The sequence below is a fragment of the Labeo rohita genome, unplaced genomic scaffold (genome assembly GCF_022985175.1).
Source record: "Labeo rohita strain BAU-BD-2019 unplaced genomic scaffold, IGBB_LRoh.1.0 scaffold_320, whole genome shotgun sequence".
Taxonomy (NCBI): Eukaryota; Metazoa; Chordata; class Actinopteri; order Cypriniformes; family Cyprinidae; genus Labeo; species Labeo rohita.
In genome coordinates this window covers 1-72089 of record NW_026129238.1, presented here as the reverse complement: position 1 = coordinate 72089, position 72089 = coordinate 1, and the positions used below count along the sequence as shown (strand labels likewise).

At 37.6% G+C, this 72089-nt stretch overlaps 3 protein-coding genes and 1 pseudogene across 3 annotated transcripts in view; 3 read left to right on the top strand and 1 right to left on the bottom strand.

Annotated features, from left to right (window-relative positions):
* Positions 1 to 732, bottom strand: part of LOC127160300 (uncharacterized) — a 6344-nt gene extending 5612 nt beyond the window's left edge. Inside the window, exons 1-2 of the mRNA XM_051102962.1 lie at positions 567 to 732; positions 1 to 265 (exon numbers count right to left, since the gene is read on the bottom strand). The exon at positions 1 to 265 is cut by the window's left edge and continues 5612 nt beyond it. Coding sequence (XP_050958919.1) covers positions 1 to 46 — 46 coding nt within the window. The 5' untranslated portion in view covers positions 47 to 265; positions 567 to 732. The remainder of the gene's footprint in view (positions 266 to 566) is intronic.
* Positions 733 to 6328: 5596 nt separating this feature from the next.
* Positions 6329 to 11134, top strand: LOC127160299 (uncharacterized). The gene is made up of 8 exons (XM_051102961.1): positions 6329 to 6381; positions 6899 to 7242; positions 7346 to 7663; positions 10113 to 10220; positions 10428 to 10456; positions 10552 to 10626; positions 10778 to 10846; positions 11000 to 11134. The coding sequence occupies exons 1-8, from the start codon at positions 6329 to 6331 to the stop codon at positions 11036 to 11038; spliced, it is 1035 nt and encodes a 344-aa protein (XP_050958918.1). The 3' UTR covers positions 11039 to 11134.
* Positions 11135 to 12265: 1131 nt separating this feature from the next.
* On the top strand, positions 12266 to 16943 carry LOC127160298 (gastrula zinc finger protein XlCGF57.1). Its single transcript, XM_051102960.1, has 2 exons — positions 12266 to 12533; positions 13609 to 16943. Exons 1-2 carry the CDS (start codon positions 12410 to 12412, stop codon positions 14775 to 14777), a joined length of 1293 nt encoding a protein of 430 aa, XP_050958917.1. The 5' UTR covers positions 12266 to 12409; the 3' UTR covers positions 14778 to 16943.
* Positions 16944 to 21618: 4675 nt separating this feature from the next.
* Positions 21619 to 71085, top strand: LOC127160297 (uncharacterized; annotated as a pseudogene).
* Positions 71086 to 72089: the final 1004 nt, after the last annotated feature.

The following is a 72089-nucleotide window of genomic DNA, read 5'->3' as shown; positions in this document are numbered from 1 at the left end:
GTTTATGATCTTCAGGCATTGCACTTAGCACTGAGTCTTCATCCATGTTGTTACTATTTTTCTTTAACTGTAGATCATCTTCTTTACTTTATCCCGTGTTTGACTTAATGTTACCGACAAAGATAACATTAGAATAGTTGTTGTTTCTTTCCTTTTAATTCCTTTGTGCAGAACTCACAATTTACAGACTTTGTATTGAAGTCTCTTTGTTATACATCGTTGTAGGCTTGTTTTGTTTCTGTACATATGTGTGTATGTGGTCAAACTGTAACAAAATAAACAACATAAATCAGATTACAGAATTAACACAAGTTACTTCACTTAAGTTACTGTATCACGTAATAAATTCAGGAAATCGTTAAACTTAAGCCTTAAATATCTCAAAATACACTATTAGACATCTTTAAAACACTTTCGCTTTTTCAATACAACTAAATAAGCCTACAATCGTAGTTAAATAACAACTGCGTCACATTTGCCGTTTAGACGCTAATTATCCACAGCGATCTCAATTAACCTTAACGTAAACCATAAATGACTTATAAACAACAACAAAATATGCTCACCACGCTGGGATCAGGAAAGAATCAAAAATGTCAAGAAATTTGTTGTTATTAGGTAGTTTAAAGTCTTATTAGCTACATGAATCTCGTGCTGTGCATCGTCTCTCTTCCTGGTGAATGATTCAGAATCATATACGCTCTAAAGCATCGCATTCTTAAAGGGGCAGAACCCAACAGCTATATTATCACCAAATATTGGATTCAATCTTTTTGTCAAATTGTTTCTTTCATTTAGGACTGGTTTTGTGTTTCTATTTACATCCGATTTATTGTAGGCCTCATTTTTCTGAGAGAAGGTACCTCGTTTTTTTCAGAGTGAAAAAAATATTTTTTGGTTTCTCACACTAGTGTGCTTTAATGTTTAATCAGGAAATTTGCTTTTAAATGCTTTTATTTTGTACAAAATTGCACAAAGTCACACTCATCAAAAATGGCCAGTCATTGAAACTGAATTGGGAAGATCTTTATTTTAAAGTTATTTTATTTTCTGAAAAGGGGCACAAAGTAACACTTATGCTGTTCCTGTTAAATCTGACCATTGTGACATACAAGAAAGAACACATTAAGATTATTTACATTATAACATTTCATGGAACAACAAACCAATATGTTCTATTTTAGTTATATATATCACTGTCAAACAGAGACAATATTATGAAACAACAAGCTGAATCTCTCTCTGTGCTAAAGCATTTATTTGTAAACTTTCGTCTACTCTGTGAGAACATGAAAGCCTTAAAACAGGCTAAAGACAAGGCAGTTTGAGCATGTGAGTGTGTGAGAGGTTTATCACAGAGAGAGTTATCAAAAAAGCATATTGCATGCAGTTCAAGGTAGGATAAAATAGTTATAACACTCACAATAGTGAATATGCTCCTGAACATTAGTTGTTTCTCTTACTTATTTTCATTCTTTCTCATTCACTTTCAATGGCCGGCCATTTTTGACAAGTGTGATTTTCTGCAATTTTGTACAGTTATGGCTACTTTTGGATAAATGAGGCCTACGATTAATCGGATGCAAATAGAAACACAAAACCAGTCCTAAATGAAAGAAAAACAACTTTGATAACTTATCACGTTGTGGATATTTGGAGAGAAACTTTCCCTCAAACTAAACAATACTTGGTTAAAGGTTCTGGTCATCCCAAACGTCTTCCATTTAAGGATTATGGAGGCCACTGTGTTCTTAGGAACCTTAAGTGCAGCAGAAATTTTTTTGTAACCTTGGCCAGATCTGTGCCTTGCCACAATTCTGTCTCTGAGCTCTTCAGGCAGTTCCTTTGACCTCATGATTCTCATTTGCTCTGACATGCACTGTGAGCTGTAAGGTCTTATATAGACAGGTGTGTGGCTTTCCTAATCAAGTCCAGTCAGTATAATCAAACACAGCTGGACTCAAATGAAGGTGTAGAACCATCTCAAGGATGATCAGAAGAAATGGACAGCACCTGAGTTAAATATATGAGTGTCACAGCAAAGGGTCTGAATACTTAGGACCATGTGATATTTCAGTTTTTCTTTTTTAATAAATCTGCAAAAATGTCAACAATTCTGTGTTTTTCTGTCAATATGGGGTGCTGTGTGTACAATAATGAGGAAAAAAAATGAACTTAAATGATTTTAGCAAATGGTTGCAATATAACAAAGAGTGAAAAATTTAAGGGGGTCTGAATACTTTCCGTACCCACTGTATGTGCAGGAAAATGAAAGAGCCAATTTTTTAAATAGTTGTATTTCTCCTAGTCCTTTATCTGATCACTTTTACATGTCTGTTGAGGTTGCCACTGCACAGAGCACTGTTAAGCACTCTATTTGGAGATTTAGTAGTAAACTTTTACAGGATCACAATTTTGTGCACTCTTTCACACTTATTTTTGGGAGAGTTGGAGAGAGAGAAAATTGCAATATAAGTTTCTAAGTCAGTGGTGGTACACTGGCAAGGCACATGTTAAACTCTTTTGCCAAAGATATTCTAAAAGCATCCTGGAGAGTAAGATGAGACCGCTTGAACAAGACATCCTTCACATTGATAACTAAGAAGATGGTGTTGATGTTGCTGAAGTTTTGGAATGGAATAAGTTTCTTTTATGGAATATTCTTGAAGAAAGGGGCCAAGAGACACTTATCCGTGCTTTTTTCAAATTGGCTTTTGATTTCTTATGCTAAAGTACATCAAGGCCTTTTTTAGCTGGCAGAGGCATACGGCAAGGTCGTGGCCTCTCAGGTATCTTATATGCTATAGTTATTGAACCACTGCTGGTAGTTTTGAGATGACAACTAAGTGGGATTTCGACAATTTGCTCTGTATCTAGTAGTGGGGTAGTAACAGTTAGACTCAGTGCATTTGCTGATGATGTCACAGTGGTGATAAGGTCAGATGAGGTTTATCAGAAGGCCTCTTCCTCTAGAATAAATAGGCAGAAGAGTGTAACCTTTCTGTTGGGTGAATGGGAAGATGGAGGCCCTCCAAAACTTCCCTAGTACTGCTCTTGTACATTTCAGGGGTTTAAAATGTTGGGAGTGTTTCTGTAGGTAGATCATTATATGTTGAAAAACTTTACGTTTACTTTATTCCAAAGAACATATCCCATGGGTATCTTTTGGTTTGGCTCTTCTCAGAACATTTGGTGAGTTTCTCCTTGACAGACACTTGTTCTTGATGCCTTTGCATAATGGGTCTTTTATACCTGCTGTACAATTTTACGCCTCTGTTTTAGATTCTTGCACTGTCCAGACAAGAGCATGACCATTTTGGTTTGAATGAGCCACTGTTTTATAATTATTTTCTAGGTGGCAGTGATTGCAAGTTTAACACCATTGTGGAACAATTTATTGATTAATGGTCTGACCAAAGTTGTACATTTAATTGATGCTACTTCTAGAAAATTTCCTCTAGAGGAAATTTGTGGTCAGCTAGGGTTCAGATCAGTAAGGATAGTGGAGCAGTTTATTGATGGGTTGAAGGCTGCATTTTCATCTCAGTTGCTCCAGTTTTTTAATTGTTTTCTGTCTGGTGGTCCTATACAATGTTTTTTTCCCAAGTTATTTGTATCTCCTAGAATTTGTATAGAAGGTGATCAAGAAGGGAAGCTACCGAAATCTAAAGGTGCTACGTCTGTAACTTGCGTAAAGTTTGTGTGTGTTAGTGTCACGAATTGAGAGACGTGAAGACGTACGGGTTCATGTGCAAACTGTTTATTAGATACAACGAGCTAAACAGACAGGCTTAAGGGTAGTTACCGGCAGACAGGAATTGAGGAGGCAGAGCAAAAGAGTAGTCAAAGTCCGTGCGGTGGTCGGGCGAGGAGAAAACAGAGTCCGAGGGGCAAGGCAAAGTCAATACTCCAAACACGAGCAAAGATCGACAACGATAAATCCAGAGGATGAAAACAAGGCACGAGAACACCAATGAACACGCTAGGTTGACGGCTATACATTGAAACAATGATCCGTACCCAACAATCAAACACAAAGAGGCTTTATACACTGAAAACTAGGTCAGAGGGTGGAGGCTTGTAATGAAACACCATGATAACTGACGAGCGGGGCGGAGACATGAGTTCATGAAAATAAGTCCGGACCTGAAAACAGAAGTAAATACACAGGAGTTCAGAGTTCAGAGTTAGCTGAGAAGTCCACTTGGGCGGAGCAGACGGCAGAGATGCCCACCGGGGCGGAGCAGACGGCGGAGACGCCCACCGGGGCGGAGCAGGCGGCGGAGAAGCCCACCGGGGCGGAGCAGGCGGCGGAGAACTCCTCCTGGGCGGAGCAGGAAGTGGTGACGGCCACTTGGGTGGACCTGGCGGAGGAAAAGCCCACCAGGGTGGAACAGGCAGCGGAGAAGCCCACCGGGGCGGAGCAGGCGGCGGAGACTTCCTCCAGAGCGACACAGATGGCGGAGACGCCAACCAGGGTGGAGCAGACGGTGGGGACGTCCTCTTGAGTGGATCAGGCGGAGGAAAAGCCCACCAGGGCGGAACAGGCGGCGAAGATGTCCAACAGGGCGGAGCGGACGGCGGAGACGCCCACCTGGATGACGGAGGTGAAGGAGACATCCACCAGAGCGGAGCAGGCAGCGGAGATGCCCACTCGAGCGGAGCAGGCAGCGGAGATGCCCACTCGAGCGGAGCAGGCAGCGGAGATGCCCACCAGGGCGAACCAGGCTGCGGAGACGCCCACTTGAGCGGACCAGACGGCGGAGACGCCCACCAGGGTGGACCAGACGGCAGAACTGCACAGAAGAGCAGAGAGACATTAAGGGTCTGACCGGACCGACTTGGAGGCGGTACAGCCATCAGCGGAACCCCTGGGGATTCCATGACCAACGTCAACATCCCCGGGAGTCGTGCAGCCACTGATAGGCCCTCCATAGTCGGGTCCGGACAGTACAAAAGCCCTGAGGCTTGGGGAACTGGGTCTGAGGGTTGTGCAACCACCAGCGGGACCACTGGAGAGTTATCTGACCTCTCCGGAGGATGTGCAGCCACTGGCAGAACCTCAGGAGTCGAGACCAACGTTTCTGATGGTTCCTCAGACCGTGATTCGGGGCTAGGACCCGACAGGTACGGACTGGGAACCGTGAGGACTTCTGACAGCTCTCCTGGCTGTGAAACCGGGACCGACAGGACATAACACGGCTCCTCGGACCGTGATTTGGGGCTTGGACCCGACAGATGCGGACTGGAAACCGCAAGGATTTCTGACAGCTCTCCTGGCTGTGAAACCGGGACCGACAACGCTTTATACAGCTTGCCACACTGTGAGGCGGGACTAGGACCCGTTATTGGCAGATTAGAGACCGGGTTTGCTGAGAGCAGCTCTCCAGGCTGCACAACAGGAACTGACTGGACCTGGCCTGGCTGTACGGAGTCAGGATGCAGTAGGCTGGGTAAATCCTCCCACATAGCAGACGGAGTCTCGCGATCGACCGCCATTTTGGGCTGAACTTCGCGATCGGCGGCCATTTTGCGATCGGCGGCCATTTTGGATTGCGCCTCGCGATCGGCGGGCATTTTGCGCGAGGGCAGCGTCCGCCGTATTGCCATGCGAGAGCCGAGCCACGGGTCAGATTTGACGCTCGCGGCGCGGTGATTCCTCCGATCATTACCGCGAGCGTGAACGTCCTCATCCACCTCTCCTACGGTGAAATGAGAACCACAATACAACAATACAAAGTCTATTAACTGTTCCAGAGAGCAGTCTGGGTCCTCATCGGGCAGGTCTCGCAGCACTTCAAGGTCCAAACCCGAAAGAAAGTACTGTTTGATCCTCTCCTCACAGACACGCACATGATGAGACACAGTAATGAAATCCGTGACATACTCATCAATGTGGCGTCCGCGCTGAAACAGTGAACATAAAAAAAGTCTCTGGTGCCTGTTTATAATCCTGCCTGCGAGGCATAGAACAGTCTCTGAGTTCCGAAGAAACAAAGCAGTCGCTGAACCCTCATGGACGGATCATTCTGTCACGAATTGAGAGACGTGAAGACGTACGGGTTCATGTGCAAACTGTTTATTAGATACAACGAGCTAAACAGACAGGCTTAAGGGTAGTTACCGGCAGACAGGAATGGAGGAGGCAGAGCAAAAGAGTAGTCAAAGTCCGTGCGGTGGTCGGGCCAGGAGAAAACAGAGTCCGAGGGGCAAGGCAAAGTCAATACTCCAAACACGAGCAAAGATCGACAACGATAAATCCAGAGGATGAAAGCAAGGCACGAGAACACCAATGAACACGCTAGGTTGACGGCTATACATTGAAACAATGATCCGTACCCAACAATCAAACACAAAGAGGCTTTATACACTGAAAACTAGGTCAGAGGGTGGAGACTTGTAATGAAACACCATGATAACTGACGAGCGGGGCGGAGACATGAGTTCATGAAAATAAGTCCGGACCTGAAAACAGAAGTAAATACACAGGAGTTCAGAGTTCAGAGTTAGCTGGGCGCTGGAGTGCCCTCCAGTGGCCTGGGCTGGCACATCCAGCTAATCGTTACAGTTAGTATGTTGTGTGTACATTTTCTTTTTGGTAGTTAGCTTAGAGTACAAACACTAGCTAGCTGTGTTCTGTTTCGTTCATTTCTTTTATTTGGCACCTCTCGTGCTCCCCCTTCCCACCTTCTTTCTTTTGTTTTGTCAATGTTTGGTTGTTTGCCTTTGTAAATACTGTAAATATTGTAGATAATCTGGTCTCACTTTATCAATGAGCACTGTTGCACAATAAATGGTCACTAATATTTGGTCACAGCACTATTGCATACTCACACACACAGTTAAATGTTATTTCCCCATTTACCCCTGGTCCTAACAACTAACAAAAAAAATTAAGGGACATAACATCTTGTGTTTCAGGTACCAGTGGAGTGGATGATGCTCATGTGTTCATCAGTTCTGGTAAAAATGTCCGTCTGCCCTGTAATAATGCTCTTCATGACTGCACATCAACTACATGGACCTATAGCAGACATTCAGCAGCAGTTGAACTGATTACTTTAGGGATAAAGAAGGAAAACGCAGAGAGACATGAGAGACTGAGTCTGGGGTCTGACTGCTCTCTGAACATCAACAACATCATAAAAGAAGATTATGGATTTTACACCTGCCAACAATGGACAGGTGTGAATGGACCAAGACTCAGACCTGATTCACGTGTTTATCTGCATGTTCTTCATGGTAATTTTATGATTATGTGGTCAATTCAAAAAGTGCAAATTCTTCATTTAATCTCTCATGATGATTGAAAAGTGTGTGATTTGTGTGTTATTTTGTATTTCAGTCTCTTCATCATCCTCACAGACTGAGATCAGTGCAGGCAGCTCTGTGACTCTCTACTGTCAGTTGTTTTCATATTCATATACTGGAGTCTCTTGTGATGATTTGATCCGTTCTGAGGGAATTCAGTTGTTCTGGGTGAATCAGGCTGGTGTTAATCTGACAATATCAGACCCTGGATATCAGATATCAGCTCCAGGACACTGTATCATCACTCTGACTACAACACTCCTGAATGAAGATGACAACAGAGAGTGGAGATGTGAAGTTACTCACAGAAATGAAGTCAAGACCTCAGTCACATATACTGTCAAGAGTTCAGGTGAGAAAACAATCTCATCAGCTATTGCTAATGTTGTGTATAGTGTAACTCTATGGACTATTAATATCACTGAAGTAGAACAAACTGAGGAACAAAAGCTTCTTTCAGTCTGACAGAAGAGAAACTCAAAGCACTGCTGCAAACTAATGAACTGCAGTCAAGTGTAACAGTCCAAAACGAGCTGCTGTAAATAATGAAGAAACTGAAACTTGACAACAAAAACTGTATGTTTTTATTATGCAATGTGTTGATCATAGTTAAAATATAACTTCTGCTATGACCATCATAACATTGATTCAAGCTAAAGTTAATGTAGCTGTGAGTGTTGACATAATTTTTTTTTTTTTTTTTTTTTTTTTTGGCAAACAGTATCTGTTGTATTTGCAGTGTGCCATATTTTTCAAGAAAAAAAGTTTAATCAGGGCAAACTTGCATTGTTGAAAGAAACACACTGAGATCACATCGGTGTATAGGTCACATTTTAGTATTACATTCAGAAATAATGTAAAATACTGGCAAATAAAGTGAAACATTAACTCATTTGGCATGAATTGTTAGCAACACTTTATTTTGATGGTCCCTTTTGACCATTCTGTTGATAATAAATAACATTGCACCATTATGTCAACAAACTCTCATTAGAGTATTAGTTACTGTCTGATTAATATCTGCTTTTTATTGTGATGATCTCACAACAGACATTTGACTGACTGTAAGTAACTTTGCGAGTACATGTCAACTTAATCTAACCCTAACCTTACCAGTCTAGTACTGCACTAATGCTCTAGTGAGAGTTAGTAGATATAGGTGCAATTTTATTTAGGGGGCAGCTGTGGCCTAATGGTTAGGGTGTCGGGCTTGTAACCGAAAGGTTGCAGGTTTGAGACCCAGGTCTAGCAGGGATTGGGGTGGTGGTAGTAAATAACCAGTGCTTTTTCAACCCTCAATACCACGACTGAGGTGAGTCTGTTGCTGTGTGTGTGCACTTAGATGGGTTAAATGCAGAGCACAAATTCCATGTCCTTTCCTTTCCTTTATAGTCAACAGAATGTGTTAAAGGGACCATCAAAACGAATCGTTTTCATGAATGAATTGTTAGTCTAGTCGAAAATTAACAAAACAATATTTATTATGTAGAAAAGGCTTCATACTTCTCTTGTGTCCCAATGTCCACTTAAAACATCATAATTCACATACGTAAAACATGTGTTTGGAAAAACAGCACAAATGCTCACACTAAAGATAAACTGAGTAAACAAATCACTTTTCAGTTTAATGATGAAGAGGAATGTCAAGACATTCAAAACGGCAAAGGGTTTATTTTTATTGGTGTACCTCTAAAAAATAAAATAAAATAGTAATAATAATAATAATAATAATAAATTGTACTACTTTTGGAAAATAAAGAAACAAAATGTGCTTGCCTGGAACTTCTTCCTGAAGCATGTCAAAAATTAAATAAATAAATATAACCCAAAACTCAGCAAACACTGAGGTAGGAAAACGCTCCCTACTGTTTTTCCCAAAATAACCACAAGATGAAAGATACATGTTTAATATAACTATGGACTACGTTATCAAGAGCGATGTAGAAATTTTCACCGTGAAGCTTACACTGGTTAACAAATTTCACAGTAAATTATCAAATTTTCAGCAGTAAGGGAAAAAAAGTGTTTTGAAGTGTTCTGTTTTTTAGCACATTATAGTTATATATGATATGAAAACAGTGGAGCCTTTAGATAGGGAGTATATGTTATTTAATAAAAATAGAAGTATATTTTCAGAATGACATAAGTTCTTTCTAAAACATAGTCAGTGGGGCATTTTACCCCACCTACAAATTTAGCTTTTGTTAAAAATCTAATAACATGAAAACTCTGAACACATTTAAGTTTTGTTTCACAGTCCTTAAGGGGGGCGTTTTCCCCCACTCTACCCTATCTACAAACTTATTTATAAACTATATATGAACAGTTTAGATGCAAAAACCTCTAAATCCATTTCTTTCTGGCTACTTTGTATAGGTGTCTATGTAAGTACTGGTAGTTCTGATTGGGCTGAGGCTGGAATTTAGTCAGTTTGAAGTAAAAGTATTTGATGGACGTATAATATGTGTTGAGAGCATTCACTCACAATCATTATGTCATTTTTGACCAAGATGGGTTTTAGCTGGTTTTGCATCTGAACTCTTCATACACACATACTGCTAAATCTAAACGTGCACTGCTAAATTTAAATGTGCTTTTATGCCTTGTCTGGCATGATAGATGTGCTCAGCGCTTTTAGTGACGCATTTTATTCATACAGAATACACCGCCCCCCACTACCCCCTTGAGAATCACACAAGCCGCTAACCCCCCCAACCCACGGTTTAGAAAATTATTTCTCTGACACTTTGAAAACCCCTTTTCTACAGTGTGATGCATCTGAACTAAGTCATGTTTTACAGCTCAAGATAAAACAAGAGCAGTGACTGTGACAGTGATTTCTGTTTCTGTCGCTGCATTTACTGTTTTCCTTCTTGTTGTTCTCTGGCTGATCTGCAGAAAAAGAGCTGGTGAGTTTCAGATTTCCTCCTTTCTAAAAATTAAAAACAGTTTAGATCTCACTTTAAGTCAAAGAACAATCATTTCTATCATTCATTTGAATGGTCTTGTAATCTGAATGCCATTAGCATTGTTAGCATCCAGTGTTTTGCATAAATACTCATAAGGCATTATTATTTTATTATTATTATTTTTTATTTATTTTATTTTTTCCTCAGATAATAAAAGGGGGACTTATGAATCAGTGGTGAGTTCAGTAATGCCAGTGATTTAGATTTGATTTCTGTCTTTAAAGTTCAATAAAGTGTTATTTTTGCAGTTTTAACTGTTTGTTGTCTGAAGGTCAAAGGTGAGAATGAAGATAAAGTGACGTATGAAACAATCAACATGTCCATTCCTGCTGCTGCTAGAGACAATGTGAGTCAACGAAACATTCAACATTCAGTTCACTGTCTGTTCTAGAATGTGATTTACTGAAAGCTGTTGTATTATTGTACATATTACAATGAGATATAATTCTGATCTGTGTTTTAAACGTTGTTCGCTGCACGTTTGCATGTATGTTTAGGAGCAGACAGATGATGTGACTTATTCTGAAGTCTCTTCTTCCAGTAAAAAGCCAGTAAAATCACTCAATGTGAGTAGCAACACATTCCCTTATTCTTCATCACAGCAGCTTCTCTCATCTATATGCTGCTGAAATGTAGTTCTGAATCTCAATCTCAGACAAATGAAGCTCATGCGCTAATAATAATGACATTGATGGAGAAAATCTGTGCTGTTCTTTCAGGATCATAATGATACAGTGACTTACGCTGCCATCAGATGAACAGAAAAATATGATGAACTTTACGCTTCTGTGAACAAGAACAAGAACAAATAAACATTAATGACACAGATCACTGCATGAGCTCATCATATCAGCAGCAGAAATATGCAATAATTATTTTAGTATGTGAACAAACTTTTTTTGTAAAATTTTTGTGAAGAAAAACATTTGTTATTATTAATTATTATTATTATTAAATTATTTTAAAATTAATGCTTTAAAAATTTATTTTATTTTTTTTTTATTTATTTTTTTTTTTACCAAATGGAATAGAAACTACACTGTAAAAAAATCAGTAAAATCTATGGTGAAAAACTGGCAGCTTTGCCAGAATTTTACCATTTAAATAAATAAATAAATAAAAATAAATAAATAAAGAGAGCAACAAATTAGATTTTATTCAATTTTTTGTCTTGAATTTAATGGATTGTTAGAAGATAAAAACTATTTAGTGATCGATAAACAAAGAAAAACACTTTCTTAAAGGGGTTTTGAGTTTGTTTCTGAACAGACAGCAGATCTTTGTGATTCTTGTGATCATTTTTTAAACCATCATTCAGAAAGTGAAAGTTCAGTTGAGATTACTGGAGCTCAAACAGAGAAAATGACTTCAATAACTGTACCTGAAGAAGAACTTTCCTGTCCCATGTGTCAGGAAATATACAAAAATCCTGTTATTTTATCATAGCATTTCCTAAGAAATTGTTCACCCAAAAATTAAATTGACTTTCATTTACTCAAACTCAAGTTGTTCCAAACCTGTAAACATTTCTCTGTTCTGATGAACACAAAGGAAGATATTTTAAAGAAAGACCAATTTATGGCACCACTGACATCCATAGTAGGAAAAAAAATACTATAATAATAGTATTATAATACTAGTAGACTATAATACTAGTCAATGGTGCCCCAGAACTGCTCTGTTTCCACATTCTTCAAAATGTCATCCTCTGTGTTCAGCAAAATAAATATATTTATACAGGTTTGGAACAACATGAGGGTGAGTAAATTAAATTATTGTATTTTTGGGTTAACTTTAAGTCATTCTACAATCTTGCAGCCTGAACCACATTAACAGTGTACCACTTTTTAAAGAATTAAAGCAGAAACAATCACTTACAACTTTTATTTTCCTCTTTATCCTTTCCCCTTTTTTCTTATTTTATCCCCTTATTATCCACACCTATAATGAGTGCTAAACTTAATGCGCTTCACACTCCAAACCAGTAGGTGGCGGAAAAGGGTCTTTTATTTTTCCTCTAAACTGTCAAAAACACAAGAAGAAAAACGGAGACGCGGTTCGATCTGCGGTTTCAAAACAAATGATTTGCGACGTTTTCAAAGCATCACGAATCGTTTACAAGTGAAGACATGCATTCAGAGCAGCAGGAAGAACAGAAACCTGTAAAGATCGAGATTATTGAAGATTACAGTGAGAACACGAGTGTTCCAGAAACCTTCAGAGTGAAGCAAGAAGATGCTGAAGAAGAAACAGGTTGGTGTTTATTTCTGATTTAACATTAACGATGCTGTGAAACATTAAGGTTATTAAACTTGAAAAAATTAATTAGATTTAATGGTTGTAGTCAGTCAGTAAAATGAAGCCTGTGTAGTCATTATATTTAAATAAATGTAAATATAACTTATTGTTAAATTATTGAGATGCTCTCTGATATTAAAACAACTTTAGTATCAGAAGTAACGTTACTAGTAAATAGTGCAAATAATGGCACAGATGATTGAGTGCTTTGATGATATGTAATAGTTCACAAAACAGGTTGTTTACAAAACAATACATTGATATCATGTATTCAAATTTGTTATTATAAATGTGTATGAATTTTGTTTTAAAATGTAACTGCATACATGCTGTGAACAACATGAGGTTGTAATAATGACAGATTTTTCTCGATAAACAGTTTTAATTCAATGATATAACAAATACTACAGATGTGGTGCACAATATAACAAACTAACAAAGTACTAGAAATCATAGAGGTTTGGTGTTGAGCTCTCAGTTGGTGGAAACTGCATAACAACACAACCACTCACATTTCTTTCAGAAAATATATAAAAGCATCATTTTCAAAAGCTTTTGTAAATGAATGGCCAAAATGCATAAAAAAGCTTGTAACTAACATTTTAAATTCATGTCATATTGCATGTGTTAACTTAAGACAAACAATATTTACATTGACAAATGCAGATTAAAATTTGCGAAATTAATTAGAAAAAATGTATTGACAATATTGCTATGTCTGATCAGCAAAGCTATAATTAATTTATTTATTTATTTTATTTTTTTTTTTTTTTTTGCACTTTGCTGTCTCAAATGTAACAAAAGGGTCTGGAGAAATGTGTCAAAGTGAATACAGTTCAGTAAAAGTTCAGTAAAAGTCAACATTTTTAATACTTGAGTAAACAGGAAATATCCTTTATTTTGTTCTTAAGTACAGCATCAATTAACATTTGTAAGACTATGAATGAATATGGCCTCATGATCTAAGAAATAGCATCCAGCACATAGACATATATGACATTATTAAAGTTTTTTTTAACCTTCATTTTAGACCTGTTAGAAGAGAATGAGGAAAGTGAAGAGCTGAATAAAGGGGAGAAGAATCATTATGTCCAAACTGGAGAAAAATCTTTGAGTGTCTCACAGACTGAAAGTGAATTTGTACTCAGAAAAAGAGCCGACAAAATCTTCACTTGCCCCCAGTGTGGAAAATCATTTCCGTACAAAAAAAGTCTCAAAGATCACTTGGGAATTCATACTGGAGAGAAACCTTTCACCTGTGATCAATGTGAGAAGAGTTTTACGTTAAAAAGAAACCTTAACGAACACATGAAAATCCACAACGGAGAGAAGCCGCACACATGCGATCAGTGCGAGAAGAGATTCACACAAAAAATACACCTTAGGGAACACATGAAAATCCACACTGGAGAGAAGCCGCACTCGTGCGATCAATGTGGGAAGAGTTTCACACGAAAAGCAACGCTTACGGATCACATGAGAATCCACACTGGAGAGCTGCTGCACAAATGTGGTCAATGCGGGAAGAGTTTTGTTCAAGCAGTCAGTCTTAAATCACATCTGCGTTCTCATTCTGGAGAAAGACCGTTTAAGTGTAATCATTGTGACAAAAGGTTTTTTTGGGCAGAATCCCTGAAGAAACACCTGAGCGTTCACATACAGGAGAAGCCTCACGTGTGTTCCTTGTGTGGAAAGAGTTTTTCACGACTGGACACTTTTAAAATACATGAGAAACGACACGGTAGTGTGAAGGATCATGTGTGCTTTGTTTGTGGAAAGTCCTTTTTTACAGATGATCAGCTGAAGCTGCACCAGAGGATTCACACTGGAGAAAAACCTTTCAAGTGTTCACAGTGTGACAAGGGATTCAGTCGGGTAGAATCTCTGAAAACGCATGAGAAGATCCACACTGGAGAGAAACCGCACATGTGCGATCAGTGCGGAAAGCGTTTCACTCTAATAGGAAATCTTAAGGAACACATGAAGATCCACACCGGAGAGAAGCCGCACAAATGTGATCAGTGTGGGAGGAGTTTCACATTAAAAGGAAACCTTAAGGAACACATGAAAATCCACACTGGAGAGAAGCCACACATGTGTTCTTCATGTGGAAAACGTTTTACATGGCTGCACGCTTTAAAAGTGCACCAGAAGGTACATACAAGTGTGAAAAGACCTTTGCTAAAGCTGAAAAATTAAAATGTCTCCAGATTCACACTGGAGAAAAGTGGTTTCTCCCAAGGTTCTTTCTCCATTTCTGTCACAGATGGAATTTTGATTCCTTGGCTTGCTTAGTTGAGAACACTTAATTTATGGCAGTATTGTTGACTTGATTGCACAGACACTATTTGTATCTGAAATCGACGATGACATCACTGGATCAATTAATGAACTGACTTTAGCTGAAAAAAATGTGTTTACTATTGTCCTCCTGCCTAACCAACACGATAATCTTTTGTTTATCACCGTAAAGCTGCTTTAACACAATCTATAAAGTTGTATCTGTAGGCATCACTAGTAGTGTCCTTAAATACAGTTTTTGTTCAGATCCAGCACTTTCAAGTGCAACTTTGTATCATCAAGAACAGCAGTGTTGAGACTGAAATTAACTTGAGTTCCTTTGAAAAGAACAATATTTAAACATATTTCATGTTTAAAATGTGTCAGTTAATGTAATGTCATTTATTAAACAAAATGCATGTCTAATATATATATATATATATATATATCTATTTATATTTTATTAAACCTTTATTGATAGTCTAAACATTTGAAAAATATCAGTTTATGCACAGGTTTTCTATATTAAAAAGGGGAATTAATCATGTTTATGGATGTGACAGAAAAATATTGAGAGACTACATTGTAGGATTTCTGCGAATTAAAATGCACAAACCAGACGCAGTAATACCCAACAAATAGAGAAGTGATGGCTCTTCACAGAACATATAATTGTTACTTTATTTTAATTTTGATGTGTCTATTTATGAGGGATATGTACTGTTATGGATATGACAAGCCTAATAAATAGCACTTAGCAGACTATGAAAAATCATGCACCAAAAAAAAAAAAAAAAAAAACTTTAAGAGAGACTACATGGATATTTGAACCACCAAATGTTGACATCTGTGCTATCAGTGTAGTAAAAACATGTACAAACTATAACTCTTTTAAGAGAGACATGTCTCTGATATTTATTTCTGATATTTATTTTAACTTATCCTTTATCATTGTGCTTAGAATATCTAGTCAATCTTCCACGTTTTTACAAAGTGCAGATGTTAAGATAAACTGCAATTTAGCTTTGCAACTGGATGCTTATTTGTTTTCACTTTTATTTAATTTTATATTCGTTTACCATAGGGGTGAAGAGATGAAGCCTTGTGAAACACTGAAGCTTTTCAGCCAAGTGGTTCACAGAAGGGTTCATTTTTCAAGGCTTCATTTGCTCACAAAACCACCTGGTGGTCAAAGAGAGTAGAACAAGCAGATACATTACAGGTGACCTGATGTGATCTGTGATACACTGCATTTTGTGCAAGTTTAGGCTTAGAAATAACAAAAAGTAAAAAAATCAATTTCCACATTGACTAATTTATTTATATGAATATAATGTGTATTTTCTGGTGGTATAAAATGATTGATAACACAACTGTGTAATAAACGTATTAGCTTGAAAGTAATGGGGCTATCAAATGTGTGTAAATCAAGTTTTTGCTCATAATAGATGGGAGGAGCAATATTATTAGTCTAAAACTGGAAAGTGTCTGAGTTTAACTGGGCAGAGGACTGAATTTGCAAGATTCAAATTCTTTCTGAACCATTTAGGTAGAAACGAGACTTCGGACGTCATCAATGACATCATTGTCAAACAATAAAACAACACAAGCCTCGATACTTCACTGAAAGCTTCCAGGATTTCTCAATGCACTCCAAAGCTTTGGCACAGAATGTAACATCACTAGTTTACCAGCATTGACTAGTTACTCATTTTACACTGGTGGCTGTAAAGCTTCTACTACTTCTACTACTATGGACACGAGCCAGCACCATCCTGATCCCACTGGATCCATCTTGGGATGGACTAGACTGTTACTCAATGTGGGTTGAATGTTGGCACAAAATCCTGTATCCCAAGACTGGTGGTCTTATTGGGCTATCCCTAGTCCTCCATTCCCAGTGTTTGATTCACTGCTGTTTTGTAGTGATTTTTTTTTTTTTTTTTTTTTGCTATTTTTGTAGTACATAAGTAGTTTAGCATCCAAATGTTACATTGTAAATATGAAAACTTTGGACTGTATGAGAGATGAACAAACCCAACATCGGTGTAGCAGCCAGGTTGAAAATAAAGGATTTAGCTCATCCACTGTTGTACTGTTTTCCTTTCTCTGTTTATTGTCTTTAGTAACTTCACAACATCGTAAGAGCTAGAACAGATTAAATAAACAATATTTAAATTTGTAATGAATTCACTTTCATATAAATAAACAAAACAATTGATTACAGTCTTAAAACTAAAGGTGCTTCACAATGCCATAGAAGAACCTTTTTTTTTTTTTTGTCTCAATGGTTCCATAAAGAACCTTTAACATCTGAAGAACCTTTTTTCACATTAGGTTCTTTGTGGTGAAAGAAGTTTCTTCAGATTATAAAAAGGTAAGAAAGAGATGTTCTTTAAAGAACCTTCGACTGAATGGTTCTTTGTGGAACCAAAAATGGTTCTTCTATGGCATCGCTTGAAGAACCTTTTAAATCACCTTTAGAAAATATGTAAAATTAATTCCAACCCCTTATCATAAACAAAACTACTCATTAATTAAACACACAAACACACACACACACACACACACACAAAAGACAAAAGATATGCTATAAATCTGTGCGTGTCTACAAGAGCATAAGTAAATTTGACTACCTTGTTCTCCTTTCCAACCAGGTGCCACAAAAACAAAGACAAACAAAAGAAAATACTGTAAAAATAAAGCAACAATCAGTGACTAGATTCCTAAATTCACTTAAAAGTGTCCTTGTGCTGCCTTCAATCGGAATTATCGTAAATACAAGTTTCCTAATTGGAAAATGAACATGACAAGTTTGTTTACAACTAGATTCATACTGAATTCTTTCTTGTAGTTTTTGTATTTCTTTCTCATGTTGTTTTGCTTAATATATTTGATGCAGTTGTTCTGCCAAAGCCTTTTCTTTTCCTTTATTCTCATCTTCAAACTCTGACTGTTTCTCCTCCAGTTTTTTTCTCTTTTATTGCAGCTTTTTGATTCATAGATTCTTATTTTTTTCTTCTTTCTTGATCTCCTAATGTATTTGTCTCTTTGAATTCCTCCTCTCGTTTTCCCAGTTCACTCTGCATCTTTAATCTTTCTCTCTCATTTTCTTTCTTTAGGTGTTCTATTTCTGCATCATATTTGGCTTCTTAATAATATATTAATACCAGACCTCGTATTCTTAAAGCATCTCAGAATCCTCTCAGAGAGCTCCTAAAGTCTTAGTTTAAGAGTGATTCAGGACCAATCTGAAAGCAACTCTGAGTGAGGAAAAGACAAAAGTCTTAGTGAGGAGACGGGGCTGACCCAATTGCTAAGTATGACACCTTTTGAAGACTGTGATTGGTTGGTCTCCATTAAAATAAAAAAATAACCTTTTAAATGGGTTCTAAGCCTTCACTTTGAAATTACAGGCCTATTTTCCTGGTTTACCTAAATCACACACAGACACACACATACTTTTTTTTTTTCTGGCACAAAGGCATTTCTGCAGTTTATGAGAGATGTTTTCAGGTCACAAACATAACCACTGCACAATCTAATCTGTATGTGTGCAACACATTGCTTCTCTCTCTGCATCTTTCTGTCATTTTCTCTTCTGCTAAAAACTATAGGTCTCTTAAAAGTTGTCCTCCCTACTCATAACTCTTTTTGACCTTAAGAGCTCTTTATAGAGTTGAGATGCTTTGTGAATAACTTTTATATTTACTAGGATCTTCTGGTGTAAACAAGGCTTGAATTCAATGATTGTTTCATATCCTATCTACAGAGATGCCATCTACTTTTCATTTTTAAAGAATTCACTGCATATGCTATCCTTCTATCCTGTGCATACAATTCTGTGAAAGTTAAGATGAAAAGAAAAAAAAGGGCAACTATAAAGGTTGGCAAAAACTCTATACTGAGCCTTTTTTCATTCATTCATTAATTTCCTTTTTTTTTTTTTTTTGCATTTGCATTTAATGAGATGGGTGTCATTGTGTGACTGAAAATAGTGATAGGATTATATGATGACTGCTGAGTGAACTGAATTGCCTTCAAAGGGACTTTGACTTTAATAAATGCCACCATCTGCAGATTGTACACAGCATGGATATTAATATTTTATATTTATTAAAATGAATACTTTTAAGTCTGATGACAGAAAGAGATGGGATTTTATGGTTCTTTCTTATTCTTATTAGTTTAATTTATGAAAAATGTGTTTTGCATTTTAGTTGCTTTTTCTTTTGAAATGCCTGTTCTAACCAATGTATCATTTAAGCACAACAATAATTTACCTCATTATTAACTTTTGATGGATCACAAAATAAACATTTAAGATGCTACTAATATATCTGGTTAACATATTTCATTAGTTAAACTCAAACCCTACCTGTACTGTGCGCCATTATATCACCAACACCTTGAAGTTCTCAAAATTAAAGGTCAAATTTGATTGACACGTCAGTAAAACAACCATGTGACTAATATGCATTTCCCTGTGGAGACTTTTGAACAGACATCCACATATTTTCCAGTTCCATTCTTGGATTAGATCATTATTGTAGTTATTAATATGTTTCTGGCATGTTGTTCAACATTGTACCCATGTCCATATTCCAGACTGACAAGATTCATCAAGCTCAAATTGAGAATAATTAATTTATTTTATTGTATTTTTTAAATGTATTTATTTATTTACTTACTTACTTACTTATTTAGTATTATTATTATTATTATTATTATTAATGCTGCATTCCAGGCAACTCAAAATTCAGATTTTTCCCACCTTCTGTGAACTGAGGGCAGATCCACCCATTGCTGCATTATCTGTTGTCCTTCCTGCTCTTATTCTTTGGGGAATAAATTTAAATATAGCTGGAGCTGGTGATTTTTGTTCTTTTAACAAATATTTAGACTCACTAGCAGTTTGTATCAAATGTGATGTGAATGAAGGTCTTAACGTGACTAAAGACTAAAGTTTGTTGGATTATGCTCAGTTTTTTCTTCATAAAACTGTTCAGGACGTATCAGTGTTTATAAAACTTTAAATCCTTTTTCTTTCCATTTTCTCCTGATGCACAACCCACATAAAGAATATATTTTGCAAGTAAATTCAAACAGAGATGCAACAAAGAGACAAAATTTACGGACTGCAGCTTTAATAATAGTGTGTAGTGTTGATATACGGTGTGTGTTTCCGTGATGGTAATTTTAGTTATTCCACCATTAGATGGTGGCAAGAGACTGTTTTTATGGGTGAATCAGCAGTACAGACTTTTATTTTGAAAGAGTCTGAAACAGAGTTGTAAACAAGGACGTTGCTTTTACTTTCAACAACAGCTTTCAAATGCACTGAGCAGCGCTGTCATCAGAAACACCCTTAACAGATGAAAGGAAATTAACATTATGACAAAGATCACAGTGGACATTCAAACTAATATTTTATTGTGAATATGAAATTGAGCTGAATAATGAATGCTGTTTCAGATACAGTTAATCTCACTCACCCAGTCCATTTCTCTGATAATACTCTAATAAGTGATAAGGTACAAGAGCCTGTGCTGCATTGTGAATAAATCACGGCTGAAGGGGTTGTTAGGCATGACACAAAGCAGAGTGGTCTCAAAATTAAAGATGAATGATGCAACACAACACCAACAGGAGTCAATTATATTTCATTAAATAAATAACAAGCAGTTAATTCTATCGAAATATATAATACATGAAACAGTTTTGATTCAAAATTATTGATTGATTACGTTGCTAAGGTGGTTGCTAAGGGTGTTGTACAGTGAAACCCACAACCGTTGGGTGAAGCATTTACAGCCTTGAACATGTGGAAACAGTGTTGTCAGCATCTCAACACCAAACAAACAAACAAAAAACACTTTAGATACACTCCACAAATGAGACTAACAGTGAATTTGTAAATGGTTTGCAGTAAACATTGATATGAAAGAAAGAAGCTGAATTTCAGTTGTAGAAACCAAGTTAAAGAAAGAAGAGGAACTGACATCTGAATGTGTGAGAATTCACAGACATCCATCTAAACTGGATACAGAGATGATCTCAGACCTGTGTGGGTTAAACAAATGTCAAAAAATAAATGAGTTTCCACAGTCAGCAGTAACAGAAACACAAAGAGACAAAAGACGACCATTAGTGTTGTTTGTGTGTTTGTGTGTTGATATGATTAAAATTAGTACAGTACAAATGTCTCAAATAGTTGCAAAAACTAGACACCTCTGTTGCTTAAAACAAAGTGATAGAGTAAAGCCTTTCCCCTGGTGATTCCCATTTATTTGGGAGAGGAGGGGGTGGGGTGGGACACATTTGGGATTGTCTCTTGAATTGTGCTCACAGAAAGTGCTTGAGAAACAGTGTCTCCTCCATGACTCAGTACTTTCAACTCATTTTTCAGTATCAAGCAAGAGAATATACACCATTCACATTATATGATTTTACGCAGACAGGGCGACAACGCACCACATTAAAAGAACATTAATGTTTTTATAACCACTGACCAAGATCAAAAACAAAACTAAATTTAAATCTTCTTTGAGGGCAAACATGTGCATTTTGTGTTAGAGAGAATTGGCTTTGTTCCTATTACAGGTTAAGTGTAGTGTAAATCACATTTAAACATCAATGAAAAAGACTTATTAGTGATATTTAAAAGAAATTTCTACACGTCTTCATTCTGACTGACACTGGCAGAATTTAAAAACTCAGCCAATCAGATCAGAGGAAGTGAACAAACACAGGAAGAGCTGATAGTATTTAAAGAAAGTGTTGTGAGCATGTAATGAAGAGGAAGACTGACAGAAAAAGAAAATGGCTGATAAGTGTCATTTGTGTCTGCTGGGACTGATCATTCTCTCTTCACTTCTCACAGGTAAACACATTTCTGCATGCTCTTTAAAGAGTTCAATGTATACAATAAAGTTTCATTCAATAATATGTAACTTAATGTTCTTGTGTTTCAGGTACCAGTGGAGTGGATGATGCTCATGTGTTCATCAGTTCTGGTGAAAATGTCCGTCTGCCCTGTAATAATCATCTTCATGACTGCAAATACACTACATGGATCTATGACAGACTTTCAGCATTAGTTGAACTGATTGGTTTAGGGATGAAGAAGAAAGACATCGAGAGACATGAGAGACTGAGTCTGGGGTCTGACTGCTCTCTGAACATCAAGAACATCACAAAAGAAGATTATGGATATTACAGGTGCCAACAATATGTGAATGGACAAAAACAAGGAGCTGATGCATGTGTTTATCTGCATGTTCTTCATGGTAATTTTATGATTATATGGTCAGTTTAAAAAAAAAAAGTTCATTTAATCTCCCATGATGATTGAAGAGTGTGTGATTTGTGTGTCATTTTGTGTTTCAGTCTCTTCATCATCCTCACAGACTGAGATCAGTGCAGGCAGCTCTGTGACTCTCTCCTGTCAGTTGTATTCATTTGCTGGAGTCTCTTGTGATGATTGGATCCGTTCTGAGGGAATTCAGCTGTTCTGGGTGAATCAGGCTGGTGTTAAACTGACAAAATCAAACTCCAGATATCGGATATCAGCTCGAAGACACTGTATCATCACTCTGACTACAACACTCCTGAATGAAGATGACAACAGAGAGTGGAGATGTGAAGTTACTCACAGAAATCAAGTCAAGACCTCAGTCACATATACTGTCAAGAGTTCAGGTGAGAAATCAATCTCATAAATTGTTATGGAAGAGTCTCTGATTAAAATATGATTGTCATATGATGTATCAGCACGATACATCTGGACTAACAGTCCACATCACAAACTCTCAGGATCCCTCGACTACAAACACACACAGAACTAAAGGTACATCATCACTGTTTTTCTCACATCAGTGTTTTGCAGTTGCTCTCAGATGATGTTTTCTTGTATGAACTAGTGTGCTTTAATGTTTAACCAGTATGTTTGTTTTGAAATGCTTTATTTTGTTAAAAATGGAAGAAAATAACACTTGTGGTGTTTGTAGTTAAAAATGACCAGCCTACAAAAACAGCTTATAGATCTCTCGTTATGCTATACAATCACCAAATAATTTTCATCAACATGTTCCACCCAGTTAGGGCAGGTTTTGTATTTATTTATTTTTTTAAAACTCATTGATCCTCACTGATCTGAGGATAAAGTTAACCTTTGTGAAAATTCAAATGCAATACTCAAAATAGTTTGATTGAGTGAATGTGTGTGTGTACTTGTTTTTGCTACATAGTGGGGACCAAATGTCCCCACAAGGATAGTAAAACATGAATTTTTTGACATGTTAAAAAATTATTTAAAATAGTAAATGATGTTTATCTGAAAGTGTAACTACGCTAACATGTTTCCTGTGAGGGCTAGGTTTAGGGTTAGGGTTAGGGTTGGGTTAGGGAATAGACAATATCATTTGGTCAGTATAAAATCTATAGAAGTCTATGGAAAGTCCCCACAACTCACAAAAACAAATGTGTGTGTGTGTGTTTGTGTGAGTGTGTGCATGTATCCACACACAGAAGTCATAATCAGTCTAATCTGGGTTCAGAGATGATCTCTAACAAACTAACTGGGTTCTGAGTAACATGTTTTGAACCCTCAACAGTGAGATCACAGCTCTGAAAGTTGTAAAATGTAAAATAGCTGTCAACCATCTCAGCATTATAAGAACAACTACACAATTATTACCTTTAAACAAAACAACATGCAGCATAATGTTAATGTTTCTCTGGTCATCCTCAACTGAAGCACAGGCTCCTCTGTTGACTCTCTCCATCAGCTGTTATTGTATGGACTTTGCCCCTGGCCTGATAATGTGTGTAACCCTGGTTTTCTAAATAGGGAACATGTTGCTGCATTGCCATTCTCCATCTTTAAGTGCTTCCTTCATCATGGAAAATCTGAGGACAGATGGTGTGAGCACACTCTTATGAGGCATATGTGACTTATTCATCTGAGGCAGTGCAAAACACCACTGGCCAATGAATTGGTGTGATGGTCTCAGGCCTTCAGACAATCATCACACTGGAGGTGGTTTCTCATATAGTGCCATCATCACAGCAACTCATTCCCTATTCAGGAAGTGTTGCATCAGTGTTACATACAGTATGTAGCTGAGACATTGTTAGAATTTAATATCTAACTTCACTGACTGCCGAGATTCGATTTTAGTTGAGCGATGGAGCGCAGAGTCAGGATCCTGGACCATTGAGACAACCACACACAGAAAAGGTGTAATTCACTCAAAGGCGTTTATTAAAGGAAAGACACTTATATTTATATGATAAAATGGGGAAGTGAAAATCAAATATCACACCCTTCAGGAAACACACAGTACATCATGTTCTATGCATCTCTAGACTAGACGTATGTCATGTCTGCTGAGAAGGGCACAGGAGGTCAAGATTATTACAATCTCACAGACATTTTCATGTATTAATATAGTTCACTCAGTTCCAGTATATATTTATACATAATAATGTGATCTGAAGTATTAAGATGTTACATTCATAAAGTATGTTTTTTTTTTATGTTTGAACTGAGCTAACATATATAATTACAGATCCAGGAGCAGCTGAAGTCAGTAGGACTGATGGATCATTTATCAGAGGTACGACACATCTTCATGTGCAGTTCACTAATGATGACAATCAATCTGCTGTGCTTTGTCAAGAATTTTTCAGTGTGTGTGTTTTCATCCTGATTGTGTCTCTCATCTGTCCACACGTCTTTCCTGCAGTGATTGTGATTATTGTTGAGTTTGCAGTGTTTGCTGCTCCTACTGTGATTCTTCTTCAGATCATCTGTGCAAGAAGAGCTGGTGAGTTTTTGAGATGATTCACACTGATGTGGAACTGTGATCTGTTTTAACGTCACTCAGTCTGTCATGTCTCTTCTGGTGTGAGTACAGTGTGTGTGTTTGGCTGCTGCTTCACACTGGGGCTGTGTGTTTGTTTGGTTTAGTCGTTGATGTTAAAAGGTTTGTTTCTTCCCGTTTCAACAATGGACTTCAACCATTTTAGACATTAATCCTAAAATGGACTTCAATCTAACAGCAAGACTTCAGTAGTATGTTCCTGCACAATCAGGACTGCATTTCTAAAAATACATATATATTTTTTTCGGAAATGTTTAATTGCTGAATTAGCAATCTGTAATTTAATTGATGTTTTATACTGTAATAGACATTGAGTTGCAAATTAATTCCTAATAAGAGCATTTTGTTAGTGTTATTGATCTCAGGAGTGTTCACTGGGCAGGAGAGTCATTGTTGTATTTGAATTGTGTGTAATCATTTAAGACCTGTAATAACTAGATTGAAACATTTGAAAGACATATTTATTCTGGATTGTCTTAAGACTTGTTTAAAAACATAAATAGTTTGGTCAGATGTTCTAGATGTTTGGTGAAGTGTTGGTAGTTAGTTGTTAGGATATTCTGGGTGGTTGCTAGGTTCTTGCTATGCAGTTGCTGGGATGTTGCTAGATTATATGGTTGATGTGTTCTGGGTAATTATAGACATTCCCACCTCTGTTAATAACAGAAAATCAAAATTGTTTTCAAAACTGATCGTTTCAGTGGTTTCATATTATAATATTTCTAACTAATGTTAGGAAAGTAACATTAAATCATCGACATTAACATCTTAAACTTGCACTAAAATGTGATTTATACCATCTAAGTAGTAATTTAATAGAATTGCATGTCTTCTTTAGTGATATAAACTCATAAACATTTACTGTATAACGTGTTGAAGTTTGTATATATTGTTTACTGACTTGGTGCCATGAAGGACATTGAAATGTTGTTATTTATTTTTAATTTTAAACAGTATAGATGATTACTTAATGCAATATTTGTGAACACAACTGTGTATGTCACCCCTCATAGACTCCATGCATGCATGCCACCCCTTTGCCACCCTAAAAAATTATTTTCTAGATCCGCCCCTGCTCACTTCAGATATCATGATTGTTTGTGGAGAATGACGTGTATTTTGAAGTGTTTATTGATTATTTATCCTGTTTTTATGTATTTTATGTTTATTGTTGATTGTAAAGCACTTTGAGCTTTCAGTAAATACTTTTGTGTTGAATTATTTTGCAGGAAGGAAGAACTCACAGCACCCAGAGGAAATATGAATACAACATTAATAAAATGCTCTCTACACATAACAAATAACAGGTCAGATTACAGCAAAATGTATCTTCATGTCAGTGATATTATGGATATTTGGGTATTTGCTCCATATACTGTACTGAATGCTTTAAAATGTAATATTAAATACAGACAAATAAAGACAAATTGCTTTAATGACCATGAATGTTTATTACAGAAATTATAATGTAAATACATGGTATACATCTAATCATTACATTAAACTTTTTACAAAAGGCTTTTTAAATGTTGTAATAGTCAATTTAATTAATTACAGCATTTACAGGTGTATTTTCATGTTCTGTCTGTGTACATTTTTTGTAAAGCAGTTTTGTAAAGTGAGGATATTTTGGCCAGTCCTCAGTTTCTGAGACCCTTTAAAGGCCTGTTTGAGGGTCAGGATTTGGTTTTAGGGATCAGGTTATAATTGGGTAAAGGTTAGGTTTAGGGTAAGGGTTTGGGTGAGGCACTTAGTTCTGATGGGTAGGTTTAGGGTAAAGAGCTAGAGACTGCATTGTGTGTCCTCACAAAGATAGCTAGACAGAGTTGTTGTTGTTTTTGTTTTTTTACTGGTCATTTCAATGCAGAGACAAATTATCATTTATGAAAATATGTGAATAATTGTCTTCACCTGCATCATGCTTCAACATTGTTTTTCAAAACATACAAAAAAAATAAAAAATTAAAAAAACTCTCTCACTTTCTTTTGGTTTTCAAATATGTGCTGAATACTTATTTTAGTCTATTTTACAGTCTTCTCCATCACGAGGCAGAACGTCTTCTTTACTTTAATGTGGAGCTGAATCTTAATCTCATCTGACTTCTGTTTTTCTCCACCAGTCCAGTCTGATCTTCTCAAATCTCTTCCTCCAGTAGTGCTGGCCAAAAGATGTTTCCATTGAAACTGAACCAAGGTTAAAGTCTTTATACAGACAGACATTGTGTCTGCTTGTGGGATTCTGGCGCCCTCTGGAGAAACATTTGAGTGTGACTCTCCAAAATTTTTCATGCAGAAACATTAGATGACCAAATCAATTGTTGAATGAGAAGTTATTTACAGTTTTTGCAAGCCAGCACTGTACTGATACTCAAACATTTAGGTTCATTAGGTTCTTCTAACATTTCAGCTTCTTCCCAGCCTGACACAAATGGCTCGGTTAGTTCCAGGTTTGATGAAGGCCCTCCTTACGAAAAACAAAATGTGTTGTGATTGGGTTAGCTGTCCCGGTGCGTTGTGATTGGGGAACAGTTTAGATGGTGTTTCAGTACTGCCACGCCCCTTACCAAAGCAGCAAGTTCAGTCTGCTCTGTTATAGTTAAGGATATGTTAAAGTGTATGTAGGGACCCCTAAAACATGCTTGGGTTTAATAATGCAGAATATTAAAATGTATTATTTTTTTTTCTATTTCTAATACATGCATCAGCATTATTTCATTGCTCAGGTGTTTTTATTTATATCCACTGACATAATATATTTAATTCAAGTGTATTATTGTGGACCAATGACTGTTGAGCTTCTTTAAGGTTGCATCATAACGTGAAGCTAACGAGGAAGAAGGGGAGGAGCATCGCACATGACAAGGAGAGGCTGCATGTGAACTTCTGTATCGTCCTCATTTTGGAGACAGAGTATTTTTGTAATATAAGGCCCAAAGTGTAAAGGAACAACCCTCGTTTTATTTGGTTTGTTTGCTTAAAGTATTTTTCTTTCCCTGTTGTTTAATTTGCGGTGGTTTGAGTCACCCCGTGTGTGTCGACAGAAAGAGACATTCACAGACGCGAACAGTGACTGCATTGATGAAACTCGTCGTGGATTCACTGTGTTGAGTTTGTTCTGTTTTCATCGCGGGACTTTGATCGACGGATCGGTGACGTGTGTTAGGACTGAACGAGACTGAAAGCAGTGAGTTTGTGCTGTGAGTGATTTCAACATCTCCTCTTTATCTTCGGATGGACGTAAGTGAAGTGAATTCCTTTTCGAGCCTCGTTGACTGTGATTATTCTGAACTCTTCAGCTGTTTTGTGCACCAATGAACTGGACCCCTACTTTAAAGTACGCGTACATTTGTGACTGTGTTACTGATTCAGACCAAATATGCATACAGGACTGAGAGAGACCTTATAAATTGTGAACCCCTGTTTTTTTTTTTTTTTTTTTTTTTTTCCAGCTTTTCTGACAAGTGTGAAATCTGATATTCGTGTTTCTTGTTTCTGAAGTGTTCAATTTAAGCAAGTTTGTGAATTCTCATCTCTTGGTGATTTGAGGTTAAAAAGTAAGAGAAACAAGGTTAAGAAGTATAGGAACAGACAAATAATAATCTTGAGACACAGAAGGTGATATAAATCTTTTATTCACTGAAAACTAGTCATTCATATACCCTTGGGTAAAAATAGTTTATCTTTATCTATTCTTCATAATTTTACATTTGTTTATTTGTTTTTGTTTAATTTTATTGTTTTCCTTAAAAAAAAAAAGTCGTCCTATTCATGTACAAATAAACCTTTGTTATTCCTTTTTTCACATAATCTGGTATTTCATTGTTTTTTTTTTTTTTTTTTTTTTTTGTTCAAAAGTTAATTCCTTACAAAGTTACAAATTCTGAGGAAAATATAAATAAGATCTGTTTTACATAATTCATTTTCATAGTGATTGCTGAGGGATATATTTGTACAAGAAAAAAGTAATTTACAACTGTTTTAAATTTAAAGACAAAAACACCAGCCAAATTCACCATTCAACTGCCGGGAACCAAGGTTTCTTACTTAAGCCAGCATTTAAATGAACCCCTAGGGTTAAGAAAAGGGTTACATGTAGTTGACGCTACAGTAGTGTTGAGTCCTAACGTCAGCCTGTGAGATCACAGATACATAATATTATCATGCAAATGTATTTTAAATATAATATATTTTCCTAGTTATTCAAAAAGCAGCTACAGAAAACAAGCAAAGAACATTAACATTATCAAAGAACATCATCACTGATTAGCCTAGTCTAGTGCAAGTTTATGCATTTAAAAAAAAAAAAAACAAAAATGAGTGTTATAAGTGAAGCTATCCACACTGTATGATGAATAAATCTCTTACCACACACTGCACACGTCTGTGGCGCATTACAGCAGCTTTGACGCGGCCACCGGAGCTGATCACGATCACTCTAGTCAATGCTTGTTTTAAACCTGTCACACTCAGAAGTGTCTCTCCACACTGCATCGCTAAAGTTAGGCTAAACCCTCACCTCATCCCTACACCCACTCCACCCCAACTCAAATCATGAGGGATTGTTCCTATTACAGTATAAATGTGCTAGAAATTACATTTAAACATCAATGAAAAATACATTATATTAGTAATAATATTTTGGAATTTAATATTTACAAGAAATATGAAGCAACACTTCTCCATTATGACTAGTACAGTATCACAATATATCAACACAGCAGAATTTAAACACTCAGCCAATCAGATCAGAGGAAGTGAACAAACACAGGAAGAGCTGATAGTATTTAAAGAAAGAGTTGTGAGCATATAATGAAGAGGAAGACTGACAGAAAGAGAAAATGGCTGATAAGTGTCATTTGTGTCTGCTGGGACTGATCATTCTCTCTTCACTTCTCACAGGTAAACACATTTCTACATGCTCTTTAAAATCATGTGAAACAGTTCAATTTATATCTGCATACAAAAGTTTATATAAAATGTATATATGAAAAACAAACATTTCATATGGATATTTCATAATGATCACTCAAATGTTCTTGTGTTTCAGGTACCAGTGGAGTGGATGATGCTCATGTGTTCATCAGTTCTGGTGAAAATGTCCGTCTGCCCTGTAATAATCATCTTCATGACTGCAAATCAACTACATGGAACTATAATAACAGACATTCAGCAGCAGTTGAACTGATTGATTTAGGGATAAAGAAGAAAGACATCGAGAGACATGAGAGACTGAGTCTGGGGTCTGACTGCTCTCTGAACATCAAGAACATCATAAAAGAAGATTATGGACTTTACACCTGCCAACAATATGTGAATGGACAATAACAAGGAACTGATGCACATGTTTATCTGCATGTTCTTCATGGTAATTTTATGATTATGTGGTCAGTTTAAAAAAAAAAAACACAAATTCTTCTTTTAAACTCTCATGATGATTGTAAAGTGTGTGATTTGTGTGTTATTTTGTGTTTCAGTCTCTTCATCATCCTCACAGACTGAGATCAGTGCAGGCAGCTCTGTGACTCTCTACTGTCAGTTGTATTCATATACTGGAGTCTCTTGTGATGATTGGATCCGTTCTGAGGGAATTCAGCTGTTCTGGGTGAATCAGGCTGGTGTTAAACTGACAATATCAGACTCCAGATATCAGATATCAGCTCCAGGACACTGTATCATCACTGTGACTACAACACTCCTGAATGAAGATGACAACAGAGAGTGGAGATGTGAAGTTACTCACAGAAATCAAGTCAAGACCTCAGTCACATATACTGTCAAGAGTTCAGGTGAGAAAACAATCTCATGAATTGTTATGGAAGAGTCTCTGAGTCTCTGTTTAACCAGTAAGTTTGTTTTGAAATGTTTTATTTTGTTTAAAATGAAACAAAGTCACACTTCTGGTGCTCACGGTTAAAAATGACCAGCCTACAAAAACAGCTTATACATCTCTTGTTATGCTATATAGTCACCAAATATTGGAATAAAAGTTTTTGCCAACATTTTTTTTTTTTTTTTTTTTTTTTTTTCCAATTAGGACAGGTTTTGTATTTATTTTTTAAATTCATTGTTCATTGTTTTTTTTAGGTCCCCATGGGGAAACAGGCTTATAAATCATACAGAATGAGTGTTTTCAGAAAGTAAATGTGTCTTTCTGTCTCCTGTGATGGGTTTAGGTGTAGGGTGATAGAAAATACAGGTTGTACAGTATAAAAACCATTACGCCTATGGAATGTCCCCATAAAACATGGAAACACAGCATGTGTGTTGTGTACTTGTTTTTGCATTGAACCAAATGTCCCCACAAGGATAAAAAACCTGACATTTTTGACATTGTGGGGATTTTGTGGTCCCCATGGGTACAAAAACCATATATGAGATTTTTTTTTTGAAACAGAAAGTTTTCTGTAAGGTTTAGGGGTAGGGGTAGGGGTAGGGTTAGGGTAAGGGGATAGAAAATACAGTTTGGGAGCAACTAACCATTGCGCCTATGGAGAGTCCCCACAAAGATAATAAACCAGGCGTGTGTGTGTGTGTGTGTTCATGTATCCACACACAAAGCTCTGCTTCAGTCTATTCTGTTCAATGATTCTGATCTGGTCGTCCTCAACTGTTCTGAGCAACATGCTTTTAAACCTCTGTGAGATCACAGCCCTGAAAGATGTCCAATCAGTCAATCTTATTGAATGGACAATTTTGCCCCTGGCCTGAAGTAAACGTGTGTTTCTCTGGTTCACTAAATAGAAGCAAGGCTGCTGCATTTCTTCATCATGGAAAATCTGTAGGAGAGATGCCCCTGGCCTTATAATATGTGTAACCCTGGTTCACTAAATGGGGAACAAGTTGCGGCATTGCTTCATCGTGGAAAATCTGAGGAGAGATGGTGCAAGCACTGGGGGTTGTAACAGTATGTAGCTGAGACATTTTCATGTATTAATAGTTCACTCAGGTCCAGTACATATTTATCTTTTATGTGATGTGAAGTATTAAGATGTTATATTTATACAGTATGTTCGTTATGTTTGAACTGAACATATATAATCACAGATCCAGGAGAAAGTGAAGTCAGTTGGACTGATGGATCATTATTCAGTCTTTACATTCAGTTCATTAATGCTGAGACAGTCAATCTGCTGTGCTTTGTCAAGAAAAGTTTGTTTTTTTTTTTTTTTTTTTTTTCTTTTTCTTTTTCTTTATTGTGTCTACCAATTGCAAACCAGAATATATTAAAACAAATTGGGTTCAATATTTCATAAGCGACACCAACGTGTAGGTTTAAGGTTAGGCTTAATAATTAAGTGCAGGCAATACAATTAAATAACTACATATTTTCTTTAAAAAAAGATAATAATATACAGAATTGAATAGCAAGTGCTATAAAATAACATGAGCCACTAATACATACATACAAACATTAATGAAATAATGTTTCATTAATGAAAATGAAAAAAACTTCAGGGTCCTAGACATGCGGTCCTGAAATTGCAGCCTCTGGTTGTGCAGGAATACCCTTCTTCTCACTTCCTGCTGGTTTTACTGTTGTACACATTCATAAAAAAAAGACTTTAATCTAACATAACCACACTCTCATGTTTCCCACTGGTGTGAGGGGTTAGTGTGCTCTGCTTCTTTTGGGATTGAAAGCAGTAGATGGATGTGTTCGACTTGAAGCACAGCTACAGACGGCGGTCTGTGAGATTAACTGAGAGCAGTTGGGAGTGGAGTTGAAAACAGAGGCGTCAATCCAGACACTAGGCTTTTTGAGATGATACACGTTTGTATTAAAGTAAAAATGGATTATAAATACACTTTTCACATGGAATTAAATAGCAAGTACTTTGAGTGTCTTGTTCATCATATTTATTTTCATATAAAAACAACAGAGCTGAAATTGTATCATGTTTATCAGCAACACAGCAGGTGAGTGTAATAACACAATATTTTGATCTCGTTTGATCTCTGTTCTACTTGGAGAGGTCAGAACTGTCCGTCTTGACTGCACTTATTTCACTCCTCCCCTCACTGCAGCCCCTACTCTCACCTACATTTCAAACGAGGCACATCTCAAACAAGTCTAATTTCTGCTGTTGTTAGTGAAGTTCTTGCAGTGTTTGTTTACTCTATCAAAGATAAAGTGAATTGAAAGCAATATTTGTCAAACACATAGATGTTTCAGCAGTGTTTTTTTTTTTTTTTTTTTTTTGAGCAACAGAAATACTTTTAATATACTGCTTAATACAGTGCCATCTGAATAAGAATAAAGTTCAACATAAACATATACTATTTAAATAATAATAAAGTGGGGTTATATGTTTTATCAGTGTTTTATGATAAATGTGACTCAACATAACATTGTGACTACAGTAAAAACAACACAGTTTCTAACAACACAGATTTGAGAGCATTACTGGACTTGAGGATTTTAGAGTAAACCTGAAACACAAGTGATTGTTGTCATTGTGAATCTGGCCAATCGTGAAACAGCTGTGTCATCAGAGGCAGCCTGAATCATGCACAAATCTTTATTTTATGAGGTGGCTGTTCCAGATTCATACACATTATTCATTTTTACTTATGTATTTTATGTTAAATGTTTTTTGTATGAATGCCCTACACCTAACCCCACCCCTAAACCTACCCGTCACTGAAAACATACGAATTCGTACAAGTGAGATCAAAAAATACATATGCACATGTCTTTATTTATACAGCTGTATATAGAGTAAATAATGCACAAATCTGTACATAGATCTTCTGTTCCAGATTCATACACATTATTATTTAAGTTTTTATTTAAATGTTTTTCTGTTCTCATGTCAGATATGTATGCATGTATGTACAAGGAGCACCTTAAAAAAAAAAAAAAAACACTCACACACACAGACCTGGCGAATAAAGCTATCTCTGATTCTGATTATTTCAGTCTATTTTACAGACAAAACTCAGCTGACTTCTGTTTTTCCCAGTAGTGCTGGCCAAAAAAGTTTCCAGTGAAACTGAACCAGGGTTAAAGTCTTTATACAGACAGACATTGTGTCTGCTTGTGGGATTCTGACTCTCAACATTTTTCAGGCAGAAACATTAAAAAAACATGACCAAATCAGTTGTTGAATGAGAAGTCATTATTTTTTTTAATTTTTAATTTTTAATTTTTTTTTTTTTGCAAGCCAGCACTTTACTGATACTCAAACCTTTATGTTTACAGTTTGTTCTGAATCTCTAATGTTAATTCCTGAAAACAGGAACTCTACAGACTCTCATCAAGCTTTGTTTTGTAGATTATTTCTACCTTTTTGGGAACATTGACATTAAGGTTTAAGGATGCACATTGATACAATATTTTAACGGGTCCTTTTTATGCTCTTTTACAAAGTCTTGGTTTTGTTTTGGGGGTGTACTAGAACATGCTCTCATGCTTGGTGGTTTCACATAATTTACATTATTACAATACCTTTCTCCCCAGCCTGGCACAAATGGCTCGATTAGTTCTGTGTTTGAAAACCTTCTGAAAAACAAAATGTGTTGTGATTGGTTAGCTGTCCCACTGTGCTGTGATTGGTGAACAGCTTAGACATGTTTCAGTACTGCCACGCCCCTTAACGTGTTTCGTCTGCTCCATTATAGTCAAGGATATATTAAGGTATAGCTGATGCTACAGTAGTGTTGGGTCCTATTGCCAGCCTGTGATATTGCCAATACATGATTTTTGTCATGCACATTTATTTTAAATATAATATATTTCCTTAGTTTTTTAAAAAGCAGCTAAAGAAAACAAGCAAAGAACATTAACATTATCAAAGAAAATCATCACTGATTAGCCTAGTCTAGTGCAAGTTTATGCATTTATGCAGTTTACACTTTCATTATAAGTTACACTGTATTACACTATTTACACTGTGTGATGAATAAATCTCTTACCACACACTGCACACGTCTGCAGCAAATTACAGCTGTGACGCAGCCACCGGAGCTGATTACAGTCACTCTAGTCAATGCTTGTGTTTAAACCTGCCATGCTCAGAAGTGTCTCTCCATGCTGCATCACTAAAGTTAGGCTAAACCCTCACCTCAAGATGATCTTGACAGTTGTTTCTATTACAGTATAAGTGTGCTGGAAATTACATTTAAACATCAATGAAAATGACAAATTTGTAATAAAATATTTTTGAATTCATATAAAAGTTTATATAAAATTTGTAAATGAAAAACAAACATTTCATATGGATATAACATAATGATCATTACAATGTTCTTGTGTTTCAGGTACCAGTGGAGTGGATGATGCTCATGTGTTCATCAGTTCTGGTGAAAATGTCCGTCTGCCCTGTAATAATCATCTTCATGACTGCAAATCAACTGTATGGAACTATAATAACAGACATTCAGCAGCAGTTGAACTGATTTATTTAGGGATAAAGAAGAAAAACAATGAGAGACATGAGAGACTGAGTCTGGGGTCTGACTGCTCTCTGAACATCAAGAACATCATAAAAGAAGATTATGGATCTTACAGCTGCCGACAATATGTGAATGGACAAAAACAAGGAGCCGACGCACGTGTTTTTCTACATGTTCTTCATGGTAGTTTTATAAATATGTGGTCATTTTAAAATGTGAAAATTCCTCTCTTAAACTCTCATAATGATTGTAAAGTGTGTGATTTGTGTGTTATTTTGTGTTTCAGTCTCTTCATCATCCTCACAGACTGAGATCAGTGCAGGCAGCTCTGTGACTCTCTACTGTCAGTTGTATTCAAATACTGGAGACTCTTGTGATGATTGGATCCGTTCTGAGGGAATTCAGCTGTTCTGGGTGAATCAGGCTGGTGTTAAACTGACAATATCAGACTCCAGATATCAGATATCAGCTCCAGGACACTGTATCAGAACTCTGACTACAACACTCCTGAATGAAGATGACAACAGAGAGTGGAGATGTGAAGTTACTCACAGAAATCAAGTCAAGACCTCAGTCACATATACTGTCAAGAGTTCAGGTGAGAAAATCTCATGAATTGTTATGGAAGAGTCTCTGAGTCTCTGTTTAACCAGTAATTTTGTTTTGAAATGTTTTATTTTGTTTCAAATGGAATAAAGTCACACTTCTGGTGCTCACGGTTAAAAATAACCAGACTACAAAAATCAGCTTATACATCTCTTGTTATGCTACATAATCATATAATAATAAATCATATAATTATATAATAATAAATCATATAACAATAAACATATTTTTTCTCAATTAGGACAGGTTTTGTATTTATTTTTAAACTCATTGTTCATAGGCATATTTGATCTGAGGATAAACGTAATCTTTGTGAAAAATAAAGTATGTAATACTCAAAATAGTTTTCATGTGTGCGTGTGTGTGTGTACCTGGTATTCATCACGTTATGGGGACCAAATGTCCCCACAAGGATAGTAATACCAGTAAATGTTGACCATGTGGGGACATTTTTAGGTCCCCATGAGGAAACATGCTTATAAATCATGCAGAATGAGCTCTATTACAGATGAAGTGAATTAAATGCAATATTTGTCAAACACATAGATGTTTCAGCAGTGTCTTTTATGAGCAAATACTTTTCATATATTGCTTAATGCAGTGCCATCTGAATTAAAATAAAGTGCAACATAAATATAAACTGTTTAAATGAAGTTTCAAACGTAGGTTCGGGAGGAGCCTAATCATTCAGTCCTGTCAATCATCATTACAAGCCTATATAAGCAGCTCACATTGCACCGTCCTAGCCTCTGTTCTTGCTGATGACATTGGGCGCTTTTCTGCTCAGAGTTGCTTTTTTTTTCCAACTTCAGGCGCTTAGAGCGCTCCGACAAAAACGGATTATGTAAATACACATGCACATCTCTTTATTTATACAGCTGTATATAGAGTAAATAATGCACAAATCTGTACATAAATTTTCTGTTCCAGATTTATACACATTATTATTTAAGTTTTTATTTAAATGTTTTTCTGTTCTCATGTCAGATTTGTATGCATGTATGTACCAGGAGCACCTTTAAAAAAAAAAAAAAAAAATCCTATTTCTGATTATTTTAGTCAAATTTACAGTTTTCTCCATCACAAGACAGAACTCAGCTGACTTCTGTTTTTCCCAGTAGTGCTGGCCAAAACATTTTCCAGTGAAACTGAACCAGGGTTAAAGTCTTTATACAGACAGACAGAAATTGTGTCTGATTGTGGGATTGTGGCACCCCCTGGAAAAAACTTGTGTGACTCTCCAGAATTTTTGATGCTGAAACATTAAAAGACATGACCAAATGTATATAGTCAATTATTTATAGTATATGTATAGTTACATGTATAGGTTTAAAAAAAAAAAAATTCTATGTCTAGTGTATTTATGTTCATATTTATGTTATTTATGTAGCACCCCCCTGCGAAAAACTTCTTTGTGACTGTATGTCCAGAATTTCTCATGCTGAAACCACATGACCAAAAATCAGTTGTTAAATGAGAAATCATTACATTTTACTGATACTTAAACCTTTATGTTTACAGTTTGTTCTGAACCTCTAATGTTAATTCCTGAAACTCCACAGACTCTCATCAAGCTTTGTTTTGTAGATTTTGTAGATTAAGGCCCCAAGACATTCTAAAGGAAGAATTCTGAAAATCTCATTATACCACTGGTCCACTGTTGAGAGTCTTATCCTTAATCCAGACCTCAAGTATACATCTACGAGCCACAAATAATAATGTACTAGCCAGCTTGAGCAGCTGAACCAGCTTGACAGTCCACTGTCCTCTTTACTCATTCCCAAAATGAAAAAAGGATCTTTCTCCATATTACAATTTCATATACGATCAAGCTTTTCTTTCACCTTATCCCAAAAGTGACTTATTACAGGGCAGAACTAAAACATGTAGGAATGTTTACCCAAATCAGATTTACATTTAAAACAGACTGGTGAATACTTTTAATCAATCTTAGAAAGTACATAAGGAGTACAATGTATACGGTGCAATATTTTAAACTGTGTTTCTTGTGCCTTATTAGACAGCAGTATACACCTCATATTTCGCATGACATTTAACCATTTCTCCTCCTCCTGACACCCCCCAAAATCCCTTTCCCACACTGATAACAGTGCTTGCCGATTGTTTCCTGAATTAGAGATTAGCAAGGTATAAACCTTAGAAATAACATTCTTTGTGTTTAAAGAGTACTTCAGAAACAAATCTAACTTAGTACACATTTCTTGATCCATGGGAAAAGTAAGAGTTTTTGACCGTTTGCGAGAGATCCTGTTGAATGTTCACTCGATGACCCTCAAACAAAAACCCGGACTTTATCACGAAAGCTATGTAACTTGATAATCACCGCTCGGGTCCGTTGTTGTTGCAATGCGAAGGCCTCTTTGCTTCCCAACCTATAAGCCCTATCTATCTTTACCCGGCCGTCGCAACACTCCAGCTCAAGAAACCATGGCAGCCACGACTCAAAGAACTCCACCGGCTGCTGGCCCTTCATTCCTTCCAGTAAGTTGGTGACAATAATAATAGTCACGTCTGCTGCGATTTTCTAAATCGTCGAGCTTCTTCTTTAGCCTTTCAACTTTCTTTGCGTGCAAGACCAGTTTAGAGTCCATTGAGCTAACCTTATCTTCTGTGTCAGACTGTTTGGACACCAGAGCTGATCACGGTCACTCTAGTCAATGCTTGTGTTTAAACCTGTATTGCTCAGAAGTGGCTCTCCATGCTGCATCACTAAAGTTAGGCTAAACCCTCACCTCGTTCCTACCCCCCCAACCATTCAAATTTCCATAGACGAGGTGTATTTGAATGATATTCTAATGGGCCACGTTGTGACATCATAACACCTGTGTCGAGTGATTATTGGCTAGATCTGTAAGTAACTAATGATGTAATATTAGAGTCGTCTTCGTACAACATGTTTCACATCTGCTGTCGTGTCAAAGTCTTGTGTTCACAGAATGACTGTAGGTGAAAACTCCCTGAGCTGTTAACATTGTGCTCTTGAACATCAAAGTTGATCTTGAGGGATTGTTTCTATTACAGTATAAGTGAGCTGAAGATTACATTTAAACATCAATGAAAATGCATATTAGTAATAAAATATTTTTGAATTCATACAAAAGTTTATATAAAATTTGTATATGACAAACAAACATTTCATATGGATATATCATAATGATCATTACAATGTTCTTGTGTCTCAGGTACCAGTGGAGTGGATGATGCTCATGTGTTCATCAGTTCTGGTGAAAATGTCCGTCTGCCCTGTAATAATCATCTTCATGACTGCAAATCAACTACATGGATCTATAACAGTCATTCAGCAGCAGCTGAACTGATTAGTTTAGGAATAAAGAAGAAAGACACAGAGAGACATGAGAGACTGAGTCTGGGGTCTGACTGCTCTCTGAACATCAAGAACATCATAAAAGAAGACTATGGATTTTACAGCTGCCAACAATGGATGGGTGTGAATGGACAACAGCAAGGAACTGATGCACGTGTTTATCTGCATGTTCTTCATGGTAGTTTTATGATTATATGATCAATTTAAAAAGGGCGGGCAAATTCCTTATTTAAACTCTCGTAATGATTGTAAAGTGTGTGATTTGTGTGCTATTTTGTGTTTCAGTCTCTTCATCATCCTCACAGACTGAGATCAGTGCAGGCAGCTCTGTGACTCTCTCCTGTCAGTTGTATTCATATACTGGAGACTCTTGTGATGATTGGATCCATTCTGAGGGAATTCAGCTGTTCTGGGTGAATCAGGCTGGTGTTAAACTGACAATATCAGACTCCAGATATCAGATATCAGCTTCAAGACTCTGTATCAGCACTGTGAATACAACAATCCTGAATGAAGATGACAACAGAGAGTGGAGATGTGAAGTTACTCACAGAAATCAAGTCAAGACCTCAGTCACATATACTGTCAAGAGTTCAGGTGAGAAAATCTCATGAATTGTTATGGAAGAGTCTCTGAGTCTCTGTTTAACCAGTAAGTTTGTTCTGAAATGTTTTATTTTGTTTAAAATGGAAGAAAGTCACATTTCTGGTGCTCACGGTTAAAAATGACTAGTCTACGAAAAACAGCTTATAGATCTCTCATTATTCTATATAATCACCAAATATTGGATTCAGTCTTTTTGCCATCATATTTTTACTCAGTTAGGACAGGTTTTACATTTATTTTTATACTCATTGTTCATAGGCATATTTGATCTGAGGATGTAGTTAATCTTTGTGAAAAAGAAAGTATGCAATACTCAAAATAGTTTACGTGAGTGAGTGTGTGTGTGTGTGTGTGTGTGTTTTTTTTGCAAACCAGAATATGTTAAAATAAATTAGGTTAAATATTTCAAGAGGGACACCAACGTGTAGGTTTAGGGTTAGGCCATAGGACAATAATTAAGTGTAGGCAATACAATTGAACAACTAAATTTTTTCTTAAAAAAAGAATTAATATACAGAATTGAATAGCAATTGCTATAAAATAACATGAGCCACTAATACATACATACAAACATTAATGAAATAATGTTTCATTAATGAAAATGAAAAAACTTCAGGGTCCTAGATATGCGGTCCTGAAATTGCAGCCTCCGGTTGTGCAGGAATACCCTTCTCCTCAGTTCCTGCTGTTTTTACTGTTTTACACATTCATAAAAAATATTTCTAACATAACCACACTCTCACGTTTCCCACTGGTGTGAGGGGTTAGTGTGCTCTGCTCCTTTTGGGATTGAAATTATTTGTTCGTGCCTTTGCCAACTGTGTGTGACTTTGACTACTGCCTATTTGACCCTGATTTTGGATTGGCCCTGTTTGGACTTGATTGTTGATTGTAAATATTGTATATAGTATTCTTGGGGAGGTAGAGAGACCGACGCCATTTTTGTTGAAACCTTTTGTTGATTTTTTTTTTTTTTTTACTCTGCGTGGGAGGAAAAGTAGGTTACGTGATGTCGTTGAAATTTGAACTGGAAAACTTTACGATTGCGCCCACACACAAACAATTTGAAAAGTGCCGTAAAGATGATTTATTAATAATCGGTGATTTATTTAATATCGTCGTTCCCCGTACTGCACTAAAGAGGGTGATTAAAGAGGTGTTGCACAGGGAGCTAGTAAAACAAAGGATATTACCGGAAGCGGGTGTGGTTTCAGGTGTTGCTTCTCACCTTGAACTATCGGAAGGTTTGGGTGCTGCAGAGGGGGAACTCAAATCTGACGTAGTCTTTGGCATAAATCCCGTTCCCCCGTTTTCACTGGATGACAAAATGTTGGTGGTCCGCTTGAAAGAATTAGATCTGGAACTTAGTTGCCAACAACATCAGAGTCAGCTGCTACAGATCCGAGATCTTGAGCTTGAGACACGGCGTGACATTCATTTGAAAGAGCTCAAGCTCCAGTTAAAGACTGGTCAACCTCCGAGTCCCTCTCCGGAGGCAAAAGGGAATATAATTCCTGCTCCAGTAAGTGCATCCTCTCCTCTCCCTGCAGCATCACAAAGTGCACCGGTAAGTTCCTCTGAATTCAATAATAGTAAACACAGCCATCTCACCCTGCAGCCCAAGACCCACTTACCCACTGAAGCTAAGCAGGGCTGAGCCTGGTCAGTACCTGGATGGGAGACCACCTGGGAAAACTAGGTTGCTGTTGGAAGAGGTGTTAGTGAGGCCAGCAGGGGGTGCTCACCCTGTGGTCTATGTGGGTCCTAATGCCCCAGTGTAGTGATGGGGACACTATACTGTAAAAAGCACCATCATTCGGATGAGGCGTTAAACCGAGGTCCTGACTCTCTGTGGTCATTAAAAATCCCATGGCACTTCTCATAAAGAGTATAGGGGTGTATCCCCGGTGTCCTGGCCAAATTCCCTCCTCTGGCCTTTGTCAGTCATGGCCTCCTAATAATCCCCATTCACTGAATTGGCTCTATCAGTCTCTTTCCTCTCCACCTGTAGCTGGTGTGTGGTGAGCGCACTGGCGCCGTTGTCCTGTGGCTGCCGTCGCATCATCCAAGTGGATGCTGCACACTGGTGGTGGTTGAGGAGAGATCCCCCCCATATAATTGTAAAGCGCTTTGGGTGTATAGCAATACACAATGAAAGCGCTATATAAATGTGATCATTCATTCATTCAAATCTCATTAGTGAATTTGACACGTACTTCACTGTTTTTGAACGCATCGCGACCATATTACAGTGGCCTAGAAAAATTTGTCCTTTGCTTTTGCAGTGCAAACTGTTAGGAAAAGCACAGGAGGTGTGCTCTGCTCTGACATTAGAACAAAGTTTGGATTACGATGCGATTAAAGCGGCAGTGTTACATGCATATGAGTTAGTTCCGGAGGCTTATCGTCTGAAATTCAGAAGACGTAAAAATCCCCAGTCAAACATTTGTTGAATTTGCTCGTGAAAAGACTACTCTGTTTGAGAAATAGTGTAAATCTAGTAAAGTCACAACTTTTGAACAGTTAAAAGAGTTGATCTTGGTTGAGGAGTTTAAAAATTGCATTTCTGAAAAGATTGTTGTCTATTTGAATGAACAGAAAGTTTCCTCTCTTGCTGATGCTACTGTCTTTGCAGCAGTACTCACACACAAAGTTGCTTTCTCGTCACCGCGTTCTTTAGCACACACAAAAAGATGAACAACCACTCGACCTGTTACGGACACAGACACGCAAGACAGGTAAGTAACGTTTACACAGTTTATTTTTACACAGCAGAGCAACACAGAAGAATGCTAGGGTTCCGGAGAGGTGAGTAGAATTGGAAGAGCTTGACGTTTTCTTAGCTGTTGATATGGTGACTGATCTGCTCTGATTGCAGATAAACTTGACTGAAGAAGATGGCTGTCCGAACACACACACCGCTGACAGGACTGGGGAAACAAAGACGACTGAACTGGAACACAAGAGACACTGGTAAGTATTTGCAGGTAAGCATAGATTGTGACTTCAAGACGAGAGACACAATGAGTCCGCTTCGTAGCAACGAGCCCGGACAATGACTTTAGTGTGGTGTGTGTAGTGCGGACGGGTAATTACGTGCAGGTGCAATGAATTAGTATTCAGTTGATTGAGATCGCTGGGTGTGAGTGGTGGAAGAGCCTGGCCAATCCATGACACTACCCCCCTCCCCATGGCCCGCTCCTGAGGGCCGACCTCTCCGACGTCGAGGTGGTCAACCCCTTCCTCTAGGTGCTGGATATTCAGGGTGAGCCGCATGGAATTCCTCCATGAGAGTGGGATCCAGGATGTCGTCACGTGGGACCCATGATCTTTCCTCAGGACCATACCCTTCCCAATCAACCAGGTATTCAAGGCGACCACCACGACGTCAGGACAGCAGGATTTCCTTGACGGAATAGATGGATCCTTCCTCTACAGCCATCGTGGGAGGGGGTTCCTCTTCTTGGCCAGGCTCTGTGGAGGGAAGCAGAGGTTCGTGATAGGGTTTGAGGAGTGATACGTGAAATGTAGGGTGAATTCTTTAGTGAGGTGGAAGTTGCAATTTGTAGGTGACCGGGTTGACCTGTTCCAGAATGGTGAAGGGACCAACAAATCTGGGACTGAGTTTCCTTGAGGGCAGGTGCAGACGGATGTCCCTGGTGGAAAGCCAAACCTTCTGACCCGGAGTGAAGATGGGACCAGGTATCCTCCGTCAATCGGTGACCTCCTTGGACCTGTGCACTGCCCTTTGCAGATGATGATGGGCATTGTCCCAGACTCTCTCGCTCTCCCGGAACCAGTGATCCACTGCGGGGTATGTCTGATGGTTCACCATCCCACGGGAAGAGTGGGGGTTGAAATCCTAAGACACACTGGAATGGAGAAATGCCTTCCATACCTGAGAAATAAATTGGGGACCTCTATCCGAGACAATGTCTTCAGGGATTCCATAGTAATGAAAGACCTGATTGAAGAGGCATTCGCCGGTTTCAAGGGCTGTGGGCAATCCTTTCAGAGGGATCAGACGACATGACTCAGAAAAACGATCAACAATGACCAGGATGCAGGTATTTCCATCAGATGGAGGAAGATCAGTCATGAAATCCACTCATAGGTGTGACCAGGGGCGGTTCAGGACAGGCAAGGGATGGAGCTTCCCTGCAGGAAGATGACATGGACTTTTAGCCATAGCACATTCTTTACATCCTTCTTCTATTCTTTACATATCTCTTCACATCCCTCGCCATGTTGGGCCACCAGAAGCGTTTGGATAACAGCAAGAGAGTGTTGTTGGCCCCTGGATGACCGGTACCTAAGGAGGTGTGAGTGGTATGAATGAGATCTACCCGTTGTGTCCTAGGAATGAATTGATGTCCTGGGGGGCAGCCCGGCAGAGTCCTGGGTTCAGGAGTGGTGACGGCTGGAGAAGAAGTCCATTCGATAGGACTGACAATGATCTGTGAGGGTAGGATGTTGGAAGGTGTTTCTTCCGGTTCGAAGAGACAGGAAAGTGCATCTGCACGAACATTCTTAGATCCAGGACGGTATGAAATGGTAAACTGAAATCTTGTGAAGAAGAGAGCCCACCTGGCTTGACGGGGACAGAGTCACTTTGCATCACGAAGGTATTGTAAATTCTTGTGATCAGTGAGAACTTGAAATGGATGAGCCGCTCCCTCCAACCAATGTCGCCACTCCTCTAGGGCAAGCTTTATGGCCAGCAATTCCCGTTTTCCAATGTCATAGTTCCGTTCTACCGGGCTGAGCTTGAGAAGTAAGCGCAAGGATGAAGGCGTGCAGGGGTACCATGATACTGAGACAAGACTGCTCCTACTCCGGTGGTGGAGGCATCTACCTCTACCATGAAAGGGAGATCAGGGTCTGGATGGGTGAGTAATGGAGCTTGAGTGAAGGCTTGTTTCAGGGTTTTGAAGGCTGCTGAGGCATCCGAATTCCAGATGAGGGTTTTCGGGTGTCCTTTGAGAAGGTTGGTAAGTGCACTGGTGATCATACTGTAGTTCTTGATGAATCTGCGATAAAAGTTGGCAAATTCGAGAAATCGTTGCAATTCTTTAATGTTCTTGGGTTCTGGCCAGGAAACGACAGCATTCACCTTCCCCTCGTCCATGCGGACCCCTTTGATGATCAATGATGTATCCGAGGAAGTGCACAGAGGGTTGATGAAATGAACATTTTTCAGCCTTCAAATATAACTGATGCTCTCACAATCTTTGGAGGACCTCCGCAACGTGGTGGCGATGTTCTGCCTCGCTCTGGGAATATATCAAAATGTCGTCAATATAGACTATGACTGACTGATGCAGGAATTCCCGGAGCACTTCATGAATGAAGTTCTGGAATACGGAGGGGGCGTTTACTAATCCATAGGACATAACCAGATATTCATAGTGGCCTGTAGGGGTCACGAAAGCAGTCTTCCACTCGTCCCCCTCACGTATCCGGACCAGATTATAAGCGCTGCGGAGGTCTAGCTTCATGAAGATGCGTGCTGAGCGGAGCTGTTCAAGGGCCACAGGGACGCGAGGAAGGGATAACGGAACTTGATGGTATATTGATTGAGGGCCCGGTAATCTATGCATGGACGCAGTCCCCCATCCTTCTTCGAGATGAAGAAAAAACTAGAAGCTGCGGGAGAAGTAGATGGTCTGATGTACCCCTGACTTAACACCTCCTGGATGTATTATTCCGTGGCTTTACTCTCGGGAAGTGGCAACGGGTAGATCCTTCCTTTAGGTAGCGGTGCATCTGGAACCAGGTCTATTGCACAGTCCCATGGCCGATGAGGGGGTAGCTGGGAAGCTCTCTTGGGGAAGAAGACATCACTGAATTGGGAGTAAATAGCGGGGATCTTGACAGACTGATTAGCCACGGGACTCTCGACAGACCTGATACATACTGGAATGGATTTCTTGACAGGTCGAGGAACGTCGAGACAGCAGTTTGCGATGCAATCCTCACCCCATTGTAATACTTCACCTGTGCCCCAAGAGAGGATAGGATCGTGCTTCACCAGCCACGGGCGCCTTAAAATAATGTCGACGGTGGCATTCTCCAGAACCAGCAATTGAATCCTTTCCTTGTGAAGTATTCCAATTTGAAGGTAGATGGCATCACACTTGCGTTGCACTTGCTTGCGGGATAGTGATTCTCCAGTTATAGAGTGGATCTTGTACCTGGTTGTCGTGGGAAAGGTACGGAACTTGAGCTGGCGGCAGAGGGACCCTGAGATGAAGTTGCCCGCTGACCGGAGTCAAGGAGAGCTGTGACTGAAACAGAAGATGTGGTAGTAAATAGTTGGACATTGGTGGTCAGAGGGTGTAATTTTTCTACATCCGATTGAATGACACTCACCCTGAAAAGTGCTGGTTTTGAGGGGCAATTCAGTCTCAGATGTCCACTAGCTCCACAGTATAGACAGAGACCCCGGGTCAACCTCCTCTGCCGCTCAGCAGGCGATAATTTTCCTGATTCCAAGATCATAGGTTCGGATGTTGGTTCTGCAGCAAGGGTTCTAAATTTCAAAGAATATTCCTGGATAGACATGGTTCCTTGTTTCAAATGATACAACTGGTCACCTGCTGTGATATTGCTGTCACACTGGCCGAAAACCTCCTTGAAATGAGCCGTAAATGTTTGGATGGATTGAGCGGCTGGGCTGTGTTGGTGCCATAACATCTCTGCCCAGTGCAGAACAGGACCTGTAAGTAATGAGATGATGAAAGCAATCTTTGACTGATCAGTTGGATATAGAGTGGGTTGAATGGCGAATACCAATGAACATTGCAAAAGGAATCCGTTGCACTCCTCTGCCCGACCAGAGTAGGGCATTTGTCAAGCCATGGGACTGGATGGAATTGTGGTAGAAGAAGTGCTCGGTGCTGGTGATGATCCGGTGGTGACAGGTGCGCTGGTGCTTTGGGATCACTGGAGAACTCTCTTGAGAGAATCCTCCAGCTCTTGGAATGGATCTGATGTGCTCATGCTGTGTGCTGTCTTGGTCCGGGCTTCTGTTATGGACACAGACACGCAAGACAGGTAAGTAACGTTTACACAGTTTATATTTACACAGCAGTGCAACACAGAAGAATACTAGGGTTCCGGAGAGGTAAGTAGAATTGGAAGAGCTTGACGTTTTCTTAGCTGTTGATATGGTGACTGATTCGATCTCTGATTGCAGATAAACTTGACTGAAGAAGATGGCTGTCCGAACACACACACCACTGACAGGACTGGGGAAACAAAGACGACTGAACTGGAACACAAGAGACACAGGTAAGTATTTGCAGGTAAGCATAGATTGTGACTTCAAGACGAGAGACACAATGAGTCCGCTTCATAGCAACGAGCCCGGACAATGACTGTAGTGCGGTGTGTGCTTATGAAGGTTGACGGGTAATTACGTGCAGGTGCAATGAATTAGTATTCAGGTGATTGAGATCGCTGGGTGTGAGTGGTGGAAGAGTCAGGCCAATCCGTGACACGGCCCTCTTTTGGCAGCTCGAAAATGTTATTATTGTCATGAAAAAGGACATCTGATTGCTGCTTGTCCAGCGCTGCAGCGTAAGAACCAGCAGCAAGCTTTCGTTCGTGTCCCCTTTTCTGAGGTACTGAACTCTGTTGACCCGACATTTGAACCGTTTGTTTGTGATGGAGCTGTTGCTTTGTTTAATTCTGATTTTGAGTTTAGACCTGTGCATATCTTGAGAGATGCGGGTGCTACGCAGTCATTCATTTTAGCAAGTACGCTACCGTTCACTTCTCAGTCTAGCTGTGGGACTGATGTGTTGATTCAAGGAATTGAGTTGGGGATTGTGAGAGTTCCTTTACACAGCATTTACTTGCGTTCTAATATTGTGACTGGTTTAGTCAAAGTTGCTGTACATTCTCAATTGCCAATGAAAGGGATTTCCCTTATTCTTGGAAACGATCTAGCTGGAAGTAAAGTTTCTGCTTTACCCGAGGTTGTTGATGTACCTTATGCATCTGATAAGGATGATGTGTTAGTGCAAGAGTTTCCCTATGTTTTTCAGTCATGTGTTGTCACTCGTGCACAAGCCCATAAGTTTGAGGATGAAGTTGATCTTTCTAACTCATTTTTGGGTTCAGAAATGTCAGATTCTAAGGCTGAAGTTGAAAATGAGTGTTCCTCAGATGTGATTGTTCAGCCTAGCTTTGATTTTCTTTCAGTAAGCAACAATTAATTAGTGCTCAGAAAACTGATGAAACCCTGTTGATGTGTTGATCCTCTGTAGAAGATGAGTCTGACTTGCCTAAATATGCTATTGCCTATTTTCTAGAAGATGGTGTACTTGTGCGAAAGTGAGAAAGTAAAACATGATTGGAGTTCTGTATTTCAAGTTGTTGTTCCACAACCTTACCATAGGTACATATTAAGTCTAGCCCATGATCACAAACTCTCAGGACACTTGGGTGTTAGGAAAACTTATCATAACCTCTTCAAACATTTCTTCTGGCCAGGAATGAAGTCCTCTGTCTCACAGTATTGTCGTTCAAATGCCTGTCAAATTGCAGGAAAGCCTAATGAGGTTGTGTCTCTTGCCCCTTTAAAGCCAATTCCGGTTTTAAATGAGCAGTTTGAAAAACTTGTGATAGACTGTGTAGGACCTTTGCCTAAGACTAAGTCTGGATATGTATATTTGTTGACTATGATGTGCTCTGCCACCAGATTTCCTGAAGCTGTCCTATTACGCTCTCTGAAGTCCCCCAACATTGTGAAAGCCCTTGTGAAATTCTGCACCACCTTTGGTCTACCAAAGGTTATTCAATCTGACCAAGGAACAAATTTAACTTTACATATATTTCATAAAGTAATGAGTGAACTGAACATTACACATACGGTATCCAGTGCCTATAGACCTCAATCTCAAGGTGTGATCGAAAGATTCCACCAAACCCTAAAGACCATGTTTCGTACTTATTGTGTAGAGCATCAGAAGGATTGGGATGAGCAGTTACCACTTTTGTTGTTTGCAGTTTGTAACACAGTGCAGGAGTCTTTGGGATTCAGTCCAGCTGAATTAGTCTTCGGACACTCCCTTCGTGGTCCTTTAAAATTGCTTCAATAGCATCTCCTTGCTGAGGTCCCCTCTTCTAAGTCCCCAACCCATGTGCTAGATCCTGTTAGTTTATTTTGTGAAAGGTTGCATTCTGCTTGGAACCTAGCTTGGCAGTCTTTGCTCTCTTCACAGTCCAAAATGAAGGATAATTATCAAAAAAAAGTCTGTTAAAAGTTATTTTGAGGTTGGTGATAAAGTGATTGTATTATTGCCTTTGCCAGGTTCCTCTCTGCAAGCAAAGTTTGCAGGCCTGTATGAAGTACAGGAGAAATAGACTATGTTATACGAACTTCTGAAAGGCACAGAAAGTCCCATGTTTGCCACATTAACATGTTGAAGTCATACGTTTCCTGTTCAGACTCTGAAAATTCTAGATCTTCTCCAGCCACTTGCCCCTCTGTAGCAGTTCCTGTGGAAGTTGTTTCGTCTGCTGATTCTTCATGTGTGGATGATCTTCGTTTGGGCAGTGCTGCCATATCCAGTGATTGCTTACAGAATTCAGAAACCCTTGCTACGTTAAGTTCAAAACTCTCCCACTTATCTGAATTGTCTCGAAATGAGTTGGTACAGTTAATTCAAAAATTTTCATCACTCTTCTCAGACGTGCCTACTGTAACTTCTGTCTTACAGCGTGACATTGACTACTCCTGACTTTTCAAAAGCTTTTAAACTTGAGGTTGACGCTAGTGGTACTGGTGCAGGTGCTGTACTGTTACAAGGAGATAAAAATGGAATCGATCACCCCTTGTGTTTCTTTTCTAAGAAATTCAATCGCTGTCAGTGTAACTACAGTACAATTGAGAAAGAAGCCCTCGCTCTCTTGTTAGCTTTGCAACACTTCGAAGTTTATGTTGGTTCAAGTTCACAACCTGTTGAAGTTTTTACTAATCACAACCCTCTTGTATTTTTTGGTTTTGTTTTGGGGGTGTACTAGAACATGCTCTCATGCTTGGTGGTTTCACATAATTTACATTATTACGATACCTTTCTCCCCAGCCTGGCACAAATGGCTCGATTAGTTCTGTGTTTGATGAAGGCCCGCCTTCTGAAAAACCAAATGTGTTGTGATTGGTTAGCTGTGCCATTGCACTGTGATTGGTGAACAGCTTAGACATGTTTCAGTACTGCCACGCCCCTTAACGTGTTTCGTCTGCTCCATTATATTTCAGGATATATTAAGGTATAGCTGATGCTACAGTAGTGTTGGGTCCTATTGCCAGCCTGTGATATTGCCAATACATGATTTTTGTCATGCAAATTTATTTTAAATATAATATATTTCCTTAGTTTTTCAAAAAGCAGCTACAGAAAATTATCATTATAAGACTCTATTTACACTGTATGATGAATAAATCTCTTACCACACACTGCACACGTCTGCAGCAAATTACAGCTTTGACACGGCCATCTGCTTGTGTTTAAACCCGCCATGCTCAGAAGTGTCTCTCCACGCTGCATCACTAAAGTTAGGCTAAACCCTCACCTCGTCCCTATATTTTTGAATTCATACAAAAGTTTATATAAAATTTGTATATGAAAAACAAACTTTTCATATGGATATATCATAATGATCATTACAATGTTCTTGTGTTTCAGGTACCAGTGGAGTGGATGATGCTCATGTGTTCATCAGTTCTGGTGAAAATGTCCGTCTGCCCTGTAATAATCATCTTCATGTCTGTAAATCAACTACATGGAACTATAATAACAGACATTCAGCAGCAGTTGAACTAATTACTTTAGGGATAAAGAAGAAAGACACAGAGAGACATGAGAGACTGAGTCTGGGGTCTGACTGCTCTCTGAACATCAAGAACATCATAAAAGAAGATTATGGACTTTACATCTGCCGACAATATGTGAATAGACAAAAACAAGGAACTGATGCACGTGTTTATCTGCATGTTCTTCATGGTAATTTTTAAATTATGTGGTCAATTTAAAAAGGGCAAATTGTTCATTTAAACTCTCATGATAACTGAAGAGTGTGTGATTTGTGTGTTATTTTGTGTTTCAGTCTCTTCATCATCCTCACAGACTGAGATCAGTGCAGGCAGCTCTGTGACTCTCTACTGTCAGTTGTATTCATATCCTGGAGTCTCTTGTGATGATTGGATCCGTTCTGAGGGAATTCAGCTGTTCTGGGTGAATCAGGCTGGTGTTAAACTGACAGTATCAGACTCCAGATATCAGATATCAGCTCCAGGACACTGTATCATCACTCTGACTACAACACTCCTGAATGAAGATGACAACAGAGAGTGGAGATGTGAGGTTACTCACAGAAATCAAGTTAAGACCTCAGTCACATATACTGTCAAGAGTTCAGGTGAGAAAACAATCTCATCAATTGTTATGGAAGAGTCTCTGTTTAACCAGTATGTGTGTTTTAAACAAAATAACAATAACAAAATAAAATAAAAGTTTATTTTGTTTCAAATGGAAGAATGTCACACTTCTGGTGCTCACAGTTAAAAATGACCAGCCTACGAAAAATGATGCCTTTATAGATGGCTTATTTTTATATAATCACCAAATACTGGATTCAATCTTTTTGCCAACATATTTATTTCTCAATAAGGACATTTATTTTTAAACTCATTGTTTATAGGCATATTTGGTCTGAGGATAAATTTAATCTTTGTCAAGTCAAGTCACCTTTATTTATATACCACTTTTAACAATACAGAAATGTGACAAAGCGGTTGTACAGTATTACATAGGAAATAGTGCATCAATAATACAAAAGGGCAACAATAAGCACTCAATTTTCCGGTAAAGGCAGTTCATCGTTGTCATCTAGCCCAGTTCAGTTCAAATAGTATACGATATCGTTTGAAGAAAAAGGGACCCCAACTAAACAAGCCAGAGGCGACAGCGGCAAGGAACCAAAACTCCATCTGTGACCGAATGGAGGAAAAAAACCTTGGGAGAAACCAGGCTCAGTCGGGGGGGCAGTTCTCCTCTGGCCAGATGCAGAGGACTCATCTGGTTCCTGTGGTCTTGTGCCGACGGCCGTCTAGGTGACGAGCTCTTTACTGGGACTGTGTCTCTGGGTCTCATCTAGTCGATGTGGTCTCTGCTGACATTCAGTGCTGTAGAGGTCGTCTCTAGGTGCTGATCCACCGTCTGGGCTGGGTTCGGACTGGATCCGGGGGACTGCAGTGACCATCTGATCTGGATACAGACTGGATCTGGTGGTTAAGGTGAACTTGGAATAAGAAAGAAACAGACTAATATTAGCGTAGATGCCATTCTTCTGACGATGCACTGAGTACATTGGGTGTTATGGGAAGTGTTCCTGGTTCTGGTTGACCTAATTAGTGCAGCCTAACAATCCTTTAACGGATTTGAATTATAGAAATATGTTGATGTCTTACATGTAAGCCAGGTTAAAGATATGGGTTTTTTAATCTAGATTTAAACTGACAGAGTGTTTCTGCATCCCGAACGGTGTTGGGTAGATTGTTCCAGAGTTTGAGTGCTAAATAAGAAAATGATCTGCCGCCCACAGTTGATTTTGATATTCTAGGTATTATCAAATTGCCAGAGTTTTGAGAATGCAGCAAACGTGAGGGACTATAATGTGATAATAGCTCGCTCAGGTACTGAGGAGCTAAATCATTTAGGGCTTTATAAGTAATTAGCAAGATTTTAAAATCTATACAATGTTTAATAGAAAGTCAGTGCAGTGTTGACAGAACTGGGCTAATATGATCATACTTTTTGGTTTTAGTAAGAACTCTAGCTGCTGCATTTTGGACCAGCTGGAGTTTGTTTATTAAGCGAGCAGAACAACCACCCAATAAAGCATTACAATAATCTAACTTTGAGGTCATAAACACATGAATTAATGTTTCAGCATTTGACATTGATAGCATAGGTCGTAGTTTAGATATATTTTTGAGATGGAAAAATGCAGTTTTGCAAATACTAAAGATGTGGTTTTCAAAGGAAAGATTGCCATCAAATAGCACATCTAGGTTCCTAACTGATGACAAAGAATTGACAGAACAGCCATCAAGTATTAGACAGTGTTGTAGGTTATTACATGCTGAGGTTTTAGGTCCAATAGTTAACACCTCTGCTTTTTCAGAATTTAGCAGTAAGAAATTACTCATCCAGTTTTTCATCTCAACTACACAATCCGGTAGTTTTTTCAAATTGGTATGTTTCGCCGGGCCGCGAGGAAATATAGAGCTGAGTGTCATCAGCATAACAGTGAAAGTTAACACCATATTTCCTGATGATATCTCCTAAGGGTAGCATGTAAAGTATAAAAAGTAATGGCCCTAGCACTGAGCCTTGCGGTACTCCATACTGCACTTGTGATCGATATGATACCTCTTCATTTACTGCCACTAATTGATGGCGGTCAGATAAGTATGATTTGAACCATGCCAATGAACTTCCACTAATGCCAACATAGTTTTCAAGTCTGTTCAAGAGAATGTTGTGGTCAACAGTATCGAACGCAGCACTAAGATCCAGTAGCACTAACAGAGAGATACAACCACGATCGGATGACAAGAGTAGATCATTTGTTACTCTAATAAGAGCAGTCTCAGTACTATGGTATGGTCTAAAACCTGACTGGAAATCCTTACAGATATCATATTTCTGTAGGAAGGAAGATAATTGTGAGGATACAACCTTTTCTAATATCTTTGACAGAAAAGGGAGATTTGAGATTGGTCTGTAATTAATACATATTTGTGGAAAAGAAAGTATATAATACTTTAGTTAACAAAAAGTTTACATGAGTGTGTGTGTGTGTGTGTGTGTGTGTGTGTGTGTGTGCCTGGTATTTATCATGTTATGGGGACCCAATGTCCCCACAAGGATAGTAATACCAATACATTTTGATTTAGTGGGGACATTTTTTAGGTCCCCATGAGGAAACATGCTTATAAATCATGTAGAATGAGCTCTATCACAGATGAAGTTAATTAAATGCAATTTTTCTGTATTATACCAAATACTTGTGTATTTGTGTTGCACTATACATACGAATTAGCCATCTTGAAAAACATATGAATTGGTTGTGAGATTGTTATCAGAGCTCCTGCAGCCGCTCTGAAGAAACTAGGCTTGTTTGACTTCATGTGGCACTGCAAAGATCGGCTGCTGCCTGACAAAAGTAATGCATTCTGGTTAGAACATCTGTCTGTCATTTATTATTATTACTTTTTTCTTTATGTTGTAAGGCACCATCAAATCAGCAGTCCTGTCGGTCTAATCAAAGGATTCACAAACAAATTCCTCATGTGTTTGCACACTCTTGGGGAATAAAGCTAATTCTCACCCCTTTAATTCAAGAGAATATTTACAAGAAATATGAAGCAACACTTCTCCATTATGACTAGTATAGTGTTACTATATATAAACACTAGCAGAATGTAAACACTCAGCCAATCAGATCAGAGGAAGTGAACAAACACAGGAACACAGGAACACAGAAAGTCAGTATTTAAAGAAATAGTTTTTAAACTTCTGTCAATGAGTTCAATTTATATCTGCATATTGAAGTTTATATAAAATTTATATATGAAAAACTAACATTTTATATGGATATATCATAATAATCACTCAAATGTTCTTGTGTTTCAGGTACCAGTGGAGTGGATGATGCTCATGTGTTCATCAGTTCTGGTGAAAATGTCCGTCTGCCCTGTAATAATCATCTTCATGACTGCACATCAACTACATGGAACTATTACAGACATTCAGCAGCAGTTGAACTGATTGATTTAGGGATAAAGAAGAAAGACATCGAAAGTCATGAGAGACTGAGTCTGGGGTCTGACTGCTCTCTGAACATCAAGAACATCATAAAAGAAGATTATGGATCTTACAGCTGCCGACAATATGTGAATGGACAACAACAAGGAGCCGATGCACGTGTTTATCTGCATGTTCTTCATGGTAGTTTTATAAATATGTGGTCAATTTAAAATGTGAAAATTCTTCTCTTAAACTCCCATGATGATTGAAAAGTGTGTAATTTGTGTGTTATTTTGTGTTTCAGTGTCTTCATCATCCTCACAGACTGAGATCAGTGCAGGCAGCTCTGTGACTCTCTACTGTCAGTTGTATTCATTTGCTGGAGACTCTTGTGATGATTGGATCCGTTCTGAGGGAATTCAGCTGTTGTGGGTGAATCAGGCTGGTGTTAAACTGACAGTATCAGACTCCAGATATCAGATATCAGCTCCAGGACACTGTATCATCACTCTGACTGCAACACTCCTGAATGAAGATGACAACAGAGAGTGGAGATGTGAAGTTACTCACAGAGATCAAGTCAAGATCTCAGTCACATATACTGTCAAGAGTTCAGGTGAGAAAACAATCTCATGAATTGATTATGGAAGAGTCTCTGATTAAAATATGATTGTCATATGATTTATCAGTATGAAGCATCTGGACTAACAGTCCACATCACAAACTCTCAGGTTCACGTAACTAAAGGTACATCAACACTGTCTTTCTCACATCAGTGTTTTGAAGTTGCTCTCAGATGTTGTTTTCTTGTATGAACTAGTGTGCTTTAATGTTCAGCCAGTAAGTTTGTTTTAAAAATGCTTTTATTTTGTTTGAATGAAAAATCACCAGCCTACAAAAAACAGCTTGTAGATCTCTCGTTACACCATATAATCACCAACTATTGGATCCAATCTTTTCTCCAAAATGTCCTAATTTTTCTCAATTAGGACAGGTTTTGTATTTATTTATTTTTTTTTAAACTCATTGATCAAAGGCCTCATTGATCTGAGGATAGAGTTAATCTTTGTAAAAAAGGAAGTATGTAATAGTCAAAATAGTTTACATGAGCGTGTGTGTGTGTGTGTGTCCACACACAAAGCTCTCATCATCAGTCTGTTCTGGGTTCAGAGATGATCTCTGATCTAATGTGGTCAAACTAACTGTTCTGAGTAACATGTTTCCAAACCTCAACAGTGAGATCAGAGCTCTGAAAAGTGTAAAATAGCTGTGAAGACTACAGTTCAACATCAACCAATCAATCACATTTATGTATACAGCATTTATGTTAACAAAACAGGTTGTGTCAAAGCAACTTTACAGTATTAATTAACTTTACAGTATTATGACAATAGTGTGTCAATAATGCAAAAGTCCCATGTTGCAGCAAAGACAGACTCCAGAGGACTCATCTGGATCTGGACTCATTCAACATAAACATATACTATTTAAATACTAATAAAGTGGTGTTATATGTTTGTATCAGTGTTTTATGATAAATGTTTGTTTGATTTCACAAAGATCGGCTGCCGCCTGACAAAAGAAATGCATTCTGGTTAGAACATTTGTCCAATGTTGATCGGCGCTGCAGCCGCCTTAAACCCCGTTCACACTAATAGCAACAGGCAGCAACAAAGTGTCACGATCCCATTCATTTTAGTGAAGAGCTGGTGATTTCCAGCGACAAGAGCGACAGCGACTGACCATTGGCGACCGGATGGGGCGTGTCCAGCGATGTAACAAAGTTCAGAATCCCTCAACTTCATGTAAATGAAGAGCGACTAATGGGAGTGATAAACATATGCAATAGAAAAAAGTAGGGTCTGCTTTTCATGTTTTTGTTTGTATGTTCAGATTTTATTTATATTTATATTATATTTAGTCTTTTGCCTTCAAAATGTTTGTATTTAGTGGCAAGAAAACTGATTCGCTGTCAAGGCAACCAGTAGTGAGAACACCCACTAGCAACCTTGTCACCAGCCCCTGGCGACATGCATTGACAGAAGTCATTGCCAGTGTGAACGCAGCTTTACGATCACATGTGCTATCAAACAACAGTGGGAGCAAAACGAGACCAGCCTATAGTTCAGGTGCTGCGCCACGTCTTATTCTCATTGGTCAAATTCTGTAATGACAAGCACAATGTGTGTTTTGTTTTTATTCTAACAATTCAATACCAATGATGCTCACAAATCTGTTTTTATAACAGTAAAAGCTTTCTTAGTGTAGTTGCACTGTTATATTGAGTCATTTTATCAAAAAACACTGTTAAAAACATATGTACCCCCACTTTATTGGTATTGTAGCTTATATTATGTTGAACTTTATTCATGAACAGATGGTGCTGCATTAAGTGGTAAAAATGTTTCTGTTTCTCATTAATAACGTTTCTGTGTATTTATGTATTTCTGTGAACTTCAGATATCATGATTGTTAATGGAGAATGATGTGTATTCTGATTTTTTATTGATTTATCCTGTTTTTATGTATTTTATGTTTATTGTTGATTTTAAAGTGCTTTGAGCTTTGAGTAAATGTTTTTGTGTTGAATTATTTTGCAGAGAGGAAGAACTCACAGCACCCAGAGGAAATATCAATACAACATTAATAATATGCTCTCTACAAATAACAAATAACAACAAATTACAGCAAGATTTATCTTCATCTCAATGATTTTATGAATATTTGCATGCAGCTTTTAAGGATATTTGCTCCATATACTGTACTGAATACTTTAAATGTAATATTAAATACAAAATCAACAGAGCAAGACAAATAGCTTTAATGACCATAAATGATTATTACAAAATAACATAAATGCATGTTATACATCTAATCATTACATTAAACTTTTTACAGACTTTTTAAATGTTGTAATGGTCCATTTAAACTGATGAGGCAATTAATTAATATTTACATATTAACCAGAGACAAATTTCTCATTTATATATATAAAAAATAATAATAATTGTCTTCTCCACCTGCATCATGTTTTAACATTGTTTTCTGAGATGTACCATATGCAAAAATATATAATTATTATTTTTTTTTAATATCTCAATAATGTGCTGAATACTTATATAGTCTGTTTTACAGTCTGCTCCATCACAAGACAGTACATCATCTTTACTTTGTTTAAGGTGAAGCTTTCCAGTGAAACTGAATCAGGGTTCAGGTCTTTATACAGACAGACATTGTGTCTGCTTGTGTGATTCTGGCACCCCCTGGAGAAACTTTTGTGTGACTCTCCAGAATTTCTCTGGCAGAAACATTACATGACCAAAACTGTTTCTAAAACAATAAGTTATTACAGTTTTTGCCAGCACTGTACTGATACTCAAACATTTAGGTTCACAGTTTGTTCTGAACCTGTAAAGTTAATTCCTCAAACCACACAACTCCACAAACTCCCTTCAAACTTTGTTTTGTAGATTATTTTTGGCCTTTTTTAGGAAAGTTGACATGAAGGCTTAAGGATGTACATTGATAAAAGATAAAATGCTCAACATATTGTCATTGTGATATTTGCATACTGAATACTGATTGTTCTTGTGTATTTGTACTGACTAATAAACATGTCTAAATCACTAAAATAACACATTTTTTAACATCTGGTGGTGTTTTTTTTAATTTTTATGTTTTCCATTTTGGCATTGCATTATACTAGACACTGATTAGACTTTAATGTCTAACTAGACATTGGATTTTACGATATTTGTAAATGGTTCAATTTGGACACAAAAAAATAAGTATGTCAGCATTATGTGTTGATTCTTACACAAGACACACTGTCATGACAAACACAGAAACAAAAAACCAAACCATGCCTAAATATTAAACACTATTATTATTATTATTATTATTATTATTATTATTATTTATTTATTTATTTTTTTTTAGATTTAGAGAGTTTATTTCTATTTGCACAGGTAGATTACAGTACAGATACACTGGAATTATTGTGTGTTTCTCAGAGTCATTTGTAGAAAATGAAGGAGCAGCAAACATTCTCAAAAAGTGCAGAAAAATTCACCGGTCAAAGAGAAAATGTATTCACATTTGACTCTGGATCTGGGCCCTTATTTAATAGTATCAAGCTTCTCAAAATGGCATTTTAGGCTTAAGTCCTGAGAATTCATGAGATTTACTTCTAATTTCAAACTTAAGTATAAAGGCAAGATGTCAAATTTCTTAAAGCTAAGAATCGCTCTTACTCTCCCAGTTATTTAAGTAACTGATAGTTCTGTCAGGACCACTGTTGTCAAAATGGACAGTTAGCATAGAGTTTGGTTTGACGGCATGGTTCTGTTCTGGACAAAAAACTCCTTGCCCATCCATGCAGCATGTCATGAATGAGCAGGGAGAGCAGCAATAACAAACCCCCAGGGTAAACAGAACAGAACAAGCAGATATCATTGATGTACTTAATAATATTTAAGTGTAAGACATTATTCAGATAAAAGGAATCTGATTCAGTTTGGGAATATCAGAAGCCAAGTCCTGACTGTGGCAAAAGGAGAAGTTGGGGATGAAGGAAGGTTTTGCTCCTAAGCAAGCGACAAAGCTGCCAAATAATACTGAGTAGAGTTTATATAGGAATGCCGTGATAGGTGTTGTATTCCTATAGGTACATGTGATCAGCTGAGAGTCAACTGATGCGAGCTTGACTCACGTGACCTGCCAGAACTAACGCTTTGCTTAATTAATGACTCAAGTGTTACCACATCCTTCTAAAGGAATTACTAATTATTTGGATCCGTATTCTAAAGTGAATATCATGGTAACCCACTAGTAACGACTCAAGTGTTTCCAAAGACATCAGAAGTACCGTATGACTATCCAGAACCTTACAAAAACCTCCATTGTTTAAGTATTTGAAGTATTTGTTAATACCTGAATCATTACTAGTGGGTTACCATGATCTTCACTTTAGAATTAGTTATACATTTTGCATTATTTACATTAATTATGAACATGTATACAGTAGTTCTTAGTAGTTTTCTGGGAGATATGAAAAAAAAATGTAGTTACTGATTAGCTAATAGTAAGTACCATGATCAACTGAGTGCTATGACTTACTGATTCATCAATCAGAGTTTCTTGTTAGTCAATAGTAGTTACTAAATGTTAATAGTGCATTAGTCATGTATTCCTGTGTTCCTAGTTATTCATGTTACCACTTATTTATATGAATACAATGTGCATTTTAGTGGTATAAAATGATTGCACAATACAACTGTGTAATAAAGGTACTGGCTTGAAAGTAATGGGGCTATTAAATGTGTGTAAACCAAGTCTTTGCTCATAATAGATGGGAGGGGCAAAATTATTAGTCAAACTGGAAAGTGGCTGGGTTTAACTGGGCAGAGGACTGTGAATTTGCAAGATTCAAACAGTTTCAGAACCATTTAGGTGGTAACAAGGCTTCAGACATCATCAATGACATCATTGCTCCAAAGCGGTACAAGCGCTTTACTGAAAACTTTCACTGAAGCTTCGGCACAGAATGTAACATCACTAGTTTACCAACTAAGTGTTCACTAAACTAGATTTTACACTGGTGGCTGTGAAGCTTGGACTGCCATGGACACCAGCCAACACCATCCTGATCCCACTGGATCCATCTCGGGGGGGAGACTAGACTGTTACCTAATGTGGCTCGAATGTTGGTGCAAAGTCCTGCATCCCAAGACTGGTGGTCTTAGTGGGCTATCCCTTGTCCTCTGTGTTCCCAGTGTTTAATTCATGCTATTTTGGATTTTTAATGGGCAGTAGCAAAATCTGACAGAGTAGTACAAATTGTCAGAACATTGTCTCTGGCTCTACTCTGCCATGTTCTCCTGACATATCTCCTGTCTTATGCTCCATCATGGCACACAGGGCCTGGTTACAGCAAGTTGTGAAGTCAGAGGTTGGGAACGTTGATCCTGGAGGGCTGGTGTCTCTGCGAAGTTTAGCTCCAACCCTGGGAAAAAAAAAAAAAAAAAAGAATCTCGATCTACTTTGCCTTTGTGGTCTGCTCAACCGGCTTCAACGTGGTGGTCTCTTGCCCCGCTGACTCTATGGTGGTGACTTTCGAATTGCCAGCTTCTCTGCAGTGGTCTTCTGTTCTGCCTGTGTTGCCATAGTGGTTTGCTGCTCCCCCAGTTCTGCCCTGGCCACCTGCTCTAACTACACTCTCCTGGTCATCTCCACCCCCTGCTCTGCACTGGCCAATTGCTCTACCTGCTACGCCTGGCCACCTGATTTGCTGGTTTTGACGTTAAACCTAGATAAATGTATGCTATTGGGCGCATATCCAATCATTTGTGTGGAAGCTAAAGCCGCTTTGCAGAACATGGAGGCGCCAGCGCCATCACTTGCATTTTTTTTCAGTGGAAACCATTTTAAATATTCATTTTTTCTGATAAAAGTAAGAATAATACATCATTGTATACAAACTGTAAAGGGTCTACTTTTATTTGTGTGCACTAACAATATCAACAAAACGTTGCAAATGGTGCTTCTAACATAAAGAAAACAAACATTCGCTGTCTCGACAGAAGCGCTTCACCAAAATGAACCGAAACTGTGCGAATACATACATCACAGACATGATACATCTATAGAAAGCTTTAAATTATAACTTAACGAAATTAAGCAAATCGAAAAGAAAAACTATTTCATTATGTAATCTTTAAGGATGCATTTCTCTCTAAAGGCGCATCCAAAGAGGAGATAGCGAGTCCGGATCGGCAACTTCATCCTTGCGACACTGACTCAGAAAACACTAGTTTATTAATGAATAATTTAAAAATCTCCTTACTCTAAACGCCTTACACTAAACGCCTCTCCTTACACTAAACGCCTTCGGAGCCAGTCTCGAAAGTGAAAGCAAAAGTGAAGTCTCGTGTTGTTTCCACGAGAGCGGATTTTCTTCATCACCATATTTGGTGGATGTCTAAAATATAAAAATAAGAAGCCTAAAACAGGCTCGAAGCCCGTCCCGCGTCTGAACTATGACGTGAAAATTGGCCCGAAGCCCGGGGCGTAAAAAAGTCGGGGCCCGTCGGGCTCGGGCTGCAGCGCAGGGCTTTACCGGGGGTGCGTTTCCCGTACAACGACGTAGCTCGCTGATTAACCTTCATAGTACAATGCATTGTTGTGGAAACGAACTAGCTAGTCACGACTGTTTCCCGAACACGGTCGCATCTCCGTCGTTTGAATCACGTTAGTTCAGCAATGTAGGGCCGTTGTTAATGACGTCACCGAGTAATAATTTATGCTATTTAACTTATTAAAGATCTCTAAAATGCAGCTATATTAAACATGGCACCGGGTTACTAATTTACTATTTTTTGTTACGTGTCATTTCGCTTTATTTGATGTTTGATTCCTCGTGGGTTCCCTCTTACGTCATACTCCGGGGTTCCCGTAGGCATTTATGCGCATGCGCACTATACAAAAACGTCGCTTCCAGATCAAGCTTAAATATACATAGATTAAAATGCATTTATATTTAGATCGAGTGAAATATATAGATTGTACTGCGTGTTAGCTTGCTTATTGTGCCCAAAAGCATAATTTATTGAGCCCATATGTCTTACTAACAAGGAACTATGCTTCTAATCACAGGCCTAGAGTAGTAGTTCCAACCACGTAAGTTTGTGTCGCTGTTTGCGAATGTTTGTTTGAACTATGGTTTCGGGAAACACCAAATCATTGAACTATGTTGGTAACGACGGAACTTGCGACCATAGTTGGCTAACGATGCTTTTGGGAAACGCACCCCCGGGACATATCAACCAGTAGCCTAATTTCATTGCCATTAACGGACGGTAAAGTTCAGAAATTAATAGTATGCGATTTATGGCAAAATAGTCCCACGACTGATCGTTCATTTTTTCTTAACGTGTTTCACCTTTAGTAACAACGAATCAAAAAGGATACATTTGACGTGACACGGGAAAAAGACACGGAAAATCAGAAAAGCAGCGTGCACATTTGGTTAAAAATGAAAGGCTGTTAACTGACACTTAAAACGGGAAACAAACAAAAAAAAAAAAAAACAGGGTCGTCCACATCTGCACCAAAAAATAAATAAATAAATAAATAAAATAAATATAAATAAACACTTTAGATACACTCCACAAATGAGACTAACCGTTAATTTGTAAATGGTTTGCAGCAAACATTGATATGAAAGAAAGAAGCTGAATTTCAGTTGTAAAAGTTAAAGTTAAAGAAAGAAGAGGAACTGACATCTGAATGTGTGAGAATTCACAGCCATCTGTCTAAACTGGGTTCAGAGATGAACTAATTTCAGTGGGTTAAACCACTGTGGTCAAACTTACTGAGTTCCTACAGCCAGCAGTAAAAGAAACACCCTTTTATGTAGACAGGGTGACAGTGCACCACATTAAAAGAACATTCATGTTTTTGTCCGCTGGCCAAGATCAAAAACAAAACTTAATTTAAATTATTTTGAGAGCAAGCATGTGCATTTTGTGTATAGAGAGAATTGGCTCTGTTCCTATTACAGCAGGGGTGCTCAGCCTTGTTCCTGGAGATCTACCTTCATGCAGAGTTCAGCTCCAACCCTGATCAAACACACCTGAACCAACTAATTAGGATCTGAAGGAGCACTTGATAATTACAGAATAAGTGTATTGTAAATTACATTTAAACATCAATGAAAAAGACATATTAGTGATATTTAAAAGAAATGTCTGCACTTCTTTATTCTGACTCACACAGTGTTACTATATATCAAGACTAGCAGAATTTAAACACTCAGCCAATAAGATCAGAGGAAGTGAACAACCACAGGAAGAGCTGATAGTATTTAAAGAAAGAGTTGTGAGCATATAATGAAGAGGAAGACTGACAGAAAGAGAAAATGGCTGATAAGTGTCATTTGTGTCTGCTGGGACTGATCATTCTCTCTTCACTTCTCACAGGTAAACACATTTCTACATGCTCTTTAAAGAGTTCAATTTATATCTGCATACAATAAAGTTTCATTAAATAATATGTAACTTAAAGGTCTTGTGTTTCAGGTACCAGTGGAGTGGATGATGCTCATGTGTTCATCAGTTCTGGTGAAAATGTCCGTCTGCCCTGTAATAATGATCTTCCTGACTGCACATCAACTACATGGATCTATAACAGATTCAGTCATTCTGCACCAGTTGAACTAATTGGTTTAGGGATAGAGAATAAAGACATTGAGAGTCATGACAGACTGAGTCTGGGGTCTGACTGCTCTCTGAACATCAAGAACATCACAAAAGACGATTCTGGACTTTACATCTGCCAACAATATATGAATGGACAACAACAACAAACTAATGATTATTTTTATCTGCATGTTCTCCATGGTATTTTTATAATTATAGTGGTCAATTTAAAAAGTGCTAATTCTCTATTTAATTTACTATGATGATTGTAAATTGTGTGATTTGTGTGTTATTTTGTGTTTCAGTCTCTTCATCATCCTCACAGACTGAGATCAGTGCAGGCAGCTCTGTGACTCTCTACTGTCAGTTGTATTCATATACTGGAGACTCTTGTGATGATTGGATCCCTTCTGAAGGAATTGAGCTGTTCTGGGTGAATCAGGCTGGTGTTAAACTGACAATATCAGACTCCAGATATCAGATATCAGCTCCAGGACACTGTATCATCACTCTGACTACAACACTCCTGAATGAAGATGACAACAGAGAGTGGAGATGTGAAGTTACTCACAGAAATCAAGTCAAGACCTCAGTCACATATACTGTCAAGAGTTCAGGTGAGAAAATGAATGAATTTCATGAATTGTTATAGAAGAGTCTCTGATCAAAATATGATTGTAATATTTGGTCCCACTTTATATTAAGTGGCCTTAAAGGAGAAATCCACTTCCAAAACAAAGATTAACATATAATGTACACTGTAAAAAAAAAAAAAAAAAAAAAAAAAAAAAAAAACAACAACAACACAATTTGTTGAATCAGCTTAAAATAATTTGTTACCCTGCTTCCTTAAAATTTTAAGTTGATTCAACTCAAATATCTAAGTTGTCACTTAGTATAATTTAACATTTCAAGTTATTTCAAGAATAAACTTTTTTTGTGTTGACTGAACTTAAAATTTTAAGGCAGCCAGGTTACAAATTATTTTAAGTTGACTCAACAAATTGTTTTTTACAGTGTACTCACCCCCTTGTCATCCAAGATGTTCATGTCTTTCTTACTTCAGTCATAAAGAAATTATGTTTTTGGAGGAAAACATTTCTGCATTTTTCTCCATATAATGGACTGATTTGGTGCTTCCAAAATGCAGTTTAAATACGGCTTCAAACGATCCCAAATACGGTTGTAAATGACCCCAGCCGAGGAAGATGGGTCTTATCTAGTGAAATCGGTTATTTTCATTAAAATAATACAATTGAAATACTTTTTAATCTCAAACACCCGTCTAGTGTATGTCGAAAAACTCCAATCATATTTTCTCCCTCAACTTCAAAAATCATTTTAAAATCATCCTACATCACTGCAGAAGTACTGACACAGTGTTTGCAAAGTGAACATGCAAAGAAGATTAAACACCCTTAACAAAAAAGGTAAAACAGTGTTTCGCTAGATAAGACCCTTCTTTCTCGGCTGGGATCGTTTAAAACTGCATTTGCATTGAGGAAGTGGAGTTCTCCTTTAACTACTAAGTACTTACAATTAAATTAATTATTTGATACAACGCACTTATTGTGTATATGTATTTACATTGTACTTAGATTTTAAAAATACCTGCATGTAATTACATATGTAATTAATTTCTGTAATTACATTTATAATTTCACTGTTGATCCATCCCTTACACCTTAACCCGCCCTTAAACCTACCTACCCATATCACCAGACCTCTCCCTAATTATCAGTATCATTAAATATCATTAAAATAAATCCTCCTATGGAAATTCGAATGGTTCGGGGGTGGGTAGGGACGACTGGGGAAGTAGCCTAACTTTAGCAATGCAGTGCAGAGAACCACTTCTGACATGCTTCAATGAGCCGTGGTGCAGGTATAAACACAAGCATTGATTAGATGCGTTGCAATCTACTCCGGTGGCCGTGTCAGAGCTGTGCTGAGACGTGTGGAGTACAGGGAATCGAAGCACATGCAGAGGTGCAGCTGATGTAAACACAAACATTGAGTGTGCGCGATCAGCTCCGGTGGCCGTGTCGGAGCCACCGTAGACGCGTGCAGTGTGGTAAGAGATTTATTCATCACACAGTTTATTTAGCTTCACTTATAATGCAAGCGTTTTTTTTTTTTTAAATGCATAAACATGCACTAGGTTAGGCTAGGTTAATCAGTGATGATGTTCTTTGCTGGTCTTCTTGTTTTTGAATAACTAAAGAAATGTAAGCATTATAATTATTAACTTACAATGTTTATATTCGATTGTTGTCATGTTAAATACAAATTAAGTCATATTAAAAACTCAGTCTAAACTGCTCGCCAATCACAATGCAGTGGGACAGCTAACCAATCACAACACATTTTGTTTTTCGTGAGGCGGGCCTTCATTAAACCCAGAACTAATCGAGCCATTTGTGCCAGGCTGGGGAGAAAGGCATTGTAATAATGTAAATTATGTAATAAATAATAGTTTTTTGTACCACCAAGCATGAGAGCATGTTCTAGTACACCCCAAAACAAAATCAAGACTTTGTAAAAGAGCATAATAGGACCCCTTTAAATGACAAAAGCAGTTTAATTAATATTTACATCATTAAATGCAAAAAGTCTGGCTGTGCATAATAGATACATTTTTATACACTTTAAGCACACTTCAGTTCCCTTTAAGCTCACGTCATGTTTTTTTTTTTTTTTTTTTTTTTTTTTTTTTTTTTTTTTAAGTAGTGTTTATTTTAAACAAACTTTTATAGAATAATTGAAAAAAAAAAATATTTGAAGGTACAAAGTCAATCACAAAAAAACAAACAAACAAACAAAAAAAAAACTAAACAACAGGACACTTAAATCAAGCAACAAGGCATTCAATACACTACACAATTCTTGCCCCTGTTTTCTACCGATTTACAGTCTGGAGAAGTTGATGCTAGTTGCCAAAGGTCAGGGCCAGTCTGCAGATTTAAGGCAATTGATTCCATAGAAAACTGCATAGTGAGTGATGGTCACAGACTCCATTTTTGTTTTTTTTGTTTTTTTTTTTGTTTTTGTTTTTTTTTTTTGCTTCAAGTTTGATTCCATACAGTTGGAGAAGATCAAATATGTTTGATATTTTCAGCCAATTTTAGAAAATGTATTGTTTTCATTTGTCATGCAACAATGTACACATTTCTGTGTGTTTGCTGAAATCAGAAAGAATTTAAAGTCTGCTACTGTGTAATCCTTAGTCGTGTTGTGTATGATGGCCAGTTAATTCCAGATTTTGTTATTTTAAAGCTGTGAAAATAAGTTATTCATAATTTTATAAATAATAATGTAAAGTGACAACCATTAGTAAATATTTTTAGAGTTTGTTTATAAAATATTTTCATAGATGTGCAATGTGAAAGACCTTAAAGGGGTCATCGGATGCAAAGATCACTTTTACATACAGAGGCCGGTCCCACCATAGTTGACTGACATGAGCGTGTTACCTCAGACCTGCCCTAAATCAGTTGTAACAGTCCAGTAACCTCCATTGTTTTGATGCCGGAGCAGGGATGTAAGTTACACAAGAATATCTTAGATTGAGCGATTGAGGTGTTGTGTTGCTGGATGTAATAATGAACATAGTGGTCGTCATTTACTCCCGACATCTGAGCTGCTGAAGATGCAGTGGATTATGTTTGTTTGTGAAGGGAATGCACCTCCCGATCTACATATATCTGTACATGTTTGTGCAAATCATTCATGATCCAGCTTCACTTACAGCAGAAGTGTGTATAAGTTTTTTTTTTTTTTTTTAAATGAATCTCTGAAATCACCTTTCCTAATAACGTGCTAGTTAGCAAGTTTTGCGACTAAATGCACTAAATGCGGTTAAATTAAACAATCTCTCAGAGCAGCAGAGAGAAGAGAGGGGCGGGGCGAGCAGAGCTCATTTGCATTTAAAGGAACAATCCATCAGAACATGACGATTTTTGCAAAGCTCATTTTGAATATGAACAACTATTATTAACAATATCTATCAAATTATACTTTTTCATATTGATGTCACACTGGCGCAGTGTGATTTTCATAGTGCACCCTTCAAGCCTTAAAATAATATGATGTCTTTAATAATAACAGCAGTGTAAGACCACAGACCAGCAATAAACTGCACATTTATACTATTATGGACTTAAAGGTAAAAGCCATTAATGCCTGTGAAGTAATATATTAGTGTAGCACACAGTTTCATAGTCAGTCAGAAAACTGTATTGTGTAACTGTATCTGTGCTATGTTGCTAAAACTATCTTTCTAATTCTTATATGCAAAGATCTAAACATTAATCTCTTAGTTTTACAGTTAATACTGGAACATACATATATATATATATATATATATATATATATGTATATATGTATATATATATATATATATATATATATATATATATATATACATACATATATATATATACATACATACATATATATATATATATATATATATATACATATATACATATATACATATATATATATATATATATATATAAAATCTAAGCTCAAAAATGGAAGTGTGCTTAATGGGCATGTGAGTTTACCCTATCATTTATGTGATGTAAATTATTAAGATGTTATGTTTATACAGTATGTTCATTATGTTTAAAGGAGAAACTGAAGTCAGTAGGACTGCTGGATCATTATTTAGAGGTATGACACGTCTGTACATGCAGTTCATTAATGCTGAATCTGCTATGCTTCGTCAAGAATTTTTCAAGGAATTTTTGTTTTTCTTAATTTGTGTCTATCATCTGTCCACACGTCTTTCCTGCAGTGATTGTGATTATTCTTGAGACTGCAGTGTTTGCGGCTCCTACTGTGATTCTTCTTCAGATCATCTGTGCAAGAAGAGCTGGTGAGTTTTTGAGATGATTCACATTGATGTGGAACTGTGATCTGTTTTAACGTCACTCAGTCTGTCATGTCTCTTCTGATGTGAGTACAGTGTGTGTGTTTGGCTGCTGCTCACACTGGGGCTGTGTGTTTGTTTGGTTTAGTTGTTGATGTTTAAATGTGTGTTTCTACCCCTTTCAACAATGGACTTCAGCTATTTTAGACATTAATCATAAAATGGACTTCAATCTAACAGAACTATGCTCTTGCGTTCAATAGTATGTTGCTGCACAACCAGAGGCTGCAGGTCCAGGACTGCATTGCTGGGACCTTATTTTTTTATTATTATTATTATTTTTTTTTTTTTTGACAGGGTCATCTAGAGGAGACCGGATTCAAACACCAAACAAACAGATGCAAAGACTAGATCTATGAAAACTATTTTTAATGTAAGAGCTGGAGTGAACTTAAGTGTTGGAGGTGGTGTCCGCAATCTCCATTCAGACTATTTAGCTGTGCAAAACAGTTCATTGTGTTGCTGGATGTTGTAAACTGGTATTTGTATTCAAAATATTTTACACTTATTAACATAATAATAAACACACTCATTTGTAGTGCAATTGTTTAACCATTTACTGCACTTTCTTAAGAGCCACACATCAGACATGAAGCGCTGCACTGTGACTAATGAACTGAAGTCTCACAAACACACATCTTTCAATTCAGAAAGCTGAACTACAAACCAGAATATACTGAAATAAATTAGGTTAAATATTTCAAGAGTGATACCAATGGGTATGTTTAGGGTTACGAGTTGGCTAGGACAAAAATTAAGTGTAGGCAATACAGTTAAACAACTACATATTTTCTTAAACATAAGAATTTACAGAACTGAATAGCAAGTGCTATAAAATAGCAAGAACCACTTATACATACATACAAAAATAAATAAATAAATAAATAAATAAATAAAAAAAAAAAAAAAAAAATTAAATAATACAAAAAACTTTAGGGTCCTAGAAATGTGATCCTGGAACTGCAGCCTCCAGTTGTGCAGGAATATCATTCTCCTTGTGTTTCCCACTGGCATGTGGGGATGGTGTGCTCCACTCTATTCCACCGCTTGCTGAAGTGTCTTCTCCGGCCTTCTGTTTGGGGTCCAGGAGTCTGCACTGGTTTTGTGTTCTGTGGCATATGACAGTGGTTCTCAAAGTGTGGTACTCAGGCTCCCTCTAGTGGTACACAGAGGAATCACTAAATTAAATACAAATTAATGCTAAAACACTTTTATTTATTTTTTATCTGAGTGAAGATTATTTATTTATTTAGCATTAAAGTACAGTACAACTTTTAAGTACAACACATTTAATTTAATCATTATGTACAATTTTATGTACAGTTGGTAAGCACTGTGCAGTGTTAATGTTCATACTGTGTATTTGCAATGTTAAAGTGGCTGACAACAGTAAATATTCTTATTAGGAATAAAACTGCCTCATTTTTGAACTGTGCAGAGCTGTAGCTGAATCGTTAGGCCGACTACGCTACTGTACGCTACTGCTAATGTTGGTCATTATGGTGGTACTTGAAGAGCCAAATGTTTTCTGAGGTGGTACTTGGTATAAAAAGTTTGAGAACCACTGGCATATGAGATGTGATTTGAAGTGGGTTGTTTGCTGTAACGTTACATTTTGTTTCCACTGGCATGTAGTGAACACAGCAGAGCGAGTGTTTTCAGTTCATTCTAATGGAAGTTGAGTTTAAACACTCATGCGGTGCATTATGAGATTGAGAGCAGCATAGAGAAAGCGATGAGAATGTGAAAAATGTTGGCCATTCCTTGACTCTATGCAAATATTTAGCAAAAAATGTAGAGTGAGAACCAATTGCTGTGAAAAGTAAAAGATTTTAACGTACTGTATGTTACCAAGTGTTTGCTGAACTGGTGGATTAACGCAAACAGGGTGTAAACATAGTTTTGAGAGAAGTGCTCTGCCCTCAATTTGACACGTCCCAAAGCAGTGGTGATGTAGTGTTGCCAGCGGCACTGAGTGCAGATTTGATGCTGTAGTGGAAACACACTGTTACTCACTTCATGACGGACTACATCATTTTTACTCTGCGGTTCATTCTGTTTAGATGCTGGTTTGGACATACGTATTTCCTCACTTCAGATACTATGATTGTTTATGGAGAATGATGTGTATTCTAAAGTGTTTATTGTATTTGTCCTGTTTTTATGTATTTTATGTTCATTATTGATTGTAAAGCGCTTTAAGTAAATGCTTTTGTGTTGAATTATTTTGCAGGAAGGAAGAACTCACAGCACCCAGAGGAAATATGAATACAACATTAATAAAATGCTCTCTACAAATAACAAATAACAGGGCAGATTACAGCAAAATGTATCTTCATGTCAGTGATATTATGGATATTTGCATGCAGCTTTTAAGGATATTTGCTCCATATACTGTACTGGATGCTTTAAATGTAATATTAAATACAGAGATCAACAGAGCAAGACAGATAGCTTTAATGACCATGAATATGTATTACAGAAATTATAATGTAAATACACAGTATACATCTAATCATTACATTAAACTCTTTACAGAAGGCTTTTTAAATGTTGTAATAGTCAATTTAATTAAGTATCATATTTAGAGGTGTATTTTTACTGCTATCTTTGTGAGGTCCAGATTGAGTTTTAAGAAGTGAGGACAATTTTGTAAAGTGAGGATATTTTGGATATTACTTCACTTTCTGAGACGCCTTTAAAGGCCTGTCTGAGGGTCAAGACTTGGTTTTAGGGATCAGGTTATAATTGGGTAAAGGTTAGGTTTAGGGTAATGGTAATGTTTAAGGTAGGGTAAGGAGCTAAAGATTGCCAGTGTTGGGAGTTACGCATTACAAAAGTAATAATATTACAGTAGTATATTACTTTTTGCTGTAACGCAGTAACATAAGGCATTACTAATCAAAGAAAAAAATCCGCGTGTAAAATAGTTTGTCTATTTTCTGTTGCTGGTATTCAATGGTTAAGATGACTGCTGAGACGGATTCTACATGTGTGAGATGGACACACTCCCGTTTTATTCATTTCATCAGAGAGAAGAATAAGAATGCATAATCAGGTGTAATCTATGTGCAACAACAAACTCTCAACAAGGAAAAATAGCACAAATAACTACTGGAAACACCTGGACTGGCGCCACTAACACTAAACTAACCGAGAGAGAGAGAGAGAGAGAAGAAGAAGCAGCAGCAGCAGCAATATGAGCTCCTGATTATTTTACTTTTATTGTTGTTTTTAAATAAGACAGACATTCAGTTCTGACAAATTTAAAACAAGAAAACTTCCTACAACCCATATTATCCACAAGAAGAGTTTAAATCAACCAAGAAAAACAGCTGAAGACAACACGCTGAGAGCAAACAAAAGGGCTAAACAACTGCCACAGAGAGAAGACGACCTCTCAAACTGAGACCCTGCCAGACCAAGGCCTGTATGA

Bases quoted from the DNA above. Each gene is read 5' to 3' on its own strand.
- LOC127160299 (XM_051102961.1), top strand. From the start codon at position 6,329: ATGATCCGTACCCAACAATCAAACACAAAGAGGCTTTATACACTGAAA. The intron at 10,457-10,551 runs GTGAGTTCAGTA...TGTTGTCTGAAG, and splicing joins GGGGGACTTATGAATCAGTG to GTCAAAGGTGAGAATGAAGA. The intron at 10,627-10,777 runs GTGAGTCAACGA...ATGTATGTTTAG, and splicing joins CTGCTGCTGCTAGAGACAAT to GAGCAGACAGATGATGTGAC.
- LOC127160298 (XM_051102960.1), top strand. From the start codon at position 12,410: ATGCATTCAGAGCAGCAGGAAGAACAGAAACCTGTAAAGATCGAGATT. The intron at 12,534-13,608 runs GTTGGTGTTTAT...CCTTCATTTTAG, and splicing joins AGATGCTGAAGAAGAAACAG to ACCTGTTAGAAGAGAATGAG.